The sequence below is a fragment of the Corapipo altera genome, unplaced genomic scaffold (genome assembly GCF_003945725.1).
Source record: "Corapipo altera isolate COAL_440 unplaced genomic scaffold, ASM394572v1 64, whole genome shotgun sequence".
Lineage (NCBI taxonomy): Eukaryota > Metazoa > Chordata > Aves > Passeriformes > Pipridae > Corapipo > Corapipo altera.
This window is the reverse complement of record NW_020884893.1, coordinates 12495155-12566828: the sequence shown is the minus strand read 5'-3', so window position 1 is coordinate 12566828 and position 71674 is coordinate 12495155. Positions and strand designations below refer to the sequence as shown.

General features: G+C 44.6%; 2 long non-coding RNA genes across 2 annotated transcripts; both read left to right on the top strand.

Annotated features, from left to right (window-relative positions):
* Positions 1-46166: 46166 nt before the first annotated feature.
* LOC113948467 lies at positions 46167-50698 on the top strand. The gene is made up of 3 exons (XR_003528157.1): positions 46167-46251; positions 49074-49119; positions 50599-50698. It is a non-coding gene; the product is annotated as an uncharacterized LOC113948467 (long non-coding RNA).
* A 2462-nt stretch (positions 50699-53160) lies between these two features.
* Positions 53161-68113, top strand: LOC113948468. The gene is made up of 3 exons (XR_003528158.1): positions 53161-53321; positions 59669-59775; positions 67996-68113. It is a non-coding gene; the product is annotated as an uncharacterized LOC113948468 (long non-coding RNA).
* The last annotated feature ends 3561 nt before the right edge of the window (positions 68114-71674 follow it).

Below are 71674 nucleotides of genomic sequence, written 5' to 3'. Positions count from 1 at the left end.
GGGATCTGGCATTGGGTGGGGAAGCTTGAATTCCCATTACCTCTGTCCCTGAGCTGAGCATGCCTGTATTCCAGGCTCAGCAGCCTGTTCCTTCCCTAGCTCTCTTTTAGCAGCCACGGTGCCAGAGCAGCCCAGTCAGCTGGTTCCCTTTCCTGCAGAAATGGCCCTGGGGAAGGGCAGCAGCAGGGCTGGGGACAGCTGAACTGTGCTGGGCTGCTCTTGGACTGCTTTAAGCACCTTCAGTCCATGGGAACCAGCTGGTAAGTGTTGATGTGACTCCTGCACTTCAGCACCACGCTACAAAGGGTTTGTTGAGTCTTGCAAGTTGCTTTGGTGAACATGGCAGGGATGTGAAGGGACTTGTGGGATGTGGCACAGTTAAAGCAAGTCCATATCACTTGGTATTTAGAGAGGTTTTTGAAGGCCCTCAGAGGAGGATGCAGTGATTCCTGTGGTGTAACCTGGTGCAGTGGTTTGCCCCAGAGACCTCCCAGCATTGCTTGCAGCCATGGAAATTGCACTTCAAAGAGGGTGCTCTCACAGCAGCCCAGGCTGACAGCAGGAATAAAATAGCATGTGGCCTGCAGCATGTTCCTTGCTCAGGATCACTGCCTGCAAACCAGCAAAAGTGCTGGAACAGCAGGGTGGGAATATTCAAGTTGTCTCTCTCTCTTCTTGAACTTGGTCCTTCCATGTTAACACAGTGAAAAATGTGTTACCCAGCTTTTTGAGAGGATAATACAGGGCTTTATGTCAAATCTCTGAAATCTGCTTACCTTGAAATCTGAAATGTTTTATATGATAGTGGCCCCTTCTTGGGAGCAGGGTTGCCCTGACCCCAAAATTAAAAAGGCAAAACCTTAATTTTTTCTTTTCGTTTAGAAGCAAATTCTGTGAATGAGGCACAGAAAAACTTGCCAGTCTGCTGTCACTGTAGAGAATTCAAGCCACAGTTTACATCCCTCCCTCCTCTCACTATCCTTCCCTCCCCACCTCCTCTCCTTGCACCATACATGCGTTTAATCTTAGACATGGATGTAAACCTGTCTATTCCTTATTTTGCATCCTTTGAGTATTATTATAATCAGGCCAGTTTATTAAGAATTAATGCCCCTTCATGAACTGAGGATAATGGAATGGCCACATATCCTCTTGTGCTGGACTGTGATTTACTAATAGGAGCTTCTAGGGAAAGGATCATAAAAGACTGAGGCCCCCACCTCTGGATTAATATTTAATCAGGTGTTAAGAGAGCCTTGTGTTGGATCCTGGAGTTGCTAGCAGAAACCTGCAGGGGAAATGAGAGGGTCCTGCTTCTTAAAGGGGCAATGCAATTATAATTAAAGGCTTGATCCAAAGCCCATGGACATTAATGAAAAGCTCCTATTAATTTGAAGACCTTTGGATCTGGCCCAAAGGGAACCAAAAATAATGAATGTTTTTTGCATGTGAGACAAAGAAAGATAGGCTTACTTTTTATATATATTATTACTATTTCAAAGGTATCATGGTTAACATGCATGGTTTAAATTTAAAATGAATGAGATGGAAAGGTCTGCTGCCAAAAACATGCATCAAACAAGCTGGGGGCCAAACTGTTCCAAACTTTTTAAATATGGGAACGTGAATTCAAATGGCTTATTTCTTGTATTTCATGGCTAAATAAGCTACACTGAGAGAAGTGTGGCAGTTGGTTTGTTCCAAGTCTCATTATGGTTTGTGGACTATAGCTCAATAATCTGTTTTTAAGGAGGCACAGATCGGTTTGTTTTTATTATCTTGAGGTCTTTGCAGCTACCTCAGGCTCCTTAAAAAGTTAGGATGCCCAATTTTGGCATTTCGAAGTACTGCAGCACAGTCAGTGTCTTTGAGGATGACAGAGATAAAGAGGGCACATGGCAAGCAGGAAAAGCAGAGAGGGGGATGGATGTGGAACCTGCATCCACCAGATCTCAGTGGAGCTCCTGAGCCACAGCTGAACAGCCACCTCTGCTGTAATCATTGCTCCCAGAGAAAGATTCTCCCTGAAAACCTCTTTCCAACACCATCTAATAGGCAAGGCTTATTTCAGAATTTTATTCCAGCTCATTTAAGTTGAGGGCCCTTCCCATTGCTCATTAGTCTCAAGGAAAATGCAGATGAGAGAAGCTCAGTGTGTGCAGCCACTGCAGGTGACTCTGGGCAGGTGAATTCTGTCCTGCTGGCTGGGGGTCAGGAGCCATGGCTGGATTAAAACCCCTCGACAGAGCAGTGCCCAATTACAGCTCCTGTAAGGGCTGGAGACTGGGAGACCATTACTATGGGATGGGAAGAGCTGGATCTCCATCATTTGGTGGGAGATGAGAAATGATCAAAGAAACCTGACTGGTGTTTGAAATGGAGGAGAGAAGGGACTTTTGCTCTAATGAAACAGTCACAGCTGCTTTGTGGCTCAGCCTGCTGCCCTTTCTGGAAAATAGGACCCAACTGTCCATTAGTGGCACACAGCACTGCAATAACACTTAGGGAAATTATGTATTGCTGCATCAAGCTGTAGAGTTCCTTCTTATAAAGCAAGATACAGCAGAAATGGGGCAAAGGCCAAGCATTTAGCATTAAGTTCCCAAATACTAAGGTCTTACCTAATGTGCAATGTATCCTTTGCAATTAAGAGTAGAAGTTAATGAAGTTTCTGACAGTCCTTATCTTTTCCCAGGGGAACTTTGGCAGTCTGGGGTTGGCCACAAAGCAAGTTATCTCCAGTTCATGCAAACCTCAGCCTTGCTTAGAAAAACCTAATTCCTTTCTCAGAACACACCTATTAACCTTGCTTTCCCTTTTCTGAGAAGTCCTTTTCTGCAGATGTTGTTGTGTGGGAGGTTGTTGTCTGTGCAGTCTCTCCCTCCACCAGACCTTGTCTCTCAGTGTCTGAGAGCTTTGGTAGGTGAGGGCAGGTACCTGAGCTGAGCAAGCAAAAGCCTCCTCTTCCTGTGCTCAATGGGAACTTTGCCACTGGCTTGTTAGAGTCAGGATTTCAGCCCTGATGTTCTCTCAGAGATACTGATTATACATGGTGGAAAACACAACAGGGTATTTTATCAGAAAAACAAGCACAAATGTGCAAATAAAACCACAGAGATAATAAAGGTCAAAGCTGTTTAATGGACCTTCATAAAGTTATGTACCACTTAAATCCTAATTAACTCCAGTTTGGGGTATTTCAGTGGGATTTAATAAATAGGCTTGTGGAGAACCTCTGCACAGGGTTGAATTTCAACGTTTGCAAAGAAAATGGGAGGAGGTTACTTTACATTAGGCATCTGTGTATTTTGCTCCCCAAGTAGCATTTAGGAAAATGGCCACAAACAGCACATGCTGGGTTATAGCTGGCAATTTAATCTGCAGGCAGGAACATATAAAATCCATGATAGGATGAAGTTTGCTGTGACTGCTGTATAATGGAAGCACTCAACAAAACCCAGCAGGCTGAACAACAAGTGGCATTTCAAACCTCTGAGTTTCCCACAGCCTCACGAGTTTTGCAGGATGGGTATTTTCCTTAGGTTCTAGTATTTCAAATGCTTTGCTTGTCGTGGAAACAATGGGGCTGCACCAGTGGGGTGCAGCTGAGTGGTGTACTACAATGCAGAAAAAAAATCAATTTATTCTGTGGCTCACAATTTATTTCATGGTTGGGGAAATATCAGTTTAAGTGATGATTATGTTACCCAAGTATGTGGTACCCTGGCCCTGTGTCTAATACAAACAATTACTGTATATGGGTTGCACGTGTGGTTATGATGTGGTGGTGTGGTACTGAGATTTTATCAGCTCTGGGCTGCTCACATCATTCACCAATTCCAACTTTCCCTTTGGTAAAGTTCTTAGTACCTGTGCAGGTCATCCCAAATGAATGTGAGCAAAACCTTTACACCACCAGTCTCTCATCACATATTCCTTTGTTGGCATAGGTGTGTTACAAATTCAGTGTTTAGGGAGTCCCTAAAGGCACTTGTGGGACTCTGCCTGGAAGGGTTGGTTTCTTCACTGCAAAAGTCCCACGGAACAAACTGCTGGGAAAAAAGAAGATAATTTTTTAAGACCCTCTGGATATTATTTCTTTATAATATAATAGCTTGGTGATTCTTCTGTGGCATCTCAAGGTTTTTTGGCAGTGCAGGGATAAGTGGTTTGAGCTCTTTAAAGTGCCCAGGGAATTGCCCTGTCCCGTAGCATGTTTTGTTCACAAGACACTGTACTCTAAAGCTGGACTCTCTCTCCACTCTCTGGACTAATCCTGCCATTCTTATCATCTGTTTTCTGATTGGCAATACAGAAAAATTAGTTTCAAAATTTCAAAATGTGGGAAAGAAAAGCACTTCTACTCATTTCAGCCTCATTCCTGAATCCTAGTGATGCATTTGGAGTTGCAGGGTCCACGCCTGGTCTGTCAAGGCAGATAGAAGTGCTGTCAAACCCTGGCTGGGGGCTCCTGTGCCCCCAAGGACTCTTCCCTCCCCTGGTGCAGCATTGGGCAGGCAAAGAGCCAGCCCAGCTAACCCTGACAGAGAGCTGGGCTGGGTATGAAGAGAGGCCCTGTCACAGAATCTCTGCCTTTGGTTAGCTGGGAGAGGAAGGAAAGGGGCAGGGACAGGCCAGGGTTCCTCTCCCAGCAGGCAGAGTTCCTCTCTTGGCCTGGCATTGCAGCCTTGCCTCTTACTCCAGTTCCCTCCCCCCCTTCTCCCTTCAGCTTTAATATCTGGGTTTGTCTGATTTTAAACTGGGTTATTTGAATGTCAAACTTTCAATAACACTTTAACAGAGGTGTCCATTAACCCATGCTAAATTACAGCAGAACATCTCTGGAAATACATGTGACATGCACATGAATACCAAATGAATTCATTAGGATCAGTGCTATTCCAATGAATACCAAATGAAACCCCCAGTGATGGGGACATCATCTCCCTGGGAATAATCGACAGCGTTCCTTTGGCACCACTCAAACACATCAGCTGTTTGTTTGCACTGATGAGAGGTGGCACTCTAGGTTTTAGTTAGATAAACAAATGATGACACCAATAATCACTTAGTTGGTGGCTGTAATGCTTAATAATCACATCCTGATATCATGCACACTAGAAGCAGTGCTGCACTTTTTATGCATAATGAATCCCAAACACTTCATAAAAGGTGATAACTTTCTTTGACCACTGAATATATTATTTATAAAAGTGCTCTTTTCCCTTCCCCCTCCCACCCTTGGAGATCCTTTCGAATTTTTTTTTATCAAGTAGAATACACTGGTAGCACATCTTAGACTATGAGGTCTCTTCTTATACATAATTTATAAAACAATTTACAAGTGATTTATTTTTAGCAATAAGATAAAACATGGTGTGAAGGGGTTTGCCAGCAGAGATATAGATGGTTTGGGAGTAACACTTGTGGAGGAGCCTGGGGGTCAAGTGAAAATTATTTTTCTGTTTTTCCCTGAGTTGTGAATCTTAAGGAGCCTCCTCTTACACCCATTTGCACAGTGCACTAAATACACACTTCCCTAAAACTGCAGGAAGTTGTATGGCACCATGTTTTAGATGGCCTTGAAAAATACCCTTTAACTGAACATCCTGGTGGTTAGACCGTGTTGAGAGGCACAAAAGGAGTGTCCCTTCCAGACACTCCTGGTTTAGTGGCTGGCTCTGTCTGGTTGAAGCCCTGCTGAGTGCTGGGGCTGCTGATGTCCATATAGAGGAGGTAAACTCTAGTTTATAATTGACACCTGGTTGATGAAGAGGAGGGTTGTGCTGCCTCCCCTCTCCCAGGAGATGGCAGTGTTTAAGAGCAGTAGCAGAGCATCCTGCACGTCGTGATGTCCTTGCACCAACCGTGGTTCTCAACAGCCAGTAATTCAAAATATCGTGGTAGTAATGTAATGGGAGAAGAAACACGGGTTGACCCGAGGATGCAGAGAGGGCTGTGTTGCAGCAGAAGCCCTTTATGTCAGCTGCGGTGGCCTGTGATCTGAGTTACTGTGGGGGCTTATGTGTAGCAAGATGTTCAAAGATGTTGACCTTTTAGCTTGCTCATGTCCCAGCCTGCAGGTGTGTGTGCTGCAATAGGAAAACCCAGCTAACTGGCTTTCTCTCATACTAAATATCATTTCATATCAGCCACGATTTTCTGCAAAACTGAAGAGTCCATTTCTGCAGGGCCCTTGCCCTGGAGTGCTGGTTACCAGCACAGCACAGAATGTGATGAGCATCAGGGCTCGTGTGCTCACCCAGTAACAATCCAATGAGGTTCTGGCCTTCCCTTTCCAAGACTCTTCAAAGAGATGTCAGGGGAAATTGCCAGTTCTCCCTGGCCATGTAGAAACACTGGTCAGAAGTGATCCCTGCCTGCTGTGGTCACCAGCTGGTGCCTTTGAAAATCGAAGCTCTAGGTTGGGTTTCCCAGCACTGCAGGTTGCACAGCCAGCTGTAACTGTGAGATGTGCACTGGAGTGCTGAGAGCTTTGTGCCTTTGCTCTGTGTGTGACTGTGTAAGACAGTGCAGAGCAGGACTCCAAATGGCCAGACTCTGGTTTTTATGTAACAGAGTGAGCTGGTTCTGCCGTTTGTGTGTCAGAGCTGGGGAAATGTGTACCTACTGTGGGCTTCCAGGTAGGATCAGGGCTCCGGCACTTATTTTCCTAGAGGGAACATCCTTCTGGAAGGTCATCTGAAAGGGTAAACTTGTCACTACTTAACCAGAAACCCCATCAGCACAGTTCCCCCAGTCGTGTTGTGTCCAGACGCTGAAATGACAGTGATGTAAAAGAAGAGTACAGAAATTTGGGATTTTCAGCCATTTTTGGGGGGCAGATTAAAAAAAAAAAAAAAGGGAGGAGGAAGCTGGAAGCACAATCTGGGTGTTCTGGGGTCTGTCTTGCTGCACAATTCCCTTCTCATGCTCTGCTCCTCAGCATCTCACCCCGCACTCCTGGGCTGACGAGCTCTCCATTGTGCAGTCCTGGCCTTGCAATGGCTCAGCCTTCCAACTCCTAGGAAACTAATTTCCTACTACTCTATTTGTTTAAAATTAGCATCTAGAAAGTGAACTCTGTGAGCAGCCCAGACTGTGATTTAGGATGATGGGGGACATACACCCCAGAAAACTGTAAATGCAGGCACTGCTTTCCTTTGCATCCAGAATTCAACAGAGCTGTCAGATAACACATGAGAGATGGTTAATAATAAATTAAAAACATCGTAGCCACAGGGAAACTGCATCTCTCCCCTCCCCCCAAACTCCCCCTCTCTTTTGCTTTTTTCTACCCCATGGGCTTAATCAGCATCAAAGAGTAACAAATCCAATAAAATGTTTCCCTGAGCCAGGAACCAGCCTGAACTGGATAGCACACACACCCCCCAGCCTCTCTCCTCTCCCCTGACTGCCAGCCCCTTTGCAAAACAGCTGACAGTCGAGGTGGAGATAGAACAAAGGCAGAGATGGGGAATGGTAAATCACAGAGACACCCCCAGCTGCAGAGCTCCAACAGGCCTCCCCTGCTCCTCAGCTACCAGGGCAGAAAGAGCTGTTCTGGCTCCTGACTTGGTTTTTATCCCAGTAAGATCAGAGATTCAGGGGAGGGAATGGAAAGAGGGAAGATCCATGCATTTCTACTGATTTCTCCCCTTTTAAAACTGAATTCAAACGACAGCAGCTCTGTCAAATTGCAGTGGGTCATACACAGACCTTTGATGGGTTTATGGCCCTGGTGATCCACAAAAACCTGCCAGAGCCTTGCTCAGCTTGAGAGCAGGTGATGCTGTGCTGGGAGCACTGTCAAGACCCAGCAAGGGTCTGTGTGGTGACCCTGCCCCACCCTGCCCTTGCAGGCTCCTCCTGTGCAGTAGCACCTCTTTCCAGAGCTGGAGGAGCAGGAGGAGAAGGCAGTGGTGGGCTTGTACCTTCAGGGCTGAAGGTCACTGTGGGTGTGTTTGAAGGCAGTGGGCTGACATGGCTTTTTTTGTAGCTAAAGATTCAGCTTGAGGTATCCCCTGTGTAATGGCAAGTGCTCCAAGAGTGCTTATGGCACCAAGAGATTAAAAAAATGAAAATGGGGTTAGCAGGAAGAACTGAGGAAAGGAAGGAGGACATAGCCTCAGCAGGTTCTTCATTCTGGGCTGCTCTTGTGATTGCTTCTTGGGTATGTGTGTGTCCCCTGGAGCTGTAATATCTGAGCACTTCCCAGTTATTAACATGGTGAGTGCGTCTCCTCCAGAGCCTTGGAGAGAGAGCTGCCATCATTTCTGTCTTAGAGATGAAAGCTGGAGCACAGAGGAAGGAAGCTTTAGCTCATGGCCATGCAGAAGAGCCTATGGCACAGTTTAGAAGTGAATCCACATAACTCAACTCTGCTGTATCAGATCACAGCTGGAAGAACATCCTTGCCTTTGGCCTGTTTGAGCTGCAACACTTTAAGGTGAGTTCAGGCATCAAATCTGCTCTATGCTGAGTCCAGCTTTCTAAATCTATGCTAAAGTGTACCCATGCTAAAGGTAAAGATTTTGCGTAGCTGACAGGCAGCTCTGTCTGCCAGTGTAGTGGACATCTGGAGCACTTTGTAACTTGGAAGTTTGACTGAGCCTTGCAAGTGAAGTAAACTGGCTGTGCACTTTGTCTGTGCATATTCCTTCAGATGAGAGCCCCAGAGCCTGCTTGTGTCTCCTGTACCTCACAAGGAAGATCCCTTGGCATTTTTCACCAGAAGAGCTATTTCTCTGCGTCTCCTGCTCTGTAATAATCCCCCCTGTGTGTTGTGGTGCTGTGGGTGCTGTCACCCTGCATAATACCCAGAAGATTCCCTGTGTGTTGTTTGTGTGGCCAGGCCAGGGGGAGGATCAGAGGAGCCTGGGGCTCTATGCTGGCCAGGGCTGATCACCCCCATGGCACTCACAGCCACGAGAGGCACTGCAGGGGCTGTTGGTGAAGGATTCCTATCACAGCACTAGAAAATACCTTCTCAGAGAGCAGAGTCCCTTGGATTCACTCTCGTGCAAGTCCCTCCCATGAGAAGCTGTAGCACTGAGGACTAGCCAGGCTTTAATGAATGATTTCAGAAACTACCACAGAATTCCTATGGAAATACAGATGACATCTGCATTATGGTCATAATTAATTAACCAATCAATTATCATGATTAATGCTATTTTAATGAATCAGTTCCAAATCATTTTCGGTTCTCCTGGTTTTCTTTGGGGACATTAATCACAGAGGATTCTTTGGGTTGCAGAGGAATGCAGGATGTAAATCTGAGACCTGAGTCCATCCTTAAGAGGTGAGCCAGGTTCTCAGCAATCACATCCAGATGCAGGTATGGAAAGCTCTCCTGAAGGTCAGAGGATCTTCAAATTTGGAAAAATAATGCTGGCACTTACAGCAATTGGTCCAGAGCACAAAACAAATGGATCTGAAATGACCTAGGACTGGGATGGTTTTACAGTTTCAGATATGGACTTTCCTGCTGATTCTGTTTATACTGGAAAAAAGGTAAAATAATGCATGATAACTGTTTTTGAAACACTGGATAATCCATACCAGTTTTGGGTGTTTTGGGTTTGTTTGGTTTGGATTTTTCCTGATGTTAAATGAGAATTCTTGTAGATTTGTATAAATTCAACTGACTTTGGCAATGCTGCACAGGAGCACTGGCTTTCCAAATGGAACCAGTTGAGGGACTGGGGTTTAATCTATTCTTGAATGTCTGCTTGGACATAGTTCTTATTTTCAGTGTACTGTTCATTTACTCCTGTGGAGAACTTGCTTGGTTCTACCATCTGTGAGAGCTTCCAAAGAGTGTGAGAACAGAAGTACCAATTTAAATTAATGATTAGACTTCAACCCTTGGATGTAACTTCTCTATTTATCTGAGGTGTTGCCAAAACTCACTGATTGCTTCTGGAATGAGCCAGAAGATGTACTTGGGGTGTTTTGTACAGCTGTGCCTGAAGCTCCTTGGAATCAGAGCTGCTCCAGGGAAGTGCAGCAGATCTATCCCAACACTCCCAGCACTGAGGTGGAATGACACAGGAGCACAGGCTTTTGCACTGCAGGAAACACTGGGTTTGGGAAGTGGGTGGGGATTTATTTTTTTTTAATTATTTCATTTTAAAGAAGACATGGCTGGGAAAAAAAAGCAGTAGTAGGGAGATGAAATCTTGGGTAACGAGTTCTGCACCCGTTTGAGGGCATTGCAGTGAGTGAGGACAATCAAAATGGAAAAAACCCAAACCAGCTAGAAAATATGTGAAGTAATGCACAATGTCAAGCTTGAGCCTGAGGTAGTTTTGTAGTATATGTACCATATCAGCATTAATTTAGGAATTGATCTCTGTACTGTACCTGTTATGAATAGCTTCTTTCATTTGCAGCTCAGAAATAAAGAGATATCCTACTTGCATAGCTGGGGGAACATCAGGGGATGGAGTTTGGGGATTTTATTACATTATTACTACTTACCCTGTTAGTGCAGCAGGTCAGAATGTAGTGACAAGAGGTATCTTCAATGAGTTTAATGGCTTGGGTAGACAGAGAATACAGGAAACCTTTTTTGTAGACACAGGTATTATAGTTCAGATGTTTTCCTTCAGTGTTTATTATATGTTACACTCTGAAAGACACAGTTTTGGCAAATGTGAGCTTAATATTTGTTTCATAAAGCTATACAAAAGTATCCGTTGACTTTTGGAAGTCCTTGGAAACCCCCTGTCTTCTGATGGGATGTGGGCACCCAATTCATGTAACAAATACAAAAGCTTGAGAGTAGTCTTGACATGGCTGTATTAAAAAATGTGGGGAAATATTTGTGGGATATTTTTTGGAGTCTTTATACTGCTTTACTGGCAATCACATGAATTTCATATCTGTCATGAAATCTCCTGACATTTCCACCAATATGTTACAAGGAGGTCATTAGAACAATTACTGAGATGTGGGAAAAGAAGTAGCATTCCATAGCATCAATTGCCAGCACTGCCATCTCTAAGCAATTAAAAACCATGAGAAGAAAAACTGGACTTTTTTCTGGCCTGTGTATCGAGAGGGTGCACCCGCATTTGTTTTTGAGGTTTTCTGCATTGCTGTAGCACCAGACGGACATTCTTGAAAAGGATGAAGCTGTTTTGGGAAAATTGAAGTCAAATGAAAAAAATTTCAATGAAACTCTTCATTTCATCCATTAGAACTCACTGAGTTGATGTGTTTAAAGATTGTATAGAAACTATTAAATGTTGAGAACTTCCCATGGGAGACAAACAAGTTTCATTAGAAATCAGTTTGTTTTTCTGAGGTTCCCATCAGATTTTGCTTGAATTGTCTGTGAACTTGAAGTGTCCAACAGCCACAGTTGCCCATCGTCCCTTCAGCTCTGAATCTGGCCAGGTCAGGTGGGCTGGAGAGGAGCAAGTGTGTCTGGGAACATCACCCTGGGATCAGGCACTGGAGCTGGGAAATGTGTTCTGGGCTTCCAGCTCCTCACCCACCTCCCTCTTGGAGAGGGACTTTCCACAGGGACATACAGTGACAGGACAAGAGAGAATGGCCTTAAGGAGAAGGGAGAGAATGTTTACATTAGATATTAGGAAGAGATTCTTGACTCAGAGGGTGGTGATGCACTGGCACAGGTTGCCCAGGGAGGCCGTGTACTCTCCATCCCTGGAAGTGCTCAAGGTCGGGTTGGACGGGGCTCTGAGCAACCTGGGATGGTGGAAGTTGTTCCTGCCTGTGGCAAGGAGTTGAAACTAGATGATCTCTGAGGCCCCTTCCAACCCAAACCATTCCAGGATTCTCTGATTCCAACCCATTGCCAGTGACCTGCGGTTTTCTCAGGCTTTTGGACCTCAGAGGTCTTTAATTGCCAAATGGCTGCGACAGACTTGAAAATGAATGTGACACTTCTCGCAGTGGTAATGGCAAAATTACTGACATGCTGTTTCACCCTTGCTTGGCAGGGATGGCAGATGCTGAAGCCAACAAAAATTTTGTCAGGCTGGGGCTGTAGTGACCGAGGCTGTCTGACTTGCTGTAGTCCTCTAGGAAGGTATTTGGACACCTGAGAGATCGTAATTCATTCTGGAAATGACATAGTTCAATATTAAAGTTGAATTTCACTGCCATGACATGAAGCTGATTTCTGAATCCAGATGGAAAAAATTCCCCAACTTACATAATTGAACAGAGCTGATATCTTGTTTCCTGACCAGCTCCATTTCTCCTGTGGCAATAAGCTACAGTTCTTGAGGAAATCATCAAGTCTTGAAAGAACTGAGGAATGGGTGTATCCAAAGGCTCAGTCAGTCTCCCACTGCCAGTCAGGCACGCAGGATTATTCCCCTGGAGACTGAGAGCTCAGCCTGCTGATGGTGTGGCTGTAATAAAACAGGAAAAATATTAGTGAGGTTTGTCTGAGACCTGCTTTGAGTTTGTGGAAACACTTTTTAGTCTTCTTGGGTCCAGATATGTGATCTATTCCCCTTAAATTCTAAATGTAGCAGAAAATAAACCAGCCCAGGCTTTCCTCACCTGGGTAAGGAATTTCAGGCTGTTCTGTTGCTGAACCTTGCTTTGGGACTGCAGGAACGAGGATCAGTTTGTTATCAGCAGGATCAGCAGCACTGCATCTGCCCTGCCCTGCCCTGAGCAAGGCCAGCTCTGACCCCCTCGACACCTGTGTTCTTGCACTCATGTGGGAGCAGTGGGTTGTTAGTTTGGACAAATTCTAAAGCTGCACAGGATGGGGTCTGGGATGGTCTGGGGTCTCCTGTTGAGGTGCAGGGGGGAGGCTGATGGAGCCTTGTGGAGACACCTGTCCCTGGCTGGGGTGACTGAGCCTTCAAACCAAATCCCTGGAAACTTCACTACTGTTGGAGAGGTGATGGCTTGCACTTTCCCAAACAAAGCACAGCAATGTTTCCTGTAATTCGAACCGAAGAGACAATTTAGTGCTTTGTAATCGGTGGGTGGGGGAGGCACTGTTGAGTCAGGAAGCCCCCAGAGGGTGCTGGCTTTACTGGTTTCAGCTGTGAAATCAAAACACATGCATGAGTCAGGCCAGTGGTTAAGTTCTGCTCACTTTGAGGCCCTGGCTTTGATTAAATTCATGTGTCATTTTCAAAGGTTCATGTTTAGCTTGGTTTTAGATCATGCTTGCATAATTAGTTTATTTAAACTATGTCTCATGTTAAATCAGATTTTGCCTGTGGACTTAAGTACAACTATGTAATAAGATATACCTATTAAACAGATGTTTAATCTTAATGACTATGTTCTTGACAATCAATTGAAATTGAACATCTAATAACTACATTGCAACTAGGCATATCTCTTTGCATTTAATAAGATCCTATAGTAATATAATTATAGTAATATAGCATATTATACATAACATATTCATGGCAATATACCCATGTTTGTATAATACATAAAATATATATTAAAAAATCATCTGAGAAATGAGGAGGCTTTAGCTCAGCTCATCATTTCCCTGAAGGGAGAGAATAAATAAATAAAAACAAAAACAAAAACCAAACCCCCAAATGTTATCCTCTTACAGAGGAAACAATTTGTATTGGCACTTTGCACTGCACTGTGCCCACAGGTCATCACCCCAAGGAAAGTCTAAAGCAGTGGTGTCGTGGAGCAAAGCTCAGGCTCATGTTCCTGTGTCTGGTGACTGGTGGGATACTTTTGTCAGACTCAGTAGAAAAAAAAAGGGGACTAAGAAAAATAAGGGGAACAATTAGAACAAATATAGATGTGGAAACACTTGTTTCCACAAGGCTTGTAAAAAAAGCCCAGCCAGCTCTGTCAGTGCCCATTGGAATTGTGCTTCTAGTTGGGTGTAAATACAGTACTTCTGCAGTTGTGCACCCAAGTCTCTGATTTGTGATTGTGACCAATAAATGAGCCATTTCATTAATAGATCCCACAGAATATCTCATTGCTCCACAAATTTGATCCGACAGTCCTGACTCCAGAGCTTTATCTTTATCCTGACATGTACAAATGATTTGTACATGCTTCTGTGCCATAACTGTATACTAATGGACATTTAAATATAAAACCAAACAGATTCATAGTGTTCTGGTCAGAATTAGCAAGTATGTGTCAAATAGCCTATTAAGACACTTGAATATTTTGGTAGTTTTGCAGTATTTTAGGATTTTATTTTTTCTAGGCCCTAGTTTGAGGAACCTTTAAGCCCATGGTTAAATCTCTTTTCAGCAAATCGGTTGCACATGTGTTCAATATTAAGTGCATGCTAACTAGAAACAAACTGATTAACTTTTGTCTCATGGTTGGACCAACTATTCATTGAACTGTACAGAAAACTTTCCATTGAATCCAATGAGCCCTGAGCTAAACAGTTTAAAATGTGGTGGAAAGGCAGGGAGAGAGAGTGGGAAACAGGTGGGTTCAAATTAGGCTGGATTATGTGGTATCTTTTGGGCTGTTGAATATGTATAAAATGGAGCTCTTGCTAATGCAAATTACAAACATGTCTCAGAATCTGTTTTGTGGCACGTGAACAGTACAGTGATGGACTGGTAACATATGAAAGACATATTGATGATAGTAAACATTAGCTTGGCATTCTGGTCTCCAACATTGCTCAGAATTGGGGGGGAGAAGAAGTCTTCAAACTTTTAATGTTCCATAAAAATAGTTATCAAGGTTTCTTTTTGCTCAGCCTCCCAGATTCCTCTTAAAAAACTAGCCTGGTTTCCCTGAGCATCTCTTTCCTAGTGCATTATATTCTCCCCACGCCTGCCTGCATTAATTTTTGTTAATATTGTTGTTGCCATCTTTACACTAAAAAATGCATGAAGGAGAGAGAAGTGTGTGTTTGTGTTCTCCCTCCCCCCGTCCTCATCTAACTCAAGAGCAAGTTTACAGTGGAAAGGCAGGGAATTCTCCAGAGGGAAAACCTATTTTGGTGGCCTTCTTGTAATCGTATTACTGGAGGGCACCTCTAGCTAACACTGTGCTGGGTTAAATTAGGCCTAGAACTTCTCAAGAGACTAATTTTACTACTGACTTTGTTTAGCCCTCTTTACCCCTTATTTAGGCTGGGAGAGGATGATGTTCTGTGTTTTGTCTTAGGTCTTTTTTTCTTCTCCATTCTGTTGGTAATTTTTCCACACACCTTTATTGAAGACAGTGATTGCAAACACATTCAACTTAATATTCAACTCACGCTTTAACTTAACAAGTAGTTCAAAGATTAATTACCATGTACCTTGCAGTTCATAGATTCTATTATGATATAGCTCAAGCAAAGGGAACAGGGGGAAAATCCAGCTGATTAGCCTGTGATTATGTGTTAGCCTGTGCTTGTGGTCTTTGCTTGGTTGTCACTGTGTGATGCAGGAACTGCTGCCTGGTTATGGTTCCCCATCTGCATTAATTTTATCATTGTTGATGAGTTTTTAGGACTTAAAAAAATATTAGTGGCAAGATTTGTCAGGTTAGTATAATTAAAATTGTTAATGCTTTGAGAGGTGAAAGGAATCTTCCCAGTGGTGGAAGGAGGGCAGTTGTTACCCGTGTTTCACAGGGGCTGTTGGACTGTGGCTGATCAGAGTCCTGCACTGCCCCAGCCCTGGGGCACAGGTCTGAGCAGGATCTGCAGTGGGTGTGCTGGTGCTTCTGCCAGTTCACCAGAGCACGGGGTGGAAGCAACACTGGGGCTGTTTTGTCCCCAGCTTGGTGGCCCCAGGAGGGACTGGGAGACTCTGAACTGGCACTGTGAGGCTGAGGCGGGTTGAGCAGCCTGGCCATGGTGTCCCTGCCCATGGCAGGGGGTTGCAGTGAGATGATCTCTAAGGTCCCTTCCAACCCAAACCATCCTGGGATTCTCTGATTCTGTCATACAGCTGCAGAGCTGAGTCAGCATTGTGTCTGGGCACTTCTGATGTGGTAGTGCTGCACCTAAAACTACATTTAACACCTCATCAGACCATTGCATCTGGTAAGAGTGGCTTTAGCAATGTGCAGAAAGCCCCAGATGAAGAGTTCATCCTGTTGTCCCTCTGCTAATAGCCCAAGTTCTGTGTTTTAAGATTTGCAGAGTGAGACCTGTCAGGGGTGTGATTAGACTTTTCTTCCTGCGCTGTTCTCACTGGGAGCATCTCAGTGTTCCCCTTATTCCAGAGTAAATCGATTAGGACTCAATAAAAAGCAGGGGCAGAACCCGCTTGTCACTTCTTAAATGTCTCAGCCTGTTTGGAGACTTTGCCTGAATCCCTGAGCAAGTGGGAGCTCTCCTAGTGTGAACTCCCCACATCTCCAGTTTCCCTGGCTAACAAGGGAAGGCAATATACATAGGACAGAACAGGTTTCCATTCAGCCGTGGAGAAAGCACTTGTGAATGTTGCAGGAAATGAGATCTTAAGTCAGTGCATGAAACAATCTAATCCATCAGAGCCCCTCGAATGGCCTCTCATAACTCAGGGGCTGTCACAGCCCTTTGTGTGCGTGAAGGCAGTTGTGGAAGAAGTGACGAACTGCACACATATTCTGCTAAATCCGTTCTGGCAGCTGAGGTAATATATTTTCAATGCCAAGTCACATAATTTTACTTTAGCTCATTTGACTCCAGGCTACAAAGCTATTCCAGAAAACAAAGGGATGGTGTTTGAATAATGAATAATAATGAATTTAATTCTGTGGGCTTGTGCTGGGCTGAAGCCTCTAGGAGGTTAAATGCAGATAAAGTAATGGAAGGGAGAAGTTTTACCTTACAAAATGGTGTTGTTTTACTCTAGTTGTCTTGACTTCATTAGGCATTGCTACCTTTGGATAGATGCAGCTGGCATATCATTTGAGAACTAATATATTATTAAGTATGATTTACAGATTTACACCTGCAAAATGTCGTTGAATTACTCTCAGCATCTTCTTCTGTCTTCCAATTGGTTTGGGGGTTTTTACCTGTCCTGGGATTTTCTCTTGCTTTTGACAGTTGCAGACCCTCACAGTAGCTGCAAGGAAATCTGAGTGTACCCTTGCACCATGACAGATACACAGGCACTCTTGTGGTGTCACCCCACACCCTCAGCTGATAATGCAGTGCTTTTCAGGAAAGAAGGAAGGCAATATTCCCAGAGTTCTGGACAGAGAGGGGATGCCTGTCTCTGCCTGTACCACACTGAACATGCACTGGCCCTGCCACTGCTGGTATCAGTTTAATATCAATGACAGGCAGGCAAGAAGAGGGTTTTCCCCCATGGGGAGATCCTGGAAGGCAGCTTTGAGGAAGACTATGACATTTGTGAAGTTTCCACAGACAGAATTAATTACACCACAGTGGCATTAAAGCTCTGGGTTCTTAACTGTACAGGGAGTTTGAATTCGTTCACAAACTGTTGAGGTTGTTGGTGGAGGTGCTTCAGCCTCTCAAAGCCTCTCACAGGCAGGTCCAGGCGAGCAGGGAGTGGGGAAGTGCTGCAGGTGCTTGTCTGGGAGGTCTCACCTCACCTGGAAAGGGAGCTGGTGAATGTGTGCCCAGGGATGCTGGAACCTGTGGGGTCCTGAGCACCACACCTGGGGGGGGTTTGCTGGAACAGGGATGCTGTTCCAGCTCAGTGGTGAGTCTTTCCCTGCAGACCCTCAGAGTCTCAATGTCCTCAGACCCTGATGAGGTTCCTGTCCAGGACCTGATCTGGGAACAGTCAGGGGAAAGAGTGAAGGCAGGAGCAGAGCAGCAGCAGCAAACTGAGGCAGAGGCTGTCTGTGGCTTCCTGAGAGCTGCAGGAAAGCCTGGTGAGCTCACCCCTGGAGGAGGTGGAAAAGGCCCATGGTCAGGGCAGTGCTGGTGCCCTGGAATGTGCTGGAGGAGTGGCAGTCCCAGGATGTGCAGCTCTGACCTTCCCTGTGTAACTCCATGGCAGCTCCTTTCAATCTGAGGGGTTGGGTGATCCTGTGCAAGGGAAGTCACTGGACACCAAAGGTTCACCATCACTGTTCATTCATGGCAGAAGAAGATCAGGTGAACCAGGAGGGGAAGTCACCTTTAGGAACAGGTTGATAAGAGGAAAAAATCCAGAGGCTTGATAGGCAAAATGGGTTATGGAGAGTCAAAACATAAACAGTGTTTTCTGGTGCTAAAGACAACAGATTTATAGAACAGCTCTGTGTGGGACGTGTGTTCTTTGTCTGCAACCTGACTGTAGCAATAGTTGGTTCATTTGAGAGAATGAGAAAGTGAAGCTGAATATAAACAGAAATGAAATAGTCACTCAGGCATCATGTGCATGGGACTTCTAGGGAGCTCCACTGGAGGTCCAGGCACTGAATATTTGCAGGATTATGTGTCATCTCGTGGATCTGTTTTCACAGTCCAAGCCATCTGGCATACAGGAGTAAACAAACAGCAGAAAAGATAATAAGTAAACTGGTTTTTTAATTGTTTTTCCCCCCGGTCTTAATACTGTAAGAGCTAAGGAATTTGGATTCCTGAAATAGATTGCATCTAATAATGAGTGCAATAGTAAATGTAACATTTCCACCTTGCAGGAAGGCAATATCCTCTCTCTTTTGTTCAGAAGGTGTGGATATGTTTTCTCCCAGCTCCAGCTGTGGTGAGAAAAGGGGTGAGCTCAGCCCTGCCCCAGGGCACTGTCAGGGCTCTGAACTGATGCTGAGGCAGCTGAATAACCCCAGACACCAACCCTAGTTCTCAGAACCCCAGTTCTGAGCATGACTTTTGGGGTCACCTGGAGAAGCTGTGATGGTTTTCCTGCAGAATTTCCATTGGTCAACACTGCTTCATCTGTCCATAGCACTTCCCAGGTGCTGCTCCCTGACACTGAGCACAGAATTGCACTGCAGGGAGGGAAACTGCATTGACCCAAACTTGTTTCACTGGGAGAGTCTGGCAGAAGGGTTACAGCATCAGCTTGCTTCAATTCACTGTATTGGTTCAGAGAAATAGTATCTCAGAGTAGCTAGAGAGGTTCTGAATCTCATCAAAAAGTCTTTGAAAGATTTCTATTATGGTTGATTAACTGTACATTAGATGTTAGAGAATCAGAGCTCTATCAAAGTAATCCAGATGTGTGTAGACAAAGCCCACTGATACCAACTTATACCATTTGATTGAGATCTGCATTATTTAATGACTTTCCTTCTGGTGTAATCTGCTTTTGCAAGAAATCTCACTCAAAAAAGAAAGGGAGTTTTTTAGCTCTAGTCCACAAGTGGCCATAGTGAGGTCATCACTTTGAACTACTTCAAATCCAGCTCGTTAATCTGGGCTGTAAGAGAACAAGGTGGGTTAGCTCAGGGTGCCACTTTGGAGGGTGATGCTCTAGCTCCCAGCTTGCATCAAACGAATTGGTCCTTCCATCCTTCTTATCTCATCCTGCACGTTCCTGCCCTGCCTTTGGTGCTCACTGGCACCCGTGAGGAAAGCCAGGCCAAGGAGTTAAACTGGCTGAGGAAGACCACTGGAAAAAACCAATTCCCCACCAGTTTAGCCCCTTGGATCCAAAAGAGGAAAATTATCTACCTGAAGGTATACAAAGGTAATTAAAATGGGAATTTTGTCTGTTGGAAGATGGAAGTTCTGTAGATAAGGTACAGTGAGAAAAACTGAGAGCCCTTTCTCTCTGGTCAGTAAGATTTTCAGGAACTTGTCTCAGTCTTTAGACACTGTGTGAAGTATCCTCCCATCCCAGATGTTTGACAGAGTTTAAACCTCCTCTAGAACAGGAACAAAGGCAAAGCCTTTAGAAGCTGCTTGTTGTTAACATTCTCCTTTCTGAAAGGTGTATAACAGCTTTTAACATTTTGAATGGAATCAGAAATATTAAAGAGAAGGAAGAGGCTCGGGGGACAGGAATTGTCTGGATACCAACAGTTGCCACGTTGGTTCCTTGTGTGTGTGTAAGCTGGTGTTTGTTTATGCTCTTTGATCTCAGTTCCCAAAAGTATTTCTCAAGCTGTGCTCAGACAGAGCCTATGGGAAGGAACCTTCTGACTGAAATGGAATCCCTCATTCAAGATGAAATAGGATTTTTTTTTTTTGGTAAGCTGTTTCCTGGCAAGGTTTTCCTGTGACATTTGCTGGGAGGGGAACCCATTAATTTGGATCCAGGCCCCAGTGGGAGCTGATCTGAATGACACGAGATCAGGCTTGGCATTTGTTTCCACACTGGTGAGGTGCCATGGGAAATATTTCCAGTGTTGACCCATGTTTCCAGCTTTGGAAGCTGTGCTGGAAAGTGCAGTTGTGCTGGGAGAGTTGTCTGATGATTTTATTTCATTTTTATGAAAAGTCCAATGGAAATGTTAACCAGTTCACAGCAAATTCAGGTGCAAGCAGAGTTTCACACCTGTGTCAGTACCAAAGTGAGGAGTTGGCACACGACTGCTGTCCCTGTTATTTATTAGCTTTACTGTGGAAAGGCTTAACTTCCCAGCTGAAGATGAGGATTCCACTCTGCTGAGTCTACACAGGCAGCTTAACCTGCTCTTGAACCTGCAGAATGTCTGTGGCTGCATGTAAAGGCTCCCAGAAGGAGCTGTTGGGTTGAAATCCTCAGGGAATCCTGCAGAGCTGGGCTGGAAACAGGGTCATGCTCAGAGCTGGCACTGCACGTGGTGTTAGGGACACTTCAGAAATCTGTACATTCTTGTGCCCCTTGCTTTGCTCTCCTGTACCAAGCTGCAAGCCAGCCCTGAAGTTTCTTCAGATTTGGGATCAAACACCGAATTTCTATTTCTTTTCTTGCAAATTCGGGGGGGGGGGGGGGAATCAATATCCTAATGCTGTTGCATCAAGCTTTCAAATCTCTGCAGACATCAACAGGCAGCTGTTCTGTGCTTTTTAGCATTTTGGGCCAAGTTTCTGATTTTAGAGTGATGTAAAACCAGAGGAACATCACAGGAACTTCTCTGGAGTTACACCAGTGGCTCCAGTGTGTAAAATTAAATCAGGATCAAAATTTGGATTTTCATTTACTATTAATATAATAATTAGCATTTTATTAGGAATGGGGTTTCTGCACCTTCATAGCTATTCCATCAGGAAATTAAACTATAATTTTGTGGCATTATGTGCTGCCCAATATATATAGCTGTTCTTATTTGGTAAATGTGGATGAAATAGTATTTGCTACTTCACCGATTTAATAGAAAATAAAATCCTCTCAAGTAATGTCCTCTGCTTTATATTTGAAAAAACAAATTAATCCCCTGATAGGCTGTGATTTGCAATAAAGTTGATCAATGGGATCTACCTCCACAAATTGCAGAACATACCATTCACATTGTTTTGAGTAATACTGTTGTTTTACTTTGAAGTACATTGCTGTTGCTCCTTGTGCTCAGTACAGCATCTTAAGAGTTTTTAATAGAAAGAAACTAAATGAAAATTGATTGATAAAAGCTCCATCAAGGTGTTTATTGTTTTTTGCCCAGGGGTAAAGCAGAAACTTTTGAAAGGCATGTCATTTGTCTTAGATTCTGTTTTTCAAAGTGCATGGGCAATGAAGATGTGAACATAAAGGTAGGAAATTGCTTTTTATCATTAATAACTTGCACAGGGGCCTTGTAGTACAAGGTGGAGTGTCCACCTTCATGCTGGATAATGAGGATTTTTTGCAAAAACTGGTGTTCAGGGGTGGAGTGGAGGATTGTGTGTGCAGTCATAGCCCTGATGCTGGCACCCACAAAGCTTGGAGCATATGCAAAGGGAAGAGAAAATACCTGATTAACAGGGGAGAGCTGTGTTACACTCAGCTGCTTTACCAGAGGTGCAGCAGCAGAGACAGGATGTGCTTCAGCAGCAGTTGCCTGTAGGGCCTTTAAAGTTCTCTGGAGCAGAGCCTGAAACAGCTCATCCTTCTCTAGTTCTTGGAGTATTCTGGTTGGATTTGAGCAGAACAAATCCATTTTCATCAGTAAGAGAATTTTAGTGAGGGTAAGAACTGTAAACTCTCCTATTACATACAGGAGTACCATCCACTGTGGGAGCACAGAGTAAGTGATATAAAGATGATGTTACTGGGTTGATTTGTTTTGCTCGTGCAGTGTAGACACCTCAAACAACCTTAAACTTCAGTTCTAGAAAAGATCCTTGTAGCCAGAATATAGTTTAACAAAGAAAAGTGATCTAAAAGTGGAAACATGAATTCTTTGTTTCCATACACTGTATATGTCAATGTAAACTAATAGATTTATTGTTTTTCTGCTTGGAGAAGGAAGGAAGGAACTGTTTAATTGGAGAAAGTTCAAACACTGGAGTGATAAAACCCTGTTACTGTGTACATAAGGAGTGTGTGCATTTGTAAGGTTGTTCTGTTGCTTCACCACGGAGGTAATTTCTGTAGCCCTTACTTGGTGTGCATATGTGTGTGTTTTAAAAAGAATAGAAAGGATTTAACAACCTTTGTAGCTGTGTTGTGCATATCATATCCTATAGGAAGGCACTTCAGGTAAGTGTTTGAGAAATAGATATTTTCAGGCATAATTACTCAGGACATGCAAATGTGGTTGTGCAAATTAAATGGGCAGAAATGCCCAAGGTCAGGCCCTGGGAATCCTCTGCACATCAGCTGTGCTAAGAGCTGGCAATGGGACTGAAACAGAACATGTGACAAACATATGGAAAATATATTCCTTTGCTTTGTATTTTTAAAAAATGGATCATACTCAACGTGCTGCTGCCTTTGAGGGCTGTAAGATAAAACGTTGCAAGGTTCATTGACTTTGAGATGAGGATCCTGGGCACAGCCCAGATGGAAGCCTGATACAAAAGGCTGCTCTTGTCTTTGAACATTATTGGCCCAAAGAACTGAAATTCCTTTTAGGTTTCCCCCCACCCACTTTAATGCAATATGAGTGCAAACAGTTTCCACTTGTTTTTGTTCCTGGGCCAACCTGCAGTTTAAGCACTGAGGAAAATGTGTTTTAGGACAAGATTTGTTTACAAGTCATCTTGAATTCAATGGCATGGACACTGAAGGTTTTTGGGAAGTGCAAAAAGCCCACCTTAAACTGCTCCAGGGTTGCTCCAGTGTGGCTGTTCTGGTGCTTGCAGAGAAGATGGTTTAAGGAGGTTGTGCCTTCCATGGGCCTCATTCTCATGCCATGTTGATGTTTCTCTGTCCTCACCCTGGTCTGGCTGACACAGTCACTTGTAGATCTGATCCCTGAGTCAGATCTTTGAGGTGATCAGGACTGATACCTGCATTTCTTTTTTTTTTTTCATTTTATAAAATTTATTTATAAATTTATTTATACATGGCATCATTTCACAGAGATGCCTTAGGAATACTTGCTCTAACAACTGTGGCTGGAAGGGCAGGTGAGTGTGGAAGGGCTGGTGCCAGTGCCAGAATCAACCCTCAAAAGATACCTCCAGGATTTTGTGACCCTTCTGCCCTTTGCACTGTTTTGGAGGCACAGATCTGCTGTGACCTGGTTACCAGGCTGGTGTTTGACACAGTGTGATGATGAGGGTCTCCAGGGGTGAGGTGTGAGAGGGCCATGGCAGGGACACTCTGCCCTCTGGCACCCACAATAAATGTCACTGTCCCAGAGAACGTGCCCAGGTGACATGAGGGCACCCCCAGGAACAGCCTCCTCCAGCTCCTCTCTGTCCCTCCTTTGGGAAGTTCCCACTTCCTCCACTGGAATTCTGGCCAGGGCTAATTCAGGCAGGAAAATCCTTCCTTAAGGCTTATTTTCGTATTGGTTTCCTCCCTGAAGTGCACATTGAGGGGGTTCCACAGCTCATCCAGGGCATCATGCAGCTTGCAGGGACGTGGGACCTCCCTTTTTTGGGTCCAGGTTGAGCCACACGCAGGTAGGAACGGCTCGAGCTGCTAAACTGGTCTCAGCTGGCGTGGTGGTGAGCACAGAAGGTGAAAAGATGCCTTAAATGTAGCTTTTCCTTTCCTCCTGCAATCTTGTGCCAAATAGGGAATGGAGAAATTGGCTCCAAAGCCTTTATTTTTTCCTGCTCATTTTCTCTTAGTTATTGTTTTTCTTTTCAAGTAGACTTCCAGGCTGAATGCAGTTTTCCTGTGGGAGTAGCTGCCGAGCTCTGCCTGCGTTTTTATCTCCATAGTTGACAATAATAAAAATTCCAAACAACTTCCCCCGCATTCCCTGCTCTGCTGTTGTCGTGTTTTCTGCTGGTTGACAAAGTCACCTCTGCGGCCTTAATATCTGAGTACATTTGTTTTGCAAAGTGCTGGGAGCTGCATGGCTTGTTGATGTTTTCCAAAGCTTTCACAAAAGCTGTTGAAACCCTGCATGTTGCACAGCGAGGAATTTAGGAATTTTCCACTCCCACTCCCCAACTGTTTTTTGGGTTAGTGTTTGTGTTTCTCTGGAGCACCCTGCAAACACCTCCTGTCAGGAGGGGATGGCAGAGGGGCTGTGATGTCAGGAGGGCAGCCTGTCTTTCCATGGAATATTACTTGTCCAACTGAGATCCTGTAAGAAATTCCTGGGAAGACTTTCCTTCACGTGCACAACCCTTCCAGTGGAAGTGATGTCTCAAAACACTTAAAAGGGTTTCTTCTGTGGAATTAAAACCTTCTCTTTTCCCCTTCCTCCCTTGCCTATTTCCCCCTTCCACCTCCAGGCATTCCAAAGTAGGACTTGCCTGGTCACTGATTTATCTGTTTGAAGATGAAAATGCTTTTGCTCTTTCAAGAGCAAAAAAAAAGTAGTTTGAGAGATGCTCGTTTTGTGAACAACTGAGGCAACAGGACCAGGCTTAACTTCAGCCTGCAGCTGATGTGTGGCTGGACCAGGAGCAAAGTCTCCTCTGGCCAGAGGAAGGAAGGAACAGCTCTGCTCTGACTGTTTATTGTCAGTAGTGTTGCCTGGACACTACAGTAGCAAATGGCCTCTGAATTGGAAGGGAAATGATGACAAATCACTTTCTGCTTTACAAAACCATCATGTTTTAATGTGGGCTTTGTTTATTCAACTGTTTTTTCATGGATAATGGTCTCCTTATGCCATAGGGTTTTCTGTAGATTATTTGTCTTTATCATCTGTTCTTACAACGTGGTATAAGATGGTTTCCATGCTGGAGGAGGAAAGACAAGCCACGCTTTGCATCTTGAGAATTCCCAGGAGCCAAATAGCAAAGCTCCCTCCAAGCATTACCTCCTGTGCTCCAGAGCCCTGATTTTGAAAGATTGCATCTTGCAGAACTTCCAGACCATGAACCTTGGCAAGCATGAGCTTCTACACATGCCCAAAATGACAGGAAAAATAAAATTGGCTAAATTAACCACTGAACCTGCTTCCCCTTTCCTACACCTTCCAGTTATAGCAGTAAACATCATTAAGACCATTCACTTTTTAGTCAAATACTAAGTGTGACTAAAAGATACTTTACACCACAAAAAAATATTCTGATAAACGAAGTTCCAGGCTGGATGCACATTATGTAGCAGTTTGGAAAATCACTGGCCCTCATTTCAACCCTGTGCTGTACAAATCAAATTGCAAATGAAGCCTGCTTCTGTTGGATGGTGCCAACCATCTGATAAGGAGATCTTGGCTGACTCCTCATGTGTCTTAAGGGGATATAAGAAATGAATATTTGTAATTTTTATTACTCTTTGAAAATACCAATTTTTTATGCCTTACAAAAACTACTTGATCAATTTTCATCTCAAATCAATTATCACAGGGCCTTTTCTCTTTCTGCAGACTGTTAAGCTTATGTCTCTCAGAGTTTATCTTAATAATCACAAAAAATCCAATGACCCATAACAGGATTCACATTATTCCTTTTTATGTTTTACTCCATGTACAATTTGGAGATGTCTGGATCTGAATGGAGCTGTGACTGAGGGTAATTTAGGATGGTTGAGGTGTGCAGAGTAGGAGCAGAAAGCTGGCGGTACCTCTTCAGTTCCAGCCAGGTCAGCATTCTTCCTCACATCCAGACCCTAAGCTGCAGTTTCATTTTAAGTTTCCCTTGATGGCTGTTCTGCTTGGACTTTTGTTGTAAAAGCAAATAAATACATAGAAATTTGTTATTTTAAACTTGGCCTGGGCCCTCACCAGGCTGCTGGTGAACCACTGGTGCTGCTGGGGGAAGGGGAAGGCGGGTGATGCACACACTGAGGAAAGGAGGGTGAAACTGGGGGGATTAGCCCTCAAATGTTCTTGCTCTTCATACTTTAAGCTCAAGAAACTTGTCTAAATTGGAAGTCAACACCATTCATCCTGCAGTGGTTTCTGTGCAGTGATATGGAATGTGAATTAGCACAATGGTGAAACAGATACGTAGTTTTTATCATTATTTGTTAAATTTTTACTTCGTTTGTATTAGGAAGAAGGCTATTTAGTAAAACTACCTCATTTATTTAAATATTATTATTTTAGAATCAAATGTATAAATTCTTTAAATGGATAGTTACATTAATTATTAAATGTATATATCAGTTCTATAAATGAATAGCTACTGTAATTATTAAATGCTTGCTTAGTGTTAAAGTTTTCTTCAAGTGTGTGCCTGCCATATGCTAATGGCAAGCTGGTTAATATTATTTATTCCAACCTACATGGTTTCTAGCAATATGAATTTGTAGAAAGAATTTTTTTTGTGTGAATAGTGATGTGTTTTCAGAGCAAGTAATTTTTCAGCTTCCCATCATCTGTTGGGAACTGGTTTCAAGGGTTGTGTTTGTTTGTTGTGGTTGTAATCCTGAGTTTGTTACTCTGACTCCAGAATCCTGGGTTAGGTAAAAGTTTAGGGATGAAACCTTGAGTGAAGCAGAGCTTGGTTCTTCAGGAGCTTCCCAGCACAAGGGATCCAGTGGGAAGGGTGAGCAGCAAGCAGAGAGCTGAACAGCACAGGGCATCTCCTCAGGGATTATCACTGTTATCAAAGTGGAATTTATCCAATTAGCCAATGCCATTAAACAGCTTCCATTGACTCTTTTCTCCTGCCACATTTCAATGTGTTTATATCTTGAAGGAGTGAAGGATGTATTGTCTGACATGACAGCTTGCTTTGTGTGCAGCTCCCTCTTCATTTCAACTCAGTGACTGACAAAAGGCAGGAGTGGGTCTTTTTGATGTAGCACAGGGAGTTATTTCCTGATTTGACATCCTAATTGATTGGGGATTTCTTATTATATTAAGGAGTTTTCATCCTGAATTGCTCAGCAAAACAGCATTGGTTCATTGCAACAGGAGGATAAAAAGGAGGATGTATTTAAGCATCCTTTTCTGTGCTGTGACTATTCCATATGACTAACAATCTTTGTCCCCCTCTCCTCTTGTTACCTTCAGCCCTGTGCTTCTCTTCTCTGAAGTGGCTTCAGAGCTTCTTTATAGTGGCTTTTTTTCAAAGCATTTTCAAGTAGTACTGGTTGAAAAATAGAGTGTATTCATGTAAAAAGTTGGCAACCTGCATGTTTTCACTACAAAATTAAAGACATGTTTTGGATTTTCCTCTCTTTTCAATGATAAATGGATGGTAAAGGAAGAGAGGGGAAGGACACTGGAGAAACTCTTTGGTACAAAGGAAAGATCCTTTACAAAGAGAAATCCACACCACTCAGCTGAGGGAAATCTGGGTTAGTGGCATTGCTGTAGGTTTAAACTCTTTTCTACATGATCTGGGCAATCCAGAACATTGACTTTTCCTAAAAAATATGGGAATTCCCGGGAGCCTTCAATCAGACCAGAAGGCATTGGGTTGGTGGGATGTGAGGTGCTCCTCTGGTGAGCTTTCCATGCCTGGTTTTGGCATTGACACCCACCCTGGTGCCACCCCTGCTGTGCCAGGCTGCTGCTGAGAGCAGCTGGGTGCCAACCAGCGTGGCCAAAGCCATGGGCCACTTGCCTCAGTGCTCCCTCCCTGCCCAGCCAGAGGAAATATGTGTGAAATTACGGCCTTACCCTTGAAATAAAAATTGTGGAATCATAGACTGGTTTGGTTTGGAAGGGATCTTAAAGATGATCCACTTCCAACCCCCCTGCCATGGGCAGGGACACCTTCCACCAGCCCAGGTTGCTCCAAGCCCTGTCCAACCTGGCCTTGGACACTCCCAGGGATGGGGCAGCCACAGCTTCTCTGGGCACCCTGTGCCAGGGCCTCCCCCCCTCCCAGGAAAGGATTTCCTTCTAATATCCCATCTAAATTGAGACTGTCAGTTTAAAGCCATTCCCCCTTGTCATGTTACTCCAGGCCCTTTTCTAAAGGGCCTCTCCAGCTCTCCTGCAGACCTTTTGGGTACTGGAAGGGGCTCTCAGGTCTCCCTGGAGCCTTCTCTTCTCCAGGGGAACCCCCCCAGCTGTCCCAGCCTGGCTCCAGAGCAGAGGGGCTCCAGCCCTTGGAGCATCTCCAGGGCCTCCTCTGGACCACACCAGGATGCAGCCAATGGATTTGACTGTTGGGCAGAAATAGGAATGTCAGTGAGCACTAGGACTGGTGAGATGCAGGCAGGGGGGAAGCACAGGCTCAGCACAGCATCTTAAAAAAAATAAACAAATGAAGTGAATTGATTGTTTTTATGGAGATTTTCCTTTAGGGAGAAAGTTGCTCTGACTTCTAGAAGGAGTTGGATTTTCCATCACATTCCTGTGCTTCAAGAAATGGAAAATACAGTGATGATGATGCTGATTGTTTTTAAAATGAAACTGTCTGTAGTTATCTCTAGAGATAATAATCCCCTGCTGGTTTAGTGCTTCCTTGATTTGGTTTGTGTAAATCTGGGGAATGAGGCATCTCGAGGCTGCCTCAGCTGCCCCACAGCACCCCCAGAGCCACCTTTCCAAAGGGATTTTCTAAACTGACTCTACAATGTTTTGCTGGGATGCTTTAGCTCTCAGGTGTTCTTAATCCTGGACCCAAAGCAATCTTTTCTCCCACTGATTTCACATTTTTATTGCAAGCTACTTGATTTTGACCCTCTGATTTGCACAGGAGACCTGGTGGCATGTCTGTGTGCTGGCAGGTTTGAGCATCTTGGTGGACAGAACAGATGCTGCCTGGCCCCCAGGTACTCAAATACTGCTCTGCAAAGTCAGCAGAGTGGAGGATGGTGCCTATTTTATACCTTTTTTTCATTTATCTGAATGCAAGTGGCCACACGTGAAGGATAAGATTCAGAATTTGCAGGTTTATGTTGGTTTTGTGTATAGGAACACACAGGCAAAGCAGCTTTTTGTGACTGATTTGACAATTATTCCTTCTTGGGGCAGTTTGGTCTTGCATATACCTTTTAATTTTTTTATCCTAATATCTGAAAGTGCTTTTCAACCATTGAGATTAATTATTTACATTTTAACATTATAGAAAATAGGAAAGAAAGTAGAGAGAGGTTAAACATACACGTCTGTTGCTTATAATGACACCTAGATCTACACCAAGTTTGCCTGATTCCCACTCTCCATAGTTACTTTGGGACAGTTGTTTTACCTGAGCTCGGTATTTATTTCAGCCATGTCTCATGGTTACCCCAGTGTGTGGTTTTTTGAAATCTCTATCAGTTGAATGTGCTGTTAAACAAATAATGTCTAAGGCTGCCTTTCAAAGGAGAGATTTTGCTGTGATCCCCACGATTTCATGTAAAAAAAGTCCCCATGTGCTTGTTCATGGATAGAACCCAAATTTCTGATGCTGGTGGTGTGAGACACGAGTGTGACGGGCACCAGCTCAGCCAGCTGAGTGCTGTCACCCCTGTCAGAGGCTGGGCCACCAGAGGTGACAATTTGCAGCTGCCACCAGCTGATGGAGTTGGTCCCTCAGCTGAAGTGAGGGGTGTCAGCAGAGCTGTGCTCACACTCTGCATTCAGAGTTCTGCTGAGGCAGTGGGTGTGTGAAAATGATAATGATGTGTAGAAGTGCAGCCGTGTATGGACAGATTAGAGGACCTCTGGAATGGCATTTGTGGAGCCCAGTTAGGCCTCTTTTCTCCAGATTATGTCAGTATAACACAGCTGATTTTGGAGCCTAAATATGACAGTGCTTCATCAGAATATCAGGTTAAAAAGGGTGTAAAGTGTAACGTGGGGGACAATCATGAGGAAACCGCCTGGGAGTGAGACATGGGACCTTCCAGCCATGAAAAGCCACCAAGGGGTTAATCATCCCCCACTGCACATGAAATGACAACAAGCTCTTGGCAGCTTTCCCCATTCTTTATATAACACTTCCAAGCCTGAAGCTTGTATCCTCCTAGTAATGCTTTTAATTTGTGCTCTGCTGGGGAGAGGCCAAGATTTAATCGAAGTCATTAGAATGTCTTTGCTTGAAGTAGCTGAGGGCTTGTAGTGAGCTGGAGGAGGTTCCTGCAGAGTAATTAAAAGGAATCCACGAGGTCGTCACTGGTGCCTGAGCTACTCCAGACACGGGTTCAGGGGGGAAAGGTTGAGTTTAATGACAACTCCTCTTAACTTACGTGGGATGCTTGCACAGCCACAGTTTTAATAATTAAACTTTGTCTTCTTTCTTCCCACACACCTGCCCAAGGGTTGTTTTTGCTTTATCTCAGTACAGCCAAGAGGGGCTCCAAGCAAAGCCCAGGAGCCCCATTTCTCAGAAACTGGGGGCTGAGGGGGCTCTGCCACCTGGATCCACATTTCAATTGTCTGGCTTATCTTTTCTCTCTAAAATGAGATGAATTTGAATGTTCCTGTACGAGTGCACTGTGAGAGTGTGGAGTGTGAACAACTGTGGGTATTTATTTACAGTCTCAGCTGAGACTTGGTCTTGAATTTGGATTCTATTTACATGGGACTATCAGAACACAGGTGTTGTTACTCTCAGTGTATGTTGGTGCCTGTGTATGGGTTTCAGTCCTGTATGTGCCTGAAAGCCAATGCCATGCTCTCGGTGTGTGCACAGGAAATTCAGCTGCTGAGGTAATTTTGAGGCACGATGCATATGCTAATTGCTTAGTGTAAATTAGAACATGCACTTTTTCTTTGTTAGTTATATATTAAACAAAAAGGTACTCAAAGGAAAGCTGAAAAAAAATAATTTTCTATCTCTTGCTCTGTACAGTCCCAGTGTTGTACAGGCAGTGATGGAGCGAACTGGCAAGTGAGAAATTTGTGTGAGAAACTGTCTTTTTTGAATGACTTCTTATTCCTACATTTGAATACAGCCTCTTACAGCAGAGTAGGTACAAATAATGAACTAATAGTGAATGTTAAAGATTTAGGGAATTGTCTGTGAACTTTTGACCCTGGGAATATAAGGAGGTTTGCTTTTCAGGAGAATTAGTCTAGCTGGGCTAATGGGTGCCAATAAGGGCTGTAAGCAGTGTGTCAGGGACCAAATCTTTTAATTAACCGCTGAGTGAAAAGTAGTTTGGGAAATGCAATAAGTCAGATTCAGGTCAGATCAAGCAGAATAATATGTGGGCAATGAAGAAATTAACATACTAGGAAATGCAAGCTGAAAATCTCCAAACTTTCCTTATTAGACTGATAGAAAATGGGATTTACTTTGATTGCTTCAAGAAAACATTGCACCTACTTTTACTGACTTGTTCTAGCAAGGTTTAGACTCTCCTGGCCAATGTCATGTGCAGATGAAAAAGATTAAACTGGATTAAACTGGAGACATACCATGGTCCAGCTTTGAAATGCCTGTGACCTGTGGCACAGGCTGGCTCAGTACTGGCCTGTGTTCAGTGGTTCTGCTCAGGGTGAGGATGCCCACAGTGTCACACCAAGGATTACATTGCTGCTCTGCTCCTATCTCGTCTTTCTTGACAAATAATATTGTCTCTGAGCTTCTCTGAATTCTCATTTTTTCTGAATCTACTGTCTGTTGCTTTGACAGTGGCACTTTAACTTCGCAGGGAGCAGTTTGTCTTTTTGTCCTGTGCTTGTGTCATCCCTGTCACAGCTGTGTCAAGAAATCATAGAACCACTTAGGCTGGAAAAGACCTTTAAGATCGAGCCCAATGGTTAAACCAGCACTGCCAAGCCCAGCACTAACCCATGGCCCCAAGTTCCACATCCACATGTCTCTTAAATCCCCCCTGGGATGGGGACTCAAGGTGAGCACCACTAATTATTAACACAACATGGATAATTGCATTCAGCACTGGCCTGTAGATGTAAGGATCTCAATTTTAATTATACCTTATTAACAAAATGAGTAGGATCAGAACTACATCTAGAGAGTTCAGAAGGTAAACCAGTGCCTGTCAACGTATCATTACAGAGTGAGGTTTGAATTATTAGTTTAGTTCATATCTAATAGGATTTTAATCCTATTCTGATTGTTCTCGGTGCACATCAAAATGTATTATTTTATAGAAGGACTATGACTTAAATTGTGGTCTAGAGGGCTTTGAAATTAATGGAAAAACTCCAACTAAGCTTAAAGGGCTTTGAATCAATCTGTTTTCAGTCTTTTGCATCAATACTAAAATTTAAATACGCTTTGGAAACCATGATTGTGGGTGCCTGATTTCTTAAGTATCATTATCAACAATGACAATGTGGCATCTGATCTGCCAAATGACTTCTTTAAACCTCCACTAATGTCTCAGTCATCACTAACTACTTAAGTAATTTATTTAATTGGAAACTGCACTAACTTCAGTGTTACTGCACTGCAGAGTTATGAGGGATTCCATAAGATCAGAAACAACTTCCCAAGCCCCACTGCATTTCCTCCTTGCTTTCTGACTGGCTTGATAGTTGCAAAGTTTAGACAGAAAAATATTTTCTTTCTTCATAATTGTTGCAAGGTGCACTTCTTGCCAAAAATCAAAGGCCTAAATTGAATTCACTGATTTTTAATCCGTCCTGCTGTCAGCTACAATGCATGTTTAATTGTTCTGTCTGTATGTTGTTGGGCTGGAACAGTTCCAAACAATCCACCAATCATGAGCAGGAAAAAAATCATTAGAAAATCAATTTCTGCTTAATTGCAGATCTTTCTTCCAAATGGGAATGAAGCAAGATTTATAACCTCAGCCCCACTGACTGCACAGGGATGGCACTTGAGCCTGTCAGGTTTTCATCTGGTAGCTGTGGCAGGGACAGCTCTGACTTTTCCCACCTGCTGTGGGTGAGCACAGGGAGGGCCCTGGGGAGCCAAAGGCTGTGGCACAACCCAGGTGGAGCACAAGAGGCTGTGTTTACAAACCAAGGGGGAGAAAAAGGCATTATTGAGGGAGAAAGCAAAGCAGTAGGAGGGAATTTCAAATGCATTTTTTATTTACATATTTTTTCTGAATGCTCTGAGTGGACACTACAGTGTCTGCCTCGTGGAGACCCCCTTTGGCATTTGACTGTCGATGCCAACACTGGGAAAATCCTGGATCCCAGAGCTCTTTGGGTACTTCACTCTCTGCTCCCAGAACACGGGGTCTCAAAGGTAAACTCCTGTCACTCAACAGGAGAGCTTTGCCATTGACTTCAGTAGGGTCACAATTTCAATCCATCTGAAAACCTGTGGTCTAATTTCCTTCTGTTGAAAACTGAGCAAATCATCCTGTAGTTAAATGGTAGCAGGCAAGGAAAGTGTAGGAAAGTGGAAAACTGATAGGAAAATCAGTCCTGACCCCCTTCCAGGTTCCTCCTGCTTTGCTGAGGAAATGTGGCTCCACTCCCCTTTAAGTTCAAAATAAGTAGAAGAGAGTCACAGTGTAAATATCAAGCAATAGCTAAAAGTGAATTTACCAAAGTTCAATAAACATAAAAATGATGAATTTAGATGTCATGTAATTAACTCAGAATTACATGAGCAATAACCAAGTAATTACACCTTTAATAATGCATTAAACTTGTCAGGAATACTTAGTCATTCAACTAGAATTTAACAAGATAGCCTATAGCAAGTTACAGTAATTAGATATCACTACTGAAAACATTGACAGTTCCTAATTGATACCTTTTATTATAAAGTTAAATGCCAAACATTTCTGTGGAGTGGATTAAGGAATAATATTGCCAGTGTTTAAGACCATACTGCCTACTCCTATAAATTGTATGCAGGTATAAAAAAGCAGCAACAAACAAAACCCTAAGAAAAAAAATATATCTCAGCTACACCTATCAATCCTTTACCCAAATGTGGTTCAGGTTCTCACTCCTGTGATTTAAATTCCAGCCTAAGAGAGTCTGTGCCCTGGCAGGACCCTGAGCAGCAAAGGGAGGGGGAAGAGGACACTCTGTCAGGCAGGTGAGGAGAAGGCCAGTGGCATCCCTGGGGTTCAGAGGGACTGAGGCCCAGAGCAGCCTTTGCAGGAGGACAGCAGCAAACCCAACCAAGCTCAGGAGTTTGTACATTAGATATTAGGGCAGGACTTGGGCTTGCTAACAACTAAATCAGATTGTTTAGGCTACAGGACAGGGGTTTTGGAGAAAGAGGTGGAATAGAATTGAAAGTATGTGTTTACTTGCTGCTTCTGAATGTGGGAGATATTTCTGCTGGGTTTATGTTCTTCAGTCTACGCACTTGGCAAATAATTCTTTTTCTTTTCTTTTATAGTAACCATGCCAAAAAGTAAAGTTTGTTCCAGGGCAAATTGAAAGAATAATGTAAAAAGAAAAAAATCCTATTGGTCAAGTCTAAATGTAGTTTTTCTGCAACAAGTATGTTTTGTTTAATTATAATTTTTAAACAACTTTTGAACCCTTTTCTTATTTACAGCAATAATCCCCACATTTTGCCTGGATTCACAAATATTTCTTGTTTTTTAAAGTTCATCTCTTTAGCTAATTCCTTGAGAGAGAAAGTATGCAATCCTAACCTGGATATGGACTGGAATCTGCTGCTTAGGGGAACCATCTGTACTTTATACCAAACTAAACAGAGATTAATGGTGTCTCTGTGAAACAGGAGAGATCAGCTGGAATGATCACATACATCTTTTGTAATTTCTTTGTTCATCTGTATAATTACAAGTCTTATCAGGCTGCATGCTGAGCTATGGCTGATTGTCAATAAGGCTTCTCTTGATTGCATCTTATATAAATATTCCATGTCAGTCTTGTAGGGTGCAATTCCAGGGTCCAAACAACTATACCTTAGTCCATGGATACAAGGTCCTGGCCTTTTTTGTTACACTGATAATCAAATTGACTCCTAAAAGGCTTCCAGCTACCAAGCCCCCAGTTCCTCTGCCCTCCTAATGCTGCTGCTCTGCTCTGGAGCAGGGTGCCTCTGCTCACTCCTTCTCTCCACATACATAAGATTATTCATGACATGAAACCACTGCATTTATGTTTACATGATTCTCAGCCAGTTTCATGGCAACTGGAATTGTCTTTACTTTTATGCATATTAAAATAATTCAATAGATGCCCTTTCAATAATTAATTGGTAATGAATGTAGAGGCTGTAGAATGCTTTCTCTGATGTGTTTAGGCTTTATCCAGTGGTTAAACTGGATAAACAAGCCTTGTTCTTCCATGTTAGGACTTCTTTACAGGAGATGCCATGCACTGTTCTCAAAAATAACAGGCAGTAAACCAAACCCAGAGGAGCTGAGTGACCTGAGCAGTGTCAAGGCCATCCAAGTGTGTGTGTGTGTGTGAACAGGACAGAAACACTCTATGCTGTGAGTAGGCTGCAGTAATTCTCAATCCATTTCCAACATTTCCTGTGCTCCCAAGACCCACCCAGTGCCCTGCATCTCCTTGCACTCCCAGCTGGCTCCTCCAGTGTGCAGCTTCCCCCTCAAAATGACCACCTCAGAACAGCAATGCTGTGCCTTGGAATGGTCCTGCAGGGCTTTCTCTGCTCTCTGTGTTGACTGTGACATGGAGGGTTTCCATTACCTGGAGAAAGAGAGCATTTGCAGACTCAATAAATATTTCTCTTGTTTCTTCTTGCTTTTTTCCTGGCCTGTTCCAGAGGGGAAAAAAAGAAAAAGAAAAGGTCAACTCATCTGTGGTTGCATCACTTGGCACTTTCACCTCCCCATTGTACCTTTGGACTTCTCTTGGTAAAGAATTGGGATTCCAAAAACTGCCCTGGCTGGGAATGTGATTCCAAAAACTGCCCTTTCTCCCTGCTGGGAATGTGAACAGCACTTTTTCTAAAGAGAAGGCAAGGAGGCAAACCTCTTGTTTCTGAAGGGTTTTTAGGATTGTTTTAACAGAAGATGGAGTAAGAGGCTTCTGTGCTCTCCCAAAGTTTCCTTTGTGCTCATTTAATTAGCCCGGAGTGCCGATGGATTCTCAGGTTTGCAGGGAATTGTCCACCTGCTTGTTGGGCCCTGCTGGTTTAGCACTCCCTGGGCATGGGAGGTGGTGCCCTGAGTTCACCAGTGAGGTCACTCACTGCCTTCCTTCTCCCCTTGTCTGGAGCACATCTGGGGTTCCAGTGTGTCCCCTTGTCCTGTGTCTGCTCACAGAGATGCACAGGAGGCACAGCAGTGTCCCCACTGACCCCGGGGGCAGCAGCAGCAGCACATGGAAGGCATTTGGCTGATGCTCCTTCCTACCTGTCACCACTGATGTAACACAGTCAGTCAGTCCTGCTGTATTGTTTACACATGGATGTGCTCGTGTGTGCATTTCTGCACATGGATGTGCTCATGGGTGTGCATTTCTGCACATGGATGTGCTCATGGGTGTGCATTTCTGCACATGGATGGGCTCATGGGTGCATTTCTGCACATGGATGTGCTCATGTGTGCATTTCTACACACGAGACACACCCAGACCTGTTGGGTGCTGGGAAAGCTCTTCAGTCAAACATGACTTTGGCATTTGAAGTTCCTTGAAGGGAGGTTTCCTGGGCAGCTGGGCTGGGAACTGCCCAGGGTTGTGTTCTGCAGCCCCTGGGGGTGCACAGTTGCCATGGCTGCAGGATGCAATCGTGGGGACTCACAAATGAAGGACCCCACTGACTGTTCATTTCTGCACACCCCATTACATGCACACACTTGGGAAAATCAGGCTCGGGGCACAACTGGTTGCCAATGGAGCTGCCCCAAGGTAGCTGCATACATTTGGTTTCCCTTATCTTTACATTTTAGAGAGCTGTTCATGCTGATTTGCAGAACCTGTCTTAGGGCCTTGCATTTCCTCCTGGATGTGTCTCTCTCTGCATTGTTCTTGTGTTATGTATCTAAAATAGTGATGTGTTGAACCTTTTAGATATGCTGGTTGTGTTCTGCTTTATCTCTGTGAGACAAGGCATTGAGTGTTCCCCAAAAGGCTTCCCACGTTTGTTCCCAGAAACAGAAGTACAGGAATTTGTTCAAAGTCTGAGCCGTGATATGTGTGGAGGCCCATTTCACAAAGCAGTTGATGAGTTTATTACTGAATAAGTTGCTGGGGAAAAAATCAGATCCTGTCTTGAAATCCAAAGCTTACACAGCATATTGAGGACTCCAGCATTGATCCTGAGGGTGGGCAGCTCCAGTGGGTGCTTTCCTGGGCTCTTCATCACTGTGAGCAGCCTTGAGCACAGAGGAGGCACCTCTGTTGTCCCAGGCTGTCAACTGATGAAGTGACAATGGGCTGTGATAACTCCCCAGCCAGTGCTGGATTATAGACAGTCACTGCAGCCTATTAACACTTCCAACAAAGTGGGTGGCTTTGCTTCCCTGAATGTGAAAGGCATTAAATAAGGACTGAAAAGCTGAAGCCCATATGAAATCAGGAGTGTTTCTGGCACAGCAGAAGTAGAGGCTTTCAGATGATTTTTTTTGAGCCAGTGTGAGACTGGGGGCCATGTGTGTCAAGAGTTTTTCACATGAAAGCCCAGCATGTTGTGTGTGGGGTTTATGTGAGGGCAGAGCCTCTGGGCTGCCTCACGAGTGACCTGCTCATCTCCCCTGATGTGAACAGGAGAAGGGGTACACTGAATTATCCCCCAAGTATTTTTATACTAACTTTAAAATTTCCTGGAGAACATGGAGTCCAGCAGGTCTTGATCCTGCAATGGATCTGGACCTGCTTTACATTTCCACTGAATTTCCTAACTTTAGACTGCACTTCAGGGTCCTGGACTTAGAGTTCAGTTGCTGAAGAAAGGCTGATCTGGTCTCTTTGCTGCTGGTGAAAGGAGGAACAGGTTCCCCAGAATAAGTTGTTTTGGGCTAGTGAACTGCTGACTCCTGAGTTAGTGAGCTCAGGGAGTTCAAAGCCCCGTGAGCAGCAGAGCTGCAAAGGCAGGGTTGGAGTTGTGCAGCTGGAAGGGGGGAAATGGCAGAACAGTAAAATTCCTGCCCTTCTAGTGATGGTGGGGTGTCAGGTTCTGTGGGCTGAGCGAGGCCATGCACAGACCTCTCTCCCACAGCAGCAGGCAGCCTGTTCCAGGTGCTGGAAGCTCCCAGGTCTGTTTTTTTTCTTGCAGTATAATTCTGTTAAAAAGTCATAGTTTAGTGATACTTTCTTAAATATATATATTTTAAACTAATGTATTGTTTTCTCAGAAATAATCATAAGTACTGTCAGTGGGGCTGTGGTAGCAGATGAGGAAGGCTTTGCTGGTTGTACTGGGGCATGTCCCATTCCCTCACTCTGCTGCTTTCTCCCAGGCATTTGCTGTGGTGTGCTGGCCCTGTGGATTTTGGTGATACATCTGTGTGACTGGGAAGGACAGTAAATATATTTGACTTGAAAATAACCCTGTAAAAAGGGTTTGGTTTTAGTCCATATTAATTTGTTGCAGGCAATAAAAGGGTCAACATGAAGATGGGAATGATCCAAAGGAATGAAGAGGTAATGGGGGAAAGATTGTCTTAATTAAGACACTCTCCACTGCTATCACTGCAGTCATGAAAGTGGTGGATAGAAAAGTTTCCTTAGAGCTACAAAAGTTAGTCCACAATTTTTGTCACATATTAACTGTATTCTGGCTGCTGCATGAATTACCCTTTAATGACATGCACTCTATAATAACCTCCATAGACAGATACACCTTAACTATTATCTTTCCCAAATGGTGCAGGAGCACTGGACCATGCATTACACTCCCACTGGAAGCAATCAGGCAGTAGATGTTTAGTCTGGAAAGGTCCAGAGAATATATTTCTCAGACCACCTACTTGCCACAAAATGCTTTCCAATGACTTATTTAAGTCCTAATGAAAAAGACCAATAGGCTATAATCCAGAGAGCAGGAGAAATCAAAGTCATCAGCAGTGTCCCAAGGGCTGAGAAATGCAGGGGACTTGCTGAAGTACCCAGGAAATCCTCAAATGCTGGTGGTGCAGGCAAAACATCTGGAGTGATTGCTGTTAACAGGGCTTGGAGGAAAGCTCTTCCCTTCTTAATCCACTGTCCTGTGCTGGGCTGAATGCAGTGTACACAGACACACCAAACAGTGCCCAGTGGCTCCAGTGTCACTGCAGGTCCTGCTGGGACCTGTTCTCCTTAGGGATATCTTCAGTGGATCAGGGAAAGCAGGAAAACTCCTGAATTGATTTCCTCCCCTTTTGATATAGAATGTCTTTTTGATCCTTTCAGCAAACTAGTGGAAGCCCTGAAAGATGGGATTAACCCAATATAAAGATGGGGTGGGCACGCTGGGAAAAGATTTGAAGTAACATATTTATTAAGTCCTTAATGAAAGTATTAACCTTTTGTGACAGGATGAGGGAAGTGAAGTTAAGATGACCTAGCTGTTTTATAGCTGTGTAAGTACACAGTCTGCACAGATATCCCTCCTTTGGACAGCAATGGAATTCTTCAGTGTCCACCAAAATCTAAATTTCGGTCTTTGTCTTGTTAAAGCCCTGACTCAGCAGATCCCTTCAGCATCGTTTTGCTTTCAATTCCATGATGCACAAACTGGCTTAAATACTTTGGACTCCCCAGTTTGATTCCAAGTGAGATAGAAAATGGCAAAATTGAGAACATGGAGCCTACAAGTGCACTAATCCCCTGGTGTCCTGGGTGCCAAGATGTGTTTCCAATCTGGCCCATGTGCCAAAGATCCTCTTCCCTTTTTATAGTTCATTTAATCAGGAGTGGTTTTGACAAGAACCAGAAAAATATCCTGGAATCACCTCCCATGCTCACAATTGATTGTCCAAAGGTTTGTGCAGTGTTCCCATGCAGAGGTTATATAAAAATGTTCTGTTGCCATGTGAACTGGAGATTTGTTTGGATGTAGCATCAATACCCAGGAGGGGAGAAAGGGCTGGGGGGAGGGAAGAGAGGAGAAGACACTGGCACAGTGCCAACCTGTTTTTTGTGATGATAAATGGTTCACAAGGAGTCAGCATGACCTGCCAGCAAACCCAAATGCTCTCAAAGAGCCCTGGGGTTCAGATCCTGCTGACAGACAAGTCCTCCTTATCATCCTCTCTGTTCAAACAGCAGAGTGTGCCCAGCAAGGGAGGGCACAGGGGGCTGCCCTGGCAGATGATGTCCACCCACATGGCCAGGGCTGATTTCCACCCACTTTGACTGCTGTAGCAGCTTTGCATTTGCTCCCAGCTGGACACCCAGATCTCAGCAGATCCCCTCTGCTCCTGCCTGGGCTGGAGCAAAGGCCTTGCTGGTTTCTAAAGGGAGGAATTCCCATTCAAAAATGTTGGCTGGGCTAGAAGGGACCTTGTTTCTGTTTGACCTGCATCAGAGCTAGAGCTTCCTTGCATTTGGGTTGGATTTTGTTTTGTCCTGCTTTTTGGGTGTTTTTTTGTATTTGACTCTAGTGAAAGGTTTGGGATGTGTAGCTTTGAAAATGGATTTCATATTTATTTCTGATATTTTTTTTTTCTCGTTATCCACGCTCTCCTAGAAATTTTCAGTCTTGTTCTGATGGGCAGGTTAAGGCATGAGTTCAGTGGTGGTTTGGGGAATGCTTGTGCACCCCTTGGAACTCCTGACTGATTTTATGGAAGTCTGTAACTTCAGCCCCCGTGGTGCACCAAGCTGACAGAGACCATAATGTACTCAAATTACTCTTGCAGGAAACAACTACAAGGACAATCAAAGATATAATTAATGTGAAATAAGTATTCCCTGTCAGAACAGGCTTAAGGGATTGAGGAAGCTGAAGAAAACTGGGTTTCTCCTGTTACTCTAAGGGGGAATTTTGAAGCAATGGAAAATCTTCAGGAGAGTAACCAAATGTAGGAAGACATGCTAGAAAGATCCTGCTGTTAACCAAAGGGGAACTGTTCAAATTCTCTAAACCTAAGAAGAATGAAACAAGATAGATTGAGAAATTAAAAATGTAAACCAGAGAGAAAAGATAAAGGGACTGAATAATGAGTCTTCCACTGTTTGGGGGAGTCCAATCACCTCTCCCTTTTCCACTCTGCTGTTCATACCAAGTGCAGGTGACAGGGGACATAAGAAGGACATTATGAAATCTAAGTAGTCACAGGACACTTGAAAATACAAAGTATTTTAATAGTAGTAACTGTGAGCAGAGTGGATTAAAAAGGTGCTTTGGTGAATAGATGATGAGTCAGATGATCTGCAAACCCCAAGCTGTGGAGAGAGAGCCTGGTGGCAGCAGCAGGAGGACGGGGTGAGCTGGCAGGAGATGGCTCTGAGGGGAGCAGAGGAAACCCTTGGAACAAGCTGTGCCACGTGTCCCTGAGCCAGCCTGGAGGGAGCTGGAGCACATGGAATGTGCAATGCAGGGCTGGAGGAGATGCTGGGGTGGCTGCAGGAGTGGTGGGGCTGCACAGGCTCTGTGCCTGAGAGGAAGGGCTCAACGAGCCAGGGGCTGATCAGCACCAGGCTGGGGAGGCTCTTCTCTCTCTGGGCTGGGATTAACTCTGTCAGAGTCAGGGAAGGCTTTTCTGTGCTGTTCCTTGCTGTAAGTTTTTGAAGGGCTTTGAGGGCTTGGCCATGAACTTGTGTGATCAAGCCGAATTCTCTGTGGTTCCCACAAAGCACATGGAGTTAACAGAATAAATGTTAATGGAGTTAATGGAATAATACCTTATGATAAGCACAACACAGACACGAGAGTTAACACTTGCAGTCCATACCTGGCTTTTCACTTGATTGACTTTGTCATGTATTTATCGTTCTGTGCTTGTGTAAAATGAGGAGAGGTCACAGCAGGTACCACCTTTCTGTACAACTGAAGAGAAATGGAAAAGGAGAGTCTAGGGACAGGTTGATACAAGTGGGTGAGGCTTCCAGGGATGAGGAGGTGGCTTGTCTAACCAATTCCTTCCTCTCTACTGAGTTACTGTTGCCATCAATGTGAAGACTCAACAGCTGCAATACATATTTGATTTTGTGAGTGGGACTTAAGTAGACAGAAAATCAAATTGGAGCCAAGGACTAGCCTGAAGGCAGGCACATCCTAATGCAAAAACTTTTTTAAAGGGGATTTGAGCATTCCCTGTGGCACAGCTCCTCTGTCCCGCTGCTGCTGATGCAGCATGGACTGGTTTCCCCCAATTTCCAGAAGACCAAAGAAATTAAATACTCTTCTGTCAAAACCAAACTGCCTCTGGGCAGCAGATAGGAGGGTTTGTGAGCTCTCTATCTTGTATTGGTTTTACTTTTTTTTTCCTTTTCCATCCTGTATTTGCTCTTTAAGAAATTGTCACTGGGGAGGGAGGAGGGAAGGCAAACGAAAGTTGACTTTTGTGAAGCGGCTGAGACTTGGCAGTTGTGTGGAGGTCACGGTGCTCAGTCAGTGTCAGCCTCCATTCCCCAGAGTTGGATCCTGTAATGTATTTATTTATCATTACAGACGGCCAAAATTTTCCCCCGCTCTCAGTTTGTTGTGTCCAAGGCCGCGGGTTCCGACAGGGATCAGCAGCACTCCCGCGGTGATGGAGCAGCTCGTCAAAAGCTGAATTAGATGTTAAATCTTTCTGAAGTGGGGAGGAGGTGGATGGAGGGGAATCACATTGTGCTAAGAATTTATCATGTGTTGTTTCCTGTGAGATAATGTACAGGGGAAGATTTGTTACGGTGCAAGTTTCAAACTGCTGTTTCAGGGCTACAGTGTCTGCCAAGCTTATGATGTATTTGATCTTTTCTGAAAGTCCTTCTTTTCCTTTTCTACCTTTTGTTAAGCTGTCTGTCTTCCAGGTAGATAAATAGTTAAAATGCTCCACCTGCTGAAATATGTAAATGTAAGCACCTAAATTTGCATGGATAAGAGGAATAAGAAGAAATCTGCTAGATGAGAGTGTGAGGCTCCAACTCTTGGACAGAAGGTTGGATGCTCAAGTTGTCTCTTAGCTTTGTGGTTGAATATGTTAGACAAGTTGGATATGTTAAACAAGTTGTGAAGGTGTTCCTTTTTACAGAAACTCCTGAATTTTGGGATAGACCTTGAAGAAAACAAGGCCTTGCTTTGCAAAGGCACTGCATGTGCCCAGCATTACAGAAAGCCCAAAGAAGCAACAGTCTGATGGTGCTTCTCAAATCATTTGTTGAACCATTTTGTATCAGTCAGCATCTCTCCCAGTGCAGGTCCATCTCTCTACCTTGTAAAATGGTGGAAATACTCTGTGTTCTTTTGCTCTTTCATCACACTCCTTTTATCCTCAGAGGGAAGTAGAGATGAGTCTCATTTATGCTTCCTGATATAGCTGTGGTTGTTATCTGCAGTCACTGAAAGGGCAGCTCAGGTACCTTATTAATGGACTGTAAAATACACCCCTTTTAATCTAAATGGAGAAGGGGTAAGTGTCAGATTTTTCTCTCTGAATAAATATGTTGGCGTAAGAATCTTTGGGGTAAAAGTTTTTCTCCAATTCCTCAATAAAACGTCAAGTGCAATGATAGATGAACTGGCAGTCCTGAAGTTTACTCAATATTGTTTTGTTCTCAGTATCTAGGTCAAGATATTTCTGCTTTGCTTGGATCAGACAAAGTTTCCACAGATCTTAAATAACACTGTTAATATTATAAGTGCTTTGGTTATCAGGCAGGAAGGAAGCTTATTGATCAGCAGGGTAAGCACTGTGTGCATGTGAGCCACCTTTTCCTGCCTGGCTGTAATGAATCTGAAATGCAAAAGCAGGCATGTCCCCTGTGCTGAGGGTGGGAAGGGAGCTGGCAACACACCTTCCTCCCTGCCTCAGCTGTTCCAGTGATCTTTATCAGAGGCACCTGCACAACCTTTAACATAATTTTTCCACAAAGCAATCCTGGAAGTTTGTGCTTCTGTGTCCTTTGCACAGGAGACAGTGAGGTACAGGGAGAAGTCAAAAATTCACCTGCTGTTGAATGAATTTGGCCCTGACTTTGGACTTGACCCCAATCTATGTACTGCCAAAGTGCTGGTTTGTCCTTTGGGCTGGGTGAACTTGTCAGATGTGGGTTCCCACCTGAGTGTCCTTAGAGGAAAAAGCCATGGCTGTTTCGAGCCCCTGAGCTCAGGAAACATGAGCAGATATCAAATGTGTCATAAGTCAGAAATGACTTTGGCACTGCAACCCCTCACTTCATCCAGGGTTTGGGACCTCAATCAGCTGCTCAGCTGGTTTGATTTGGGTAAAAGTGACTTAGAGGTTAAATCCAGGAAAAAAATGTTCTGACTTTTCTAGGCTGTCCTAAAAAGAGCTTTTGTCCATCATTCTTTTTGGAGGTTTGTGATGTTGCCAAAGAAATCCAAGGTAACCTGTCTTTGCTGTATGTACATTGTGACATTGTCTCTCTTAAGAACAGCTCCTGGTTTTCACATTGTTATTTACAGAAAACAAAGCTCACAGGCCAATAGTGGGAGCCCTGAGTGATCATCCTTCCTGAGATGAAAGATAAAATCAGGTTGTTTCCTCTGCCCATTCACTGAGTGAAAGTTGAACCCATTCTGTGAAACAGGGAGGCTTTGGCAAGAGGGGGGAGAAGAGCAGGTAGCCAGGGAATTAGAGCATCGTTCTGGGACATGGGAAATGCTTATTTGAACCTCTCTGATTGGGAAGTGGAGCTTCTGCAGCAGTGCAGGACCTGCTGAGCAATCCAGTGAAGCAGCAGTGGCATTTATTATGTGGCATGGCTTGGCCTGAGAGGAGGCCCTGGGGTGGGCTCTGGGAGGAACATGCCCCTCCTGGGGGTGCTTGGCACTCACCTGCAGCTCCTGCAAGGGACTGAGGGACAGGAAAGCCTGTTTTGTGGGGTCCCAGCAGATCAAGTGGTGACATGCCCAGACACTGAGCTGCACAGGGAGCACTGCTGCTGGAACAAAGGTGCAGAAAGAGTTGGGAATTAGGCACATCCCCTGTTCAGTGAAGGTGGCCACAGGGCAAGTTGTGCAGAGTGGCTGAGCTGCTCCAGCAGTTCACTCTGGCCAAAAGAGTTCATCCCTTGCTGAGAGTCAGGATGGACAGAAGGGACAGCTCTTCCTTCAACCTGTCTCCTACTGGCACTTGTTGCACAAGAGAAATCTCAGCTCAATGTTTTAAAAGGAACCCTTTCCTAAAGGTGCCAGCTTCTAGTGAAAAAACATGAAAGTGGTGGGGGTTTTTTGCATAGAAGGTTTGGAAAGTGTCACCTACAGCCTGTCAGAGAGTGACAACCTCTTGGAATCTTTTTTATTGGCACTTCTGTTCTGCAGCATTCGAAGAGAGCAAAGAGCTGATCCTCTGACTTCCATGTTTACTTTGGAAAGGATGTTTCTCCAGGAGAACTGGGATTGTCTCTGGAGAGACCAAGCTGTCATTGACAGACTTGTGCATTCTGACTGCAGGAGGAGAAGGGCCAATTTTATGAAGCTGTGTCTCCCCACATGTGCTGCTCCCACCCTGAGGGGGGGCTGGCAGGGAGCAGGGTGCTGGGGGACAGGGAGTGGTGCCCTTGGCTGGTGCCAGCAGCAGAAAGACAGAACCTGGTCTTCAGGGACCATCTACCTTGTGGTAGAAAATCCTAATGGATTTGTTTTAATTTAGGCCTGGAAGTCAATAGGTTGGCTTTCTCTTCCCTCTTCTGTTTTTGGGATCATAAATTTACTATTTTTTGACCATGAAAGGAGGAACTGGTTGAATGAGAAACTCCTTCATAATGTGCAAGAGTGGCAGAAGGCTCTGGGCAGGCTGGGGGCAGGGTTGGAGGGACCAGGGGCAGGGTGGGACTCTGGGAAGGTGTCCCTGTGCATGGGGGACGAGGGGAGTTCTCCCCATCAGCAGCTTACACTGGGGCTCCAGGGCTGTGCTGTGCCTGTGGGCTTGTGGGGGAGGCTCAAAGAGATTCTTGGCATAAAATCTTGGGTCTTGGATCCTCTTTGCTTAATGGATTGCTCTGTCTCCCTGGTGACACTGCTGCAGCTGCAAGCCACAGAGGCACTTTGGCTAAAGTCCTTGTGGTTTAAAGGAGGAACAGTGGATAGATCTCCACGGCAGGAGCAGGACTGAATGATCCCTGTCCACTCCAGCCTGGGTGAGTCCCAGTTCTGCTGACCTGAGGGACACACCTCTCCGTGTCCCAGGCTCTGGAGAAGAGAGAATTAGTGTGTGCCAAGTTTTCAGTTTATAGAGAAAGATTTGAGATCTCTGCCCAGGAGGCTTTTTTGTACCTTCTTTGGCTTTTGGAAGTTACAAAGTTTATTTTTGTCTGAGTTGGCCTGTTTCTTTAATACATGGTAAAGGTGGCTAGAATCCTGCTTAGACACTTTTTAATATTTTGTATAAACCTAAACAAATACATTAAATAAAGGTCCTTTCACCTCCAGCTTGATGGTTCAAATCCAATCGTGCTTGGGAACAGAACTGTTCAAGCAGTAAAAATAAAACATCTCCTGATTTATGAGTAGGAGTGTCAAGCTTTGACTTGTTCTGATTACTGGCATCACATTATTTGTGAACGTTCAGACAACTGCCAGAAATTCATGGAACACGTTTGTGAATCCCCAAAGTTTCATAAACTTCAGCCTGAGCAGTTATTTGCTTTCTGGTGAAGAAGTGGGCTGGCTGAAGCAGTCTGACAAGACCAGCTCGCTAATGCTCAGGTCCCACAGTAACAATAATGAGTGCAAAGGCTCTTGTTTCTCCTGCACAGCAGAAGGTGGCAATTCTTCTCCATTTTACACCAAACAATTGCCATTTGCTCTCGGGAGCTGTTGCTGCTGGTTTGAGGAAGCCAAGGAAGAAGGGATCCAGCTTGACTTTCAAATCTTGCATTGTTTGCTGGGCCAGTTGTTGGAAAAAAATCTGTTATTTGCTTTAAGGCTGAATTGTTCTATTGGAGAAACCATGGCCAAGTAACACCAGGTTGTGGAGAACAGAGGAGGGGGAAGTGGGGCTGTGGTTCAGAGCCCTGCACAAGGCAGGACACAGAGCTGTTCCCACACGAGTGGATCAGTCACTGTGTGTTTGTACCAGTGTCCAAATCCCTGAAAAGCACAGGGATTTGGCAAATCCATGTGGATTCCACACCAGGAGTAGAGGTGCCACAACTAGAATCTAAAGTCAAAGCATTTCTGTGCTGAGATGACTCTCTCCCTGCCAGACTCTGCCATTCCAGTGGAAGGTGTCCCTGCCCACAGTAGGGGGATTGGAATTAGAGGATCTTTAAGGTCCAACCCAAACCATTCTATGCTTCACTTATTTTTTGGGCATCCAAAAGCAATTGGTGAATCCCAGGCTATGGGAATCTGCTCAAAGCAATGTCAGTGGCTTACAGTGTGTCAGAGGTACTCTGGGACTAATTGCACATGACATTTTGAGCATTTTTTACTGTTCTTTTCCTTTCTCTATGAGTCTTTATATTCTCTCACTGCCTTCTCTCCATCTGCAGAAAGTAAAATTTAGAAAAGGTTATTATAGCTGCTTTGTCACAATATATAGCACCTGCATGGAGAAGTGGCAGGGTAGGAATAACATGGCATGGTTTGCTTCTGCTCTCACTTTGCATGTGTGCAACTTTAAAACGTTACTCGTAATTTCTGTTGGTGTTACAAATAATAGATCAGGTCCACAATTTATTTGCTGAAGGTTCCAACAGATGTGGTGTAATTAACAGACTGTAATCATTAGGTTTTGGAGAGAGGGTGACATATCAATTTTTTAACTGTTTTTTCCACTTAGAAATACATCCAAGTAGTGCTGCCTCCAGAGGGATGTGCACATGGATGGATGTACTTTGTGCATGCCATTTTATACACACTCCCACTTTGCTTTCCAAGTATTAACATGTGTAAATCCCTTTGGCACGTGCAGATATGTGCAAGTGGGTTGTGCATCATAGCATTTATTTGCATGTGGAAGAAAGCACATGTGGAATTGTGTGCACAGGGTTACACTTGCACTGAAGGATTTTGAATGTTTGACCTTAGGTGGTGTCTCTTCATCTGCAACTCAGTGATTCAGTTCCTTTTGCCTTAAAAATAAAGGAAGGATGACTTTGGGTGGAGCAATAGTGATATTATTTTAAGAAATAAACCTTTGAGGTGTGTTGCTCAGTTACACCTCCTTTAATATAGTAACATGAAAACCACAGAGATGGAGGAACCAGTTTTGGTGGGTGCATACAGGTGCAGCTCAGGGGTGCAGGTGTTGAGCTGATCCCCAAGTCTGCAGGGAGCACAACCCAGGGGTTCTTCCTCCCCACACAAGTAACCCTGGGGCTGTAGCACAACACCACGAGCTCTCTGTTATGGTTCCCATCTGTTCCACAGACTCGTCCAACCAGTTGAGTTTTGCTCTCGGGCTGTTCAAGCAGGAGGGGCCTGTGGTGCTGTGATGCCCATTCCCAGAGTGATGCAGGGGGGAATCTCCTGCAGGTGGTTCAGGTTGGGAGTTGTAATGAGCTTCTGAGAATGTTAATGCATGTGTTTGAGTTTTGAGGGTGGTTGAAATGGGGGAAAAAAGGTCTGGAGAGAACTGCTTTTCCTTTACCTTTTGGGAGGGTTCTCAGGATTTTGTCCAGTAGCTCCTAATTTCCACCAATAAACTCTCTTGGTGCACAGCAGTAAGGGTCATGGCAATATCTGAAAACATTGCCCTGAAATGGCATTAAAACCTAAGAAATTTCACTGGGGAAGCAGGTGAGAGCCTTGTGGCAAACCGCTGGGTTATCCACCTCTAAACAGCTGCCATTGATTATTTAAATGCTTTTTTTACATGATAAGTAAATGAGAATACCCCTCTCATGGTACCTACATGGATTGTTTTTTCCTCTTCTTTAGGAGAAATTGTATTTTTCACTTTGTGTCTTTTAGAGGCTCTAATTCAGGTTTCCTACTGTTCTATCCCTTTCTTTAGGGACAGTGCAGGAGGCAGGAATCTGAACTGCCTGATGCTTGAGAAGGTGAGTAATGACTTGGAGAAGACCTTGTGCGTATCTTTTGATCTTTGGGCTTCAGACACCCCTTCACCCATAATTAACTCATGTGTTGACTGATCACCTGAGTGATCAAGGGAGACTCAGTATGTCAGGGGAAACCAGGAAACTATTACTCTATGGCAAAACAGCAATCAAGCCAACTCGTCTGTGATACAAATCAGATCCCTGCAAGAACAAGTCACGTAATGGCAAACTGTGCTGGAGATGGATGAGATCCTAAATCATTATCTTCAATAGCATCAATTATGTTTACAGGGTAAGCCCATGGTATCTTCATGGCAAGCACTACATCCAGATAACAGGAGCAGCAGCAACAACAGAAATTAAAATTACAGCCTGAATTTGGGGAGGGGCAGTGCACTAGACACAACTGGCCAATAAATCAAGACCATCCGTGGGTGAGATGGAGGGGAATGGTAATGGTTATCATGCTGTTGTATAAAATGCACAGCTTAGGGTATATAGATCATTTAAAATATATATGAATTTGAAATCAGCCAAAAGATATGTCAGGCATTTTTCTTTGTAGAATTATGGTATGTTTTTAAAGCCTAAGTGCTTTTCAGTACAAATTTTAGCATGTTTTGCATTCAAATGGAACATCTACTATACGTGTGAAGCCCTTGCACACACTGACTGTAAAAGTGGAGGGAATCACTGGATTTATAGGTTCTTTTGCACATTCTGTCAAAGTCAGCCCTTCTGCCTAATGGAGCCAAGGAACAGGAAAGGCTTTCATTGCACAACTTTGCATAAGAGAGATGGTGTTTGCTGTCTGACACATCACAACCTGTAAACAAAGACTCAAAATAAGTCTGCATTAAAAGAAGGAACCTCAGCTGGGAAGGGATTACATTAATAACAGTTTCTGTAATGTCTTTATCAGCATTTCTGTGGCCAGTTTGTGATAATAAACAGGCAAAAAAAAAAGCTCTTGTTTGAGATGGAAGTAAATTTCAGGCTGATATGAGTGATGTACCTCATAACCAGTTATAATTAGAAGGGAGGCTTCTTACAGCTCTGTTCCTCTATAAATCACAGCAGATATTACCCCAACTTGTACAACAACTATGAAATATGCTATGAAATGTGAAATGCATGAAATAGGTTCTTTTGTTGCAATTTCATTCTCAGAAAAGCTCTAATTTGACACAAGCTTATGCCTTTTTTTGACAGGTTTCTTAAAAATAAGGCCCCAATTCCCTATTAAAATTTCCATTTAGTAAAGTCTTTTTTGTTGTTTTTTTTTATAATCACAGTTTGTGCAAACTGAAAGCATTGCATATTTGGGTACACAGAATCCCTGGAAGAGCTGATTGAAAAAACTCAAGCCAACCTTGTCTACAGCAGAAGCTTCATCTCAAACAAAATTTTACACTGAAGAATCCAGAAATACAGGATAGTAACTAAATAGATGTGTATTTTCCTTTCCTTTTCTGACAGAGTCATCTCTGAGCTGGCCTGATGCCCACCTGCTTTATTCCAGATGTGGCCATGGAAAGTCCCAAAGGAAAGCAACCACAGGGAAGAAAGTCTTGCTGGCTTAATACCTAACAAATACCTAAAAACAAAAGCAAAGTAAGATTCCTTCAGTCTTTTTCTTATATTGACGTCTAAGTTTTTTTCCTATAATTTTATTATATTTTTAATAGAAGATGAATGAGATTATGTCAGAAGTGTGTTCTCTGGAAACAGAAGAACCATCCAGGACTGTTGGTATGGCAGGGCTGTAGCTGCCTCTATGGATCCTAATTGAAAGCTGTAATTGCAAATAAAAACATAATTATATCCCCCAGCCACCTTAACTGAAAGGATTGATTCACAAGAGCAAAGAACTTCTCTATGGGCCAAGTGCTCATGGACATTTTAACCCCCTCGTTTGGGCATGGCCTGGATTTGTTCTTGTGTGGAAGAACATCATGGGCACTGGGGAAGTCTTAGAAAACACCCATGGTTTCCCTTCTCTCAGAGCAGGTTTTTTGACTGAATGTGTTTAGAGGACCTGAGGAGGAATAAAAGATTGTAGTTCCTCCTTGCATCTGCCCATATTACAGGATATTAAATGTACAGCACGTTAAATACACTCAAGGTCTTTTATTGTGAGTGGTCCTGAGAGAAGATGCAAACCCCACTTTTCCTTAAAGGAAACAGTGGAGGCTGAAGATCCTGAACCCCCCTTTGAGAACAGGGCCCTGGAACAGAAGGGGGGGCACTCCCTGTCCTGGCATTCTCTCAGCCCACCAGAACACGAGTATCTCATCACAACTAGGGAGGTGAACACCCAGGACCTTCAAGGTACCAAAACACTTTCAGGGATCTCAGCCCAAGAGATTAGCTCTTCTTTAGCAACCCAGATTATTTTATCTTCAGAGCCAAATAACTCTACTTATGGTGCAGTCTAACAAGCCAGTCATGTCTGCTTAATGTTCTCAGCTTGGAGGAGTAAATCTGTAGGGCAAGAAATATTTTTATAAGACTGAGATTAAGAGCAATGGTGGGGGGAAAGGTTTACACTATGATTGGCTGTAAAAAGAGTGAGATGTCATTACTCAAGGGAGGGTTCAAATATGAGGGACAAACTTAGCTGCTTTAAAAATAAATTAGTGTTTTTAAAGAATTAGACAGAACTCTTGTTTATTAGATGAAATTATCAATTGTTTTGTCTTCCAGAGGTAAACAAAGAGCTGAGAGAGTTTCAATCACTCAGTCTTATGACCTTATGGTCACTGTCCAAAATACCAACAGTAATGTTCCATGCTGGAGAACTAAGGAGAAGAAAAGCAGATACTCAGCAGGGTTAGCCCAGTGTCCTTCCAAGTAATCCCTTATTTTTCCAAAACATTTCCATATGGGGAACTCTGTCACTGAGCAGAAGCACTGAAAACAGTGTGGTCAGAGCTTTGTGTGGATGCTGATATTGGCTGTTGAACACCCAGAAGAGCTGACAGGCTGCAGGGCTGCCCTGCTGGCTGAATGGAGAACTGATGCCTGGGGCTGAAATGTGATTTGTAACATAAACTCCAACCAGCAAACAGGCATCACCATCTGGGAGGGAAGCAGAGAGCTTGGATTAGCTCCTCTGGTGAAGATGAGTACCCAGGCAGAGTCTGAAGAACTGTTGCAGATATGAAACTCTTGCCCTGAACTTGGTGGAAAATTGGTTCAAAACACAAATTTGCAGGATATACTTATTTATGCAGTGGGCCCGAGATGTAACCCTGAATCTAAATCCATTTTTGCTGGGCAAAGTTGAGATCTGGCTCTCTGCTAACCCTGCAAGCCTAGCTACAGTTCACCAATCCTAGAAAGCAGAGGGACTTACTCTTAAGAAAAATACTCTCTTTTTTTTGTGTGTTTGGTTTTTTTCTTTTCTTTCATTTCCCCTTTGTTTTGTTTATTTTTTTATTTTCTTAAAGGGAAAATTTGTTGCAATAACACAAAGCCATCCTGCTCTCTCTGGTTACAGCTGAGTGACACTACACGGCAGCAGAATATGTACAAATTAAACTGTAACAACGTCCCGGGGAGAGGCACAGCAACAGCATAAAAATTCTCCACAGTGCAATATGACTAATGTTGTGTGAAATGCATTCACTGGCGAAATGATGTCGAGGTGTATCTTAAGGAGTTATGCTGCTGGAGATAATGGCTGTAGAAGGGAGCTGAAGGAAGGGAAGGCGAGTGAAGGACGGGAGGTTGCAGGAAGGGCAGCCTGGCTGGGAGGAGGCTGGGGCAGGTGAGGGTGAGCAGGAAAGCTCAGCTCCTCTGGAACACGGAACCATGTGCTGAGCACTCAGTGGCACCTTTCCCTCTCACAGCCTGCTGTGGAGGTTGGGGGTGTGCTGCTGTTCCAGGCACACACACGTGTTTCTGTGCTCCTTCTCACCTCCTTTTATATGGGCTTTTTGCAAACATTTATCCAGAAACACAAGCTGCACATGTGTTAAATATTCTCTAGCTTGTTACTTATAGAAATGTCTTTTTTCCCCCTCTTTCTAGGTACAAAAGAAAACAAAAATCCCAAAGAGAAGGGACTGATTTTTTATTAGCACATCTAAAACAAAGAAATCAGCTCAAATTTAGAGAGAGGATGGCTAGAGTAAACACTTCATTAAGGTGCACTCACAAGTTTTCATCTCATTCCTTAATCTGAGAGTCTTTTTGAAGTAAGTACGTGTTTTGCCTGAATAAGGAACTTGGGTATTGGTAAATTAATTTGATTTTCCTCTGCATTAAACACAGATTTAGGAAAAATATGTGTAGTGACCCATTGTAGCATCATGCTTATCCACAGATGTTTATCTAGCACATGAACATTTTGTTTTCAAAGGAATTTAGGGATTACCCAAGCAAGTCTTTTCTTTAAAATCCAAGTTCCATTTTCCAGAACAGCTGAGGTGAGCTCCCAGCTCACTGAGTGTCTCTTACAAACCTAAGTACTTCTTAAAATCAGAGCACTGGTCAGCAAAGTGGACTTGGCTGAAATAAAACCATTCCCTGGGCAGTGTGTTGCTGGAGTGCAGGGCCTGCTCTCTGGTGCAGTCACAGCCTCTCGAATTACCAGAAAAACAGAGTGTTTTGATGGTGTTTTTGATTATTTGCTGCCTGGTTGGTTACAAAGAAGCAGCTTAGGCTGAAATCATGCAAAAGTTGTTCTTTCTGATGTGTGGGAGCCACGTTAGCCAGTTTTGCTTCTCATTTATTGATATGTACAAGGATGGGAGGTGTAGACCCAGCCAAAAATGCTGGGATCCAACTATTTTCAAAGCCCTCAGATATCCAGAGGGGGGAGTTCATTTGTCTCCTCCTGAAGATAGTGGGTCCCCATGGAACACTTCAGTGGAAGGCAAAGCTCTCCAGAGATGTGGGGTGTGCTGGACTCAGGGTTTCTGTTCTGCTTCAAAGGCAAAGGAGGAGGGAGTCATGTGATAAAATCAGTGTTTTCAGCCCTAAATCTAACTTGGATCGGGGGGTTCTTTGTGAACCTTATAAAGCTTTTTCTCCAGCCAACCACCTCCACTCAGCACTGAGCACGTGCCAGGAATTCCCCAGCAAAGGAAGCTGCCAGAACTCATGGAGTTGGGATAACTCTGCTATCAATCCCATAAAACCCCCAGTGCAGGCAGGGCTGTGGTGTGGCCAAAGGGGAACATCCTCAGCCTGCAGCCCAGGGTCAGGGATGTTGGACCCTCTGTGCTTTTCCAGGGCTGTGCTGGCTCTGTGCAGCAGGATTTCTGTGTGCCCTGTTCCTCTGGGAGATAAACCTGAGCCATGGACTCTGGGGGCAGGAAAGCACGTTCTGGCTCTGCCAGAGTGTGTGCAGTGATACAGCAAGCTCAGCACTGGGAAGGGGGAGAGGCACTCTGGGGCCTGGGCTGCTTTATAGCTCAGCTGATTCTCTTCTTTCCCTCTTCCGTATCCCCTTAATAGCTTGACAGGAGAAATCCAGGGAAGATACAGCCCTGTGATTAACAGTGCTGGGGGCTGGGGAGGGATGACAGGGAAGTGCAGTGTGGCTACCAGCCAACTTCCAGCAAGAAACAGAATATCTGGCTTCCTCTAATCTCCAGAGGAAAATTAAGTTACAAAAACCTTTAGTGGAAACTTTGCATACGTTCAGTGCCATTGCCATGCCTGACAGGGAAAAAAAACCCTGATGTATTATTTAGTTTATAGGGATACAATTAAAGGCATAAGCTTTCCCACCAGGAATGAAGGGGAAGAAATCCTCTTGAAAACTGAAGACAAAACCCCTTTAAACTCCTTGACTGTTTTGTACTGTCAGAGCTCTTGAGAAATTCTCCTTTCCGTGTCAATGGGTGGTTGTGTGAATTGTACTTGGGAACATCTTCCCCATGAATTTCTGCACTTGCATCCAGAGCCCTTCTCCTTTTCCCAGCCATTTGTGCTGCTTCCCTCAGGAGCACTGCAGGGCAGGAGAGGATGGAGGTGGGCAGGAGGCTCCCAACTCCCCTGGGCAGACACTGCCCCAGGAAAGGCTTTGGCTGCTCACACTGCCCCTGAGAGCCAAGGCCCTGCTGCTCATCAAACCCGTGTGTGACAGAGGAACTGCTCCCCTCCTCCCTGTCTGTCATCAGTGGTGATGAAAAATTGGGGAGTTTGATTTAAAAAAATACTTTAGGTGTTAAGTGAGCAACAAGTTGGGACCTATGTGTGTGAGAGAAAGCACTGATTAAAATTAAATGGCCTCCTTATTGACAGGTACATCTAAAGCAGCTGGAGCAACCCTGATGAAAGGATTACTTACATGTTAGCCAGTCTAGGAGAGGAAAAAAAAGAAGCTGGATTGGCTGGTTAGATCCCTGCTTCATTTAATCTTATGGCATGTTGATAGATGTGTGAACTGAGGTTTTTTTCATGTCAGAAACACTGAATAAGGGTCTGAAATGGCATCATGTGGCTCAACACCAAGCATTCCCCTGCCTGGCTGTGCTGTCCTCTGGCTGGTTGCTCAGGCTGGTAGGAATATGGCTCTGTTTGCTCTGAGAGGAGAAAGTACAGTTGCATTTTGCAGTATTTCCCTCTACCTGGTTGCTCCCAACCTTCCTCATGTGATTCCTTCACCAGCCTCACCTGAAGGGAACATTTTCCATGCAGATGAATGTCAGAGCCATGTCTACATGCCATTTCCCTTCTGAGCACTTTATTTCTCTTCAGCCTCAGGGACCTCAACCCCAGGCAAAACTCCATATGGGGCTGAAATTGTACCCTGGCCACAGGAGAGGGATGTGTTTGTGTAAGTGGGCACACACAAAAGCAGATGTGTGCCGTCCAGAATAAAGGAGGCTATTCAGAGGGTCACAAAAAGGACAATTTATGGCCAGTTTCAGCAATTAGTCAGGCCAAAGAAGTGAGGTGGTTCAGTATTAAAACCTCACTGTTTTGTTTACTTTAAAAAAGCAACAGGGAGTTCCAGCTGATGAGCAGAAATACTGAGAGAGGGTAATTAAAGAGAAACAATCTGCAGTGTTTCTCTTCATTTTGTTGTGCTCCCCTTACTCAGTGTTGAGAAACAGAGCTGCTGCTGTCTCTGTGGGAGGGTGGTGTGGGGGTGGCTGTGTGGGCACTTCTGCCGCAGGAATTCACTACTCCCTTCCTGCCAGGCTCCTGCACCTTGCAGTGAATTAAGGTCCTTCCTCCAGAAGTGCACCCAGCAGAGCTCCTGGGTCTCAGGCTATAGGGCCATCCTCTCCTATGACTGTTTTTATTGTGCTAACGGGGGAAAAGATTCCCTTGAAAGATTGATAGCTTCTAAAATACCCCCCAGCCCAAGAGTAACTTCAACTAAGTTAAACCTTGAGCAGGACCCACGCCCCACAGTTAACCACCTTATGTTAGTATAAATATCCTGTTCCATTTGAACTATTTTGTGTTTTATTCAGGTCCCAGTTCTCCTGCTGCCAACACTTGATTTTATGCCACAGTCTCATGAGTAGGGATTTCACAGATGTTTTTACAGACTCCTGAGCAACCCAAAGCTTCGTGCTATGTGGGACCCTTTAAAGTGCAGGTTGTAGGTGTACAGCAAGAAGGTAAACTTTCCATGACTTTTTGTTTTACCTGGTCCATGGGCAACCTCTTCTGCCTTGTGCATCGTGGGGGTGCCTGGGGAAGCTGATGGATGATCTCATGTGTGGGGATAAGAGTGAGAGATGGAAAGTGCAGTGGAATGGCTGGGCATTACTTAATGGAAGTAGTTTAATGAAAGAAAAGATATTTAAATATATGGTTTGATTCACTGCAAATTTGTGGCAGTAGATGGGGGCCTTACTGTAATAAAATTCCCTTGAGTTGGGAAGTCTCTTGGGGGTGGTGTGAATATGCAGCTATTGGTGTGACTTCTTAAAGATCAGCTCTGACCTGACTCAGGCACTTTGTTGTTTCCATGTAACTGCCCATGAAAAAAAGCCAACACAAAAAGGTGGGGATCAATGTTCTTAAACTTCTGTGTCCCATCTTTTCATTCCACTCTGTCCTGATGTCTTCTTTTACTGTCTTCCTTTCCAAGAAGCTGCAAACCCCCTGGCTCCCTGGTCTTGCTGACTACAGACAGCACTTGTGTGAGATCAGGGACGAGCGAGAAGGGAAACACATCCCTGGAACAGGATGGGGCAGGACCAGAACCTCACTGTGCACACCAAGCTGTGGATTCAACATTTCCCTCCTGCAAACATTTCCTGGCAGTGCTGGGCTGGCCTGGAATCCAGACCTGGTCTGCTCAAGGCAGAGCCATTATCCTAAAGTGCTTTTATTGATCTGTCGACTTTCTGTCTCCCTCCTTCTCTTCCTCTCTTTACCCTGCCAGCCTCGTGAAGACTCATATCTTGTCTCATGCAACCAAGGTATTTTAAGGGGAGAACAGTGATTTTGAAGTCAGATTACACAAACTGTACTTGACCAGTGAGACCAGATATCCCCCGAATGGTGTCTGTGGAAGGATTTGTCTACATTTACAAACAGCCCCTCTTCCTTCTCCTCTTATTTTCCCCCTCTGTGTGTGTCCTGGTGTTCTTCAAACAAGCCATGTCAAGGCCCGGTACATCTTCCTTGAGCAGCCTGTTCCCCAGAGGGGCAGTACCATCTTGTCATGCTTTATTTTTGGTTAAAGAAAGCTATAGTAGTAAATCTATACATGTGCTGTGATATCCAACAGTATTAAAGGCTGAGATTTAAAGAGGGGCCTGAAAGAATTAGTGGTTGATGCCTGTGGAAAGCCCAAAAGAGCTGTGTGCCTTACTGGAAATTTGAGGTGAAACATGTTGGAGTGCAATATATTACAGTGACCCGAGCTGCAAATCCTTTGGAGGTGGAGATAAAGGGAGAAAGATTAATACTGGAGAAAATGTTAACAGTCCTGTGTATTACCAAATACTAAAAAAGGGGGTTGGAAGTTGGTTGATTTAATTTGATTTACTATTTCAGTGTTCATAGTATCTCAGGTTTCTGGCAAATTGCAATTCCTTCCAAATTACATTGTTCATTAACTAATTGGTTAAGACACAGACATTTAGTCAGTGGTCTGAAAAATACACAGATAAATACTGAACAGTTAAAAAGGCTAAATTTGGTTATAAGAGTGCATTAACTTTTAAAAAATCTAAACTGTGAGGTCTTTCATATATCTGAATACATCACTATTCACGAATGCAGTACTTGATAAAGAAGTTATCAGTAGTTTATAGTCAGGTGTGCATATTTATGTATAAATGCTTTATAATGCTAATTTTTTAACGTTGAAACAATATAAGTAAAAATATATTTCAGTAAAAAACATAAATTCACATTGAACTCTTTTCTTAGGCTGGATGGTATTTTATCCTGTGAGGAATGCCCATGAAAGTAGTGTGAGTGTTTTCACTGGGAAATATTAATGAGATTAAGGACAAAAACTTCTATGGTCAGATTTATTCCTTATCCAGCTTATTCATATCACCATTAGTTTTCTTTTTATGGAATCTCATGGAGAAGAAGATAAATTAATTTGCACTAATGAAAAGGGTTGCCTGTGCAGTACTGAAACCCTGAAGCTTCTGCTGTTGCTCTTGTAAGGCAGGAGGAGAATCGGCTCTGTGGTCTCAGGTGGGCAGCAGAGCAGCCAGCCATGGATCGTGGGCAGCAATCATGGGCAGGGGCTGCAAGAAACCCACTGGGGAAATGTTCATGGAGAGAATTTATCCAAGCAATGGGAATATAGTGAAATGGGGAGGGGAAAAAAGAAATCCAAGTCTGCTTCCATATTACTGGGGAAGTGAAAACATGTTGGTGATAAGTTTCCCAGAGCATGGGATGCCAACTTACAGACACAGGACAGTGGCCCTGGGGTGAGTTGGGGTTCAGGTGAGGAGCAGCAGGTCACAGCTCAGGGCAGAGGACTTTGCTCCTTGTGGGGCTGTGTCAGGAACAGTGAACTGTCCTTTGGAAATCACAGGCAGGGAGAAGGGAATGGGAGTCCTGGGGGAAAGAGAATCTTGAAAGCTCGAGGCTTGGCAAGCACCCCTGAGTCATTGACTGTCCTGGAGAAACCAGAGCAGCAGCAGAGCTCCTGAGCTGCACCTCTGGGAGTGCAGCACATTCACCTCGTGCACTGGCTGGAGGGAAGAGCCAGAACTGTCCTCCCTCCCAGACACAGCTCACAGTGACACTGCTCAGGGAGAAAGTGTAACTCAGTGTATTCTGAACTAGGCACAAATGTGCATTTCTTTGCCAAAACGTAGAGATTTTGAGGCAATATGGTTTTGAGAGGGGGTGTGTTTGGCCAGTTCTGGAGAAATCCTGATCAAAGCACTGGCTCAGTCAGTGAGATGCTATTAACAACTGCTGTAAGTAGACTGAGAAGTTTGTTTCTGTGTTTCAAAACCTAATTGCTCAGTGAAACTTCCTGAGTAAACAGGTTTCAGGGCCAGAAGAGGCTCATAACCACGCTTGTCTGGTAAGGGATTGTACGATGATAAAGCTGATGTTAGTTCTAAAAGGTAAATTTGTCTTTATACAGAGCAAGGTGAATTCACGGACCTCCCTCCTGCAAGATGCTGTCAGGACAAGCTGGGAAGTTGGATGTCTGAGACAGATCAAGATGATTTTCCAACCACCAGCACGCAAGTAAACACACGATGTAATTTGCAAGCAAGGGAAAACAAGCCAAAAATCACATTTCGAGATATAAATGATGCTTGAGCAGAATTATGTAAAACTGTCTCCTCTGACAGCAGCCCTGAGCATGGATGATACATTTGGTGGGGTGGCACTGCCAAGCTTGCACATGCCAAGCATGAGCTCAGGCAGGTGAGCTGGTCTGCTGGGGGAAATCCTGTGTGGACAGCAGTCCTCTGCTTGGGGCCTCTGGGGCTTTGCAGGAAAGAACTTCCCTATGGATTAGAATGCAGTGTTTGGGATGGTCAGTGACACAGGATTGGAGGCTGTCCCAGGGAAGAGGATTCTGAACTGGGAACTGCCTGGCTTTTTATCTGCCAGCCAGGTGAGCCAGGCAGCCCCACACCTGCTCTGTCAGATGGAACACACAACAAGAGGGAGACGGAAGGGAAATATTCTCTAGTAATTCAGGGGGAGGAGAGAGGCAGGAGGAGCCCTGTGCACCTTTCAGCTGATGCTGACTCGAGCTGCCAGCAGAGCAGTTGGGAGCTGCAGGGTGTGAATCCCACAGGATCCCACTGTAATTAAGGATCCTGCAAGGTGAAGGGGGGGGAGAAAACTGCAATAAGTTCATCAGCAGCATCCCCATCGACCCCCTGCCCTTCTTGGACACCCTTTGGAGATCTTCAGCGTGTTCTGGGTTTGTTTCAGAGCCAGGAACCAACGCTGGCAAATGCAAAGGTGTGAAATGTTGGCCAACTGATCCCAAGTGCCCTACGAGGCACTGCAGGGTGTTACTCTAAGTGGATGATGAGCTCAGTTCAGAGGCTGCGAAGTTAAAGCTTATTACCCTCATTAAGAGATGTGTGTAATGTGGTTTCAGGCTTCTGATATGGTAAACCCAACATTTTCCAAGTGTTTTGTTGTTCTGTCTGTTGTGCTTGGAGGGGAATTCAGTTTCTGTTTTGCACTGGGTCATATTCAGCCCAGAGAAAAGCTTCCTTCACGGAGTTCAGAGTTAGGCAGAGGCTGAGCGTGGGGCAATGTGCTTTGTCAGAACCAGGAGGAGTTTCCCTGTGAACAGAGGGAACAAGGAGCAGGGTGCAGGGGTGTTCAGGAGCCTCTGCTGAGAACCAGTCCTGTGCTGTGAGCACTGGGGCTGAAGTGCCAGGCCATGCAGGGGTCCCTGCCCCGTGCTCCTTGGAGCTCTGCATGCCAGGAGATGGGGTTGTGTTTCTCCCAGCAGGGTGTAAATGCAGAAAGACAGCTCAGGTTTAGCTTTCTATGCAATTTAACAAGCAGGAGCACTGTGGTGGGTGGGGCAGGATCAGGAAGCAGTTTATTAGGTTCACCAGGTAAGCTTTGCACAAGAAGACCTGAGTGTCTCTGCCATGTGCTCCTCCTCTTCTTCACTATCTGTGCCTTTCTTCTCTCTGGGCTCCCACAGCTCCTCCCAGTGATGGAGCACTGGCTCTCCACTCAGCTTTAGTCTCTAGCTTGGGAGGGTCAGGTCAGGAGGGGTTTGAGGTGCTCAGCCCTGCAGTGAAGCCCTCCCTGCCTCAGAGGGCTGCAATTGAAACCAGCTGATCCCACGTCCCTTGCAAACATTTCCATTTCAAACCACTGAAGTTTTATGTCTTTCTAGTAAATTTTTTTTCTTGGGCCTCATAAATCTCATAAAGATCTGGAACAGCCAGTAAATCTGGCCATTCAGATACACATTTTCCAGTAAAGAGGATAATGGTTGCTGTTCCTGATGCCACCTCCCCTCCCCAGCCCTCAGCTGAAGGAGTTCCCCTCTCCCTGCCTGCAGCTCGGGCCAAGCTGAGAGAGGCACAGGGCAGGTCCTGTTTGCACCAAGGACTGAGCCACTGCTGCACCTCTGCTGCCTTTGCCACTGCCCCTACCCAGGACCTGAGCAAAATCATTTGTCCTCTGCACGTCTCAGATCAGGAGAAATAGGTTGGTGCTTCCCTGCTCAGTGGGTTGGGAATGTTGGCTGAACCTTAGTTCTGCTGTGAGAAGTTGCAGAATTCCAGGCTGGGGATCCTCCTAAACATGAGAGTCCACTCTGTCAGCAGGGCCTCAGTGCTCCTGCTCCCTGCCCACCCTGCAGGTTGCTCGGGGCTGGGCTGTGGTTGGCTCTAGTCCCTGGGATAATCCAGAGAGGAACCTTTCTACCTGTGCACCCACAGCAAATCCAGCCAAGTCTCTTAGGCTTGGATTTCCAGGTAGGCTTGAAAGGACATGAACTCGAGGACAGTATAAACCCAAGACTCCTCAGACTTCCATTGGAAATATCAGGCAGAAGTGCCGAAGTTATTTAGAAAAACATACTCTAGAAATAGAACATTGAAAGCATATTTCCCCTTTATTTGTTGTCTCCCAAGTTCAAACAAGCTTATTTCCTTTCCTGCAATGCTGCTTTTGATAATCTTGTGCCAAAGGCACTGAATCTGTTCTTATTGCTGTCAATAGCAAGATGCCTGTTGCTTTTAATGGTTCAGCTATTAAAACACTGCACCCCAGTTGTCTGGCTGTGAGCAATCCCAAGCTATCGCAGTGACAATATGGAACCTTTTTCCTCTCTGAATGTTTCTCTGCAAAGTTTGACCATTTTGGCTGGGGTAAAACATGTGTCTATCTGGGATTCTTTCCAAGGATGAGATTTTGACAGCTGTGCTCATGTTGGCAAAAATCCTGACATCTTGTGCTTGGTTGAAATAGCAGATTCTTAGTGGAGAGGGGTGGGAATCCGATTTCATAGATGAACACTTATGAATTGAAGACTGTGAGCCTGGCCGAGCCCCTTTCACTTGGGTGAAGAGGCTGAACCTCCTCTGGGAACAGGGTGGAGCCTCCCTTTCTCCCCCTGCCCACCTGTGGGCACAGATGGCCCATGGGCAGTGGGTTGGAGCTCTCTGTGCCTCTGCCAGCTTCGTGCAGCAGTTTGGGATATGCCTTGGACAGCACCCACCAAAGTGGGAGTCAGCCTGTTTGCAGTACATGCCTAATGATTTTCATTTACATTTTGGATGTTTGGGCACGACTGGGGGTGGTGTGAGTGAGCTTTCAGTGAAAATCTACCTTTGCAGCCCTGAGCAAAGCTCAGCCTGTCATTTATGCTGCAGAGCCTGTGAAAAAGCAAAGCCTTGCTCTAGTCTGAAGCAGCTTGTTTGGGGGTTTTACAATCACTGTTATGATTAAGATGATTGAGTGTTTTTTGTTTGCCTTTTTTTTTTTTCATGGAATGAAATCTCCATCTTGAACTGGAGAAATATTTCCCACAAACACTGTAATTATTCAAAGCTGATATGTTTCTGCAGTAACCTTCAATGTGATGGACTGTCACTTTTCTGATGAAGAATCACTTGTTTGGAGACTAGAATTCCTATTATCTCAACAAATAGGGAATGGTGGCTCAGAAAATTGTGTCATGAGGTCACCCAGGTTCTCCACATCAGAGCCAAGGATAAACTGGAACAGGTCTGGTGGAAGGTCATCAAAAAGTTTTCAGAAGGTATTTTGCAAAGATTATATTTTTTTCAAAGTTTCCAGTGGCCAGGTAGTTCCTTTATATTTTACCAAGAAAAATAACTTAAAAAAAAAAAAATCACGAGGTTTTAAAACCACATCAACAATAATTTTCCATGTCTGGTATTTCACTGGAAAAACAGGGAAAAATATTTTTTAAAACACAAACAAGATAGTAGTCAAACAACAAACCCCCAAACAAAACATACCTCCTGATGAAAACAATTCAAACAGTTTGTAGCTTAGGGTTAGACACAGAAATTCAGATGTTCACGCTTGCTCTCATGGCAAATGTAAGGTATTTGATGTAGCTTTTAAAGAAAAATCAGCTAAAGTGGCTCAAATTCATTCTTGCTGTGCATTAAGTGATGTATACAGATATTTACTGCCCATGAGAAAGCACTTGGGTAGCCTTTTCATATCTTTAGGTGCTCAAGCCTTTTTTAAGGATTTGGGAGGCTGCAGATCCCTGTTACAGGACAGATGAGTGGGATTTGAAATGGGTAAATCTGGGACAGCCCCGGGGCAAGAGCAGGGGGATGTGTGGGGCAGGCAGGGGAGCTGGAGGTGAGCACTGAGCACAGAGTATTTATCCTTGCATGGGCTGGCCATGCACTGAGTGGCCAAAAAAGTGATCAGTAACTACAAAAATATATGGGAAAAGCTGTAGCCCTTGTGCTTTGCTTGTGGGACCTGTTTGAGGAGCAGAGGGAAGGCCCCTGTGCTGTGTGGGAGGTTAGTGAGTGTGACCCTGAGCGATGCTCAGAGGCCTCTCAAAGTCCTGCCTTAGTGCCGAGCTCTCCCCTTCCTCTCCTACTTGTTTTTTGAACACTAGGGCAAATATTAGCACATCTGGGAGTGCTGGGCTGCTGCTTTTGGAGTACTTGTAGCACCCCTGTTAGCTTGATTAAAACTAACATCCCCATTTCTACACTGAGAAATTCCAGTGGCATGTCTCCCATAAATTAAACTGAAATTCCAACTCTGAGTTGTCTTCTAGTTCTGCAGCAGATCTGTTTACTCTGGAATAGCATAAGGCAGATGTCTTCATCTTTGCTGATTCTTAACAGGTCACAGGCATTGACTTTAAATAACTAAAAGCCTTTAAAATAATTTTAACACATGCTTCCCCCTCCCCAACAGACCTTAACCTTTAGCTGGCCTTAACCAGAAACGCCCAGGATAAAATAATCCTAAAACAGACTGTCATAAACTGAGGAGCAGCTTTAAATATACAGTGTGATCATTACCTGAAACCAGGGAAGAGGTTGGAATAATTATTGCTCGTGTTTACACTTCTGTATCTCAGTGGGTTATGTTCAATCCCTTAATGATGATGATTAAAAACATACTGGAAACACGTGGTAATTAGAGCGAGCACTTAACCGTGATTCCAAAAGCACAGAGGTGGCTTTGAAGTGGGACTGGACACAGTGTGTGTTGCCAAAACATTGCCAGAGTCAGGAGCACCATGCAGCAGGTCCTTGGTAAGCATGGGCACGATGCCCTGTCTGGTTTGGCTCCTGCAGCATCTGCCTCCGGCACCAACCTCAGAACTGCTCCTTGTACGTCAGTGAGGCTCCTGCAGCCCTCAGGAAAAGCTGATTGATGGGGGGTGAAGGATCATGCAAATACTCTGCTTTTTAACTTCTGTAAAGCCAAAGCTGAATTTTGGTTTGTTTCTCCATGGGGGACCTTTGGAGGGCGAGGCAGTGTTTGGGAAGAGGGAAGGAGGAGGAAGTTTGGGGTGACAGCGGGTGCTGGTTTAGGCACTTTGCCCTGCCAGGACTTCAGTGTGGGTACTGACATGAAAGGGAATTCTCCAGCCACGAGCTGTAAACCTTGTGTTTTAGGAGTGTTCCTGTGGGTGAAGGATAGGGGCATGTATTGCAGAATGGATTCCTTTGTTTGTTTCCCCATTTAAACAAACAAAACCACTCCTATTATAATAAGCAAAGAAGGGTGAGTGATGAGGCTTGTGCTGTAAAATCATGTTTGCTGGAAAAGTTGTCCTGTTTTCCATTGCTTAATTTCAGCTGAACAGGGAGGGCATGGAGGCTGGGGAGAACACAGCTACTTTCTTGGAAGTATATTTATGAGCAGTAGAGGAGTCCTCCCAGGGGGGAGCAGTTTAGTGTAAGGAGAGCAGAGCTCAGAACAGGTCCTCCCTGTTCCTTTGGGGCTCAAAGAGATTCACTTGTCCTCATTATCCTTTAATTTTGTCCATCATCTCTCTTGATAATTTTCTCTGCAAGCCCAAATTCAGTTTCTGTGCCCATGCTGATGCCACAGAGAGCACGTGCTTACACCGTGTGTCTCCCATTTGGGTGGTGTTCCTGTCCCCCCACAATGTCCCCTTGCAGATGACTGGCTGTCACTAAAACTCCATACGCCTAAAACAAGGCTTTTCCCCACAGATGTGCTCTTTCTTAAACAATGTGGACACCCTTATGCTCCTGCCTGTCTCTCACACCTCTGGGGATTGCCTTTGCCTCATGTCTCTTTAGGTTTGTGCCTGCAGGCAGTGTTGAACTGGCCACTTGTTTCTCTGTAGCCTCTCTAAAGTATTGCCCCTTGTGCCCCCTGTCCTGGCTCCCAGGCCTGCTCAGGCTGTCACTGCCATGCTCCTCAATCAATGTGACAACAGGGCTAATTCTGACCTTGGCAAATCCCATCTCACCCTCTTCATGCCCACTCTTTATGCTCCAAAAAAAAATCACTTGCCTTGCCTGCCCATCACTCCTCCTGCTGCACCTCCCTTGCAAGTCTTTGCTCTTGGTCATATCAGGCACAATCTACTCGTCCAGCATTCTGCAATTCTGCTTTTGGGTCTCCTGTCCCTCTGCTCAGAGATCACTGATGGTGGCAGATGGAGGGACGTGCAGAGTGAACTGGAGTTTGTTTAGAGAAGATGCAGCAATATCAGGAGTCCACATCCAACTCCACTCCTTTTTCCTTGTTGGGGTGTTCCTTGGAGGAGCCTGACGTTGTACACGGAGTGTCCTGTGCCCTGGCCTGTGCAGGACAGGATCAAATGGCTCTGGTAGGGCTTTGCAGCACACTTGGAGCTGTGTTGCAGCTCAGAACCTCCTGCAGCTCCCAACCACGTGGAACCAGTGTGAGCAACAGACTTCAATCCATTTTCTAAATGAGAGTTTGGGCTGCAAAGCCCAACTGCTGAGCAGTTCCTTTTCCTGTGAGAGGGAAGAGCTGTAGTGAAAGCTGAAGGAAACCCCTGCTGCAGCCCCGTGTTGGGAACAAAGGTCACTGGCTCTGCAGCAGCCAAGTGTGCAGCCCAAGGCCAGTGAACACCTTGAGCCTTGTCCCGAGGCTCTGGGACCTTTGACAAAAGCTGGGCAGGATTCCAGTGCTGAGCCAGAGGAAGGACACTTGGCCCACGTTGCACCTGGGGCATCTCAGCCTTAGTGCAGTGTCACATAAGGCTTTGTCTGAATTTATTTTATTTAATGGCCTTTTTTTTTCCTGGTTATACTGTCACAGGAAATTCTCACTGTTCTATTACCTTTTTCCTGCCGGAACTAACCTTAAAATATAATGAATAAATAAATATATATACATACATATAAAAATATGCAGACAGGAAAGCCATTCAGATCTGCAGAGGCCTTGATAACGCTGCTGATGAGGTTGCCAGCTTTCCCTGTGTCTGAGCTGAACAATTCCCCACCACCTCCCCAAGCCCTGGGAACTCAAGGGGAGGTAGTTGTGAAGCTTCTAATTCCGAGTACAGGTGTCTGGTTTGAAAGACACCACATGCCGTGTTGTAATCTCATTTAGGAAAAAGGTAATTAAATAAAAATGCAGATGTGTTACAGTCACAGTTCCTGAACATCTGAAATGCCTGTCGGGTTTAAAAAAGTAAAGAATAAATCTCTCTGGAGGAGCACTGTCCTCTCATCTGTTGTAATATTATCCAGTATTAGTATTTTAAATAAGAGGAAGAGTTTAGAATGTCAACATCTGCTCTTACCCATCTCTTTACAGCAGGAACGTTGTGTTTAAAACCAAACAGGATAGGAATGCCTGAGCTCCCCTCATTATTCTGCTCTGTGTATCAAAATATTCCTACTAGTGTTTACTTGTTGCACGTTCTGCTCCATCATTTGGTGTTCTCAAGGTGCTGTAGATCATCCAAAGCAGAGCAGTTGTTAGACCTGCTCAGCTCCATCATAACAACTCGGGTACTCACTGATCTTGCTCTTCTGAATTCTTAACTTGAAAAGTGTAAATGCCACTATATTCTGGATAAACTGCTTGAAAAAGATCATTTTGAAAAAGATTAGCCAGCTTTAGGATGGGCTGTTCCCTGGGGAGCAGTAATGATGATGGTAGCAGGGATAACAATAAGCTTACCACAGAATTCATCTGGTCTCAGGCCAGCCCAGTGTTTAACCCCATGCTCAACTCCTCCAGTGTGTTTGCATCCCTGCTGAGCAGAGTTAAGCACATCCTTCAGCTCTTTGCTCCATTGCTGCTGGATTCCAGCACATGCTGCTCCTGTTGTTTGTTTGAGATGTGCTGTTTCTGGGTTTGACCAGCCAGAGTAAACCTTTGGGATTAGCAAAGGCTGAAGAATGGCTAATATATTAATTATTCAGTTTAATTTAGGAGGTTACAACATATATTACGAGGTTTTTGATCTCTCCTTTCCGCTGTTTAACCCTTTTTCTCTAGTGCTACCTGAGGCTGGGAGATCCACAGCTGGGAGTGGAGACTCTTGGCCTTGGAGAAGGAGTACAGAGGTACCAAGCCTGGCTGCATCACTGGGAATCCTGCTGGGAATCTTTCAGTAATGCTGAGGAGTTCTCCTACAGGTACTATTTCTTTGAATTCTTGCTTTTGTTAAACAAAAAATGAACCCCAGAGCGTGGCTTCTTTAGAGAGGTGCAAACCCACACCTTTCTAGTACCATCTAAAATGATTGTCACAGAGTAGGAACTCCAGCTGCAGCAGGTTTTATCCTCTCAGACCCCACTCTGCAGCACTTCCAGAGGAGCAGAGCCCTGTGTCAGCAGCAGCTCCTTGCACAGCTCAGTGATGCTGCAGGTCTGAGCTTCAGGCTGCCAGGGGGTTCTCAGGGCTCTGCCTGCTCCTCACCTGGGTTTGCAGGCACAGAATCACAGAATGTGCTGAGTTGGAAGGGACTCACAAGGATCATCAAGTCCAACCCTTAATCCTGCACAGGATCATCCCTGAGTCAGCCCCTGTGCCTGGGAGGGAGAGCAGCAGTGAGCTGGGGGAGCAGAGACCCAGCAGTGCCCTGAGAGTGCCAGCTTTCCAGCTGGACTCTGGGGTTGTCCCTAAATGCCTGCAAATACATCAGAACCCTTTCATTGTCTCAACCAGGCTTTGGATCAGGGGCTCTTAAGCAGAACAGCACATCTTCTGTTTGTTCCACACTCCTATAATGCTTTTAAAAGAAAAGAAAGAAAAAAAAATCCCCAAACACAAAGCTGAAACGTGCTGTGAGTTTTGCCCTGACAGCCAGAGGTGGAAGGGATGGTTGGCCAGGATTAGAGTCCCAGGCTTTGAAATCTCCTCCTGTGAGTTATGGCTGTGTGTCAGGAGCAGTAAGCAAAGCAAAAGGCAGTAGCTGGGCCGGTGTTCTGCTCAATTGCCTGGGGCCCCAACTGAAATTTAATAAGCAAATGTAAGATTTTAGTGCTTTGGAATGGAAACTTTATGGCAACTTCTTTCTGCAGCCCCTGTTGCAGTGATGTATTGCATGTCTGGGTTGTGCAGTGCACCCTGAGTGCTGAATCCAGCTCTGCTGTTGTGCTCTCAGTCCTGCCTGGGAATTCCTCTCCCAGGCTGGAGACAGGGGAATCTTCAGGTCCCAGAGCAAACTGGTGTTGAATACAGTTGTGGCTGGCATGTGTTCACTGCAGCTCCTTGCACACGTAGGATGAGAATCTGAATGGCTGTGCCAGGTGAGGGAATCTCTGCTGGGGATTTTTTGAAATCCTGTGTTACCAAATCATGTTCAGGAATTGCATGTGGAGAATAGATCCTGGCATGGGGGATGAGAAAAGAGGGGCATGACTTGTTTCAGTGCTGTTTGTCCTTTGGGTCGTTCTTCAGATTTCAAAATACAGAGGTCTTCTATGGGATTCTCTGATTTTTTTATTTTTTTTTTTTTTAAGGCACAGATTCATTTATTGCTCAAGGAGTGTCCTGTCAGAGCTTGTTTGACTCAGTAGTGAGGATGCAGAACCCTTTCATGGGAAATGAGGAAAAAGCTCCTCATTTTAAATCCCCAGTGCCTCTGTTCCTGCACAGGAGCAGGTGAGGAGTGTGTGCTCTGCTCTGTGACCAGCTTCTGTTTGTTATTGTACAGTTTCTTCATTATGATGGTTCACAAAGACTTGTTGTCAGCTGTTCCTCATCTCTCCCCAAGCATGAAAATCTAGTCTTGAGGGTTGTGTGTAGAATCAGATCATATCAGGAGCTGGTGTCAGGAATGCAGTGAGATGGCAAAGGGAGCTTTACCCTTTTCCCAGCTCTCTGCCACTGGTCCCTCTTGTACCAGCTGGTACAGGCCATTTCTTAGGGATTTTCTATGTGTTACTCAATACCTCCAACATCCATTGCCATCTCTAGGAGATGAGGAGGCTGAACAACTCTCAAGAAGTCCTTGAATTCAGTCTAAACAGGAAAAAAAAAGTCCTTTTTACCTTGCACAACTGACTGTTCCACCTTCATGTCCTTCCAGCACATGCAGAGATGTGCAAAGGGCCAGTCAAACACGGAGATCCCTCTCTGGGGAAACCCAGCAAAGCTCCCCACGATCCTGATGCTCCTTGGGCACCTCTCGTGTGCTTTCACTGGGACAGGGCCCCCGTGGAGGCTCTGGCTGTGCATGTACAGCCACTGAGGGCAGAAATGAGAGGAACTTTTTTAAAAAACATGCCTCTGTTTCAGCAAAGTCTCCCAAGTTCAGTCCCTGCGAGGTCCCCATTCCCTCCTCCTGCCTCCTCACGCGTGTGTTTATTCCTGTTTGCTCCTTTCTTTCTCGCAGATGGCAGAGAAATCTTGTCAGTGCTTTTCTGGCTTTGCAGCCTTTTCTCAATCATCTCTCCTTTTGTATCTCCAGCAATGTGCAAATCTGATGCTTTGCTATTTCTGTGTTTCTTTTCTGTGCCATCTCATTGTCTCAGTCCTGTGCTTTTTGCTGGGTGAAAGGAGCGACCAATTTCCAGTAGGCAAAAAATAAACCATCCCCAGCTCATGAAAAGAATGACCCTTTTTAAGCACTGCTATAAAATGTAATGGTTTTTGATGTGAGTTCCTTCTCTAGGTTGGAAGACTGACCAATAGGTCCCTGAGAAGCATCTTTTGATCTGTCTCTCGGATCAATTGGAATTTTATTGCACATGAGGAGAACAATGCTGCATGAGCCCTTGAAGGGGAGCGAACACAGATGACATTTTTATTCATTCTCAGCCAGATTGCTTGGTATTGTGTCCCTTCTGTGCAAAATGACACTCTGGCAGCAGGCCACTGACTGCAAAGCATCTTGGCATGGGCCTCCTGTTTGTCTCAGGCTGAGCATCACCAGAGATGCCAGACTGTTGGCCACGAGCTGAGGGTGTTACAGCCCCCCCTGTATCAGCCCCTCGCTGCCATTTCTGGTGCTCAGTGCCTGAGGGAGGCAGGATGGGTCCTGACTGTTCAGATCTCTGGTGGTTGGCTCTCCCCTTGGGAGGAGCACCAGCTCTCCTGGCTGGCAGTGCATTCTTGGGGCAGTCCTACCAACCCGGAACAAATTAGTCTTTGGGGCTTCTGATCCTGTGTTTCCCTCTCCTTTTTCTTTTCTTATGTATTAAGAGAAATTTTTGAAAGCCTTGAAGTGACCAGGAAGACAAATCTGTTTGACTTCCAGTTCCATCTGAGCCACCCTAGTTACTGCAGCTTGCACTGACAGAGCCAACACCTCACGGATTGCCCTTGGATTTTCCAGAGGGCAGTGCCTCAGTGTGGCTGGGGCTGGGAGCTGTCAGGAGAGGGCTGGATGTGCTGCACAGGTACCACTGGGCTGTGGCCTGTGTTGTAGCAGGACTGTTGGCCATCAGAGCCAGGTGTAATACTGAGGCATTTCCACAATTATCCAGGAATTCATATCATAAATCATATTTTCAAAGTCCCTGTTGTGTCTTTCTGCCTTCTAAGACAGTTGTTGAAATGGAGAAAGTGGAGGAAGATTGTCTTCTTCCAAGCACAACATTTTACCTGGAGGTTTTCCTGCTCCAGGTGACCCTGCCCTGGCTGATCTCCAGAGGTCCCTTCCAACCCCAGCTATTCTGGGAATCTGTGACCTGTAATTTCATAGGATGCCCAGATATTTCATTTCATT